The sequence below is a fragment of the Engystomops pustulosus genome, chromosome 7, assembly GCF_040894005.1.
Source record: "Engystomops pustulosus chromosome 7, aEngPut4.maternal, whole genome shotgun sequence".
Taxonomy (NCBI): Eukaryota; Metazoa; Chordata; class Amphibia; order Anura; family Leptodactylidae; genus Engystomops; species Engystomops pustulosus.
The window spans coordinates 74,352,679-74,415,952 of NC_092417.1; the positions used below are offsets into that span (position 1 = coordinate 74,352,679).

Here is a 63,274-nt window from a genome sequence, read left to right on the forward strand (position 1 = left end):
GATATGGCTTGTAGATATTTTCTTGTTTGTTTTGTGCATTTTCTGTGAAGGTCACGAGAAGGAACAAGCCCCTCGCTGATCCAGGCATCTGTCCGTGGAAGTCTCATCAGTTCTCCAGGAGCCAAATGTCCCTGAGCAACGCGACTGCAAATAAAAACCTGAGAGCGGAACTAATATGACAGCAAAATGAAGCCTATTTAAATGAACAATACGTCCCGTGTCTAGGGGGGTCAAGGGTACAGCTCCATATAACCCATGTATACTAGAGATGCTGTGACTGTGTTTATATTCTCCAATATTTTTAAGATCTCTGCTTGTTGGTGTTAACATATTCACATTGTGACCTATTCCTGGTATTACAGTTGCATCCATTATAAACAATTCTTTGTGAGCTAAGTAGTCAGGTAAATATTTTACCTGTCCTGAAACATTGTAATAAACAAACAGGCAGGGCCATTGTGTTGCTACTAATGTGTTTCTGCATACAAACCCTAGGGACTAGTGTGGGATCTTTTAATGTTAACTAAATTGATTTTCATCCACTGACAGTAAGTAAAGGTCTCGAACATGGTGAGGAATCATAACAAAAATTCTATTGAAAAGTAGAATTTGTCATTTTTATTAAATATTTAATTAGGATTTATTCTCACAAGACCTAATAAGTGAGCCGTATATTCACGTGTGTACAATGATGATGTATGGCAAGTGGAATGCGGTTCACTCACCTTGTAGAACAACTCATCAGCCCCATGATCCCTGTAACATGTTGCATGCAATATTCTTATACTGCCAGTTATGGTGTAAGTATCTGTGAATATAACCGCTGGCTTTGCCTTTAAATGCAGCAGCAGGAAAAGAGCAGATTCATTTGGCACCTAAGCAGCCGATTAATATTTATGCCTTTCTCTGACATTGTTGTCACAGGCACTGTTCCTCCGTCGCTCAGAGAGCAGCACAAGGAGATTGGGAAAAGTGTCACTGTGAGGGGGAAGACGTTGAATATCACAGCCTATTACAGACAAATTGTAATGTACTGGAGGAGATCACGCCGCCCGCCACTCCAGCTCATCTCCATGTGTGTATTGGGACATCAGGAGAAGCACTTGAAATGAACGCACTAAGTAAGATGTGGAATTGGGGTCCAAGTGTGGGAAGAGGGGGCTGCAAGAATCAGGGCTGTATCTAGTAGACGAAATCAGTGGTAGACACTGATAATCCAACCTTCGCCCTAATGTTTTCCTGTGTGATACTGTCTGTGTGACACTGTATCTAAATATACATGTGATACTGTCTGCTGAGCCACTGTATCTAAATATACATGTGATACTGTCTGCTGAGCCACTGTATCTAAATACACATGTGATACTGTCTGCTGAGCCACTGCATCTAAATATACGTGTGATACTGTCTGTTGAGCCACTGTATCGAAATATACATGTGATACTGTCTGCTGAGCCACTGTATCTAAATATACATGTGATACTGTCTGCTGAGCCACTGTATCTAAATATACATGTGATACTGTCTGCTGAGCCACTGTATCGAAATATACATGTGATACTGTCTGCTGAGCCACTGTATATAAATATACATGTGATACTGTCTGCTGAGCCACTGTATCTAAATATACATGTGATACTGTCTGCTGAGCCACTGTATATAAATATACATGTGATACTGTCTGCTGAGCCACTGTATCTAAATATACATGTGATACTGTCTGCTGAGCCACTGTATCTAAATATACATGTGATACTGTCTGCTGAGCCACTGTATATAAATATACATGTGATACTGTCTGCTGAGCCACTGTATCTAAATATACATGTGATACTGTCTGCTGAGCCACTGTATATAAATATACATGTGATACTGTCTGCTGAGCCACTGTATCTAAATATACATGTGATACTGTCTGCTGAGCCACTGTATATAAATATACATGTGATACTGTCTGCTGAGCCACTGTATCTAAATATACATGTGATACTGTCTGCTGAGCCACTGTATCTAAATATACATGTGATACTGTCTGCTGAGCCACTGTATCTAAATATACATGTGATACTGTCTGCTGAGCCACTGTATATAAATATACATGTGATACTGTCTGCTGAGCCACTATATTTAAGACTAGAATATGCAGAGAGGCTCGTTCTCACATGTATCACACTGCTGAAGAGAAGCCTACAGCCAAGATATTAGGATTAGAATTAGAGATGAGCGAGTATACTCGTCCGAGCTTGATGCTCGTTCGAGTATTAAGGTACTCGAAACGGCTCGTTGCTCGGACGAGTATTTCCCCTGCTCGAGATCGAGCATTTAATTAAACAAACACAATGAAGAACAATGAAGAATAGAATAAAAACAGTGAACACAGGATCATTTAAGTGAAGAACACAGTGAAGAATAGATTACAGATGTTCGGCACATCTGCTTACTTGTCGGAAGATACACGCGGAACGGCAGCGGGGAGACATCGCACAGCAGGGAGACATCTGGCGCAGCAGAGACACATCTGGCGCAGCAGAGACACATCGGGCGCAGCAGGGAGACATCGGGCGCAGCAGGGAGACATCGGGCGCAGCAGGGAGACATCGCGCGCAGCAGGGAGACATCGGGCACCAGGGAGACATCGGGCAGCAGGGAGACATCGGGGAGACTTCAGTGGAAGAAGAGGAGCGGATCCCGGGACAGCGTATCTCCTCTCCCGACAAGTAAGCAGATGTGCCGAACATCTGTAATCTATTCTTCACTGTGTTTTTCACTTAAATTATCCTGTGTTCACTGTTTTTATTCTATTCTTCACTGTTCTTCACATCTGATAACTTGTCGGGAGATAATATACGCGCGGAACAGTGAAGAATAGATCGCAGATGTTTGCATACATCTGATAACTTATCAGAAGACATTCTTTTTCAATTAAATAACACATTTTATTCCCGAACCATGGTCCCTTTGAAAAATGCTCGAGTCTCCCATTGACTTCAATGGGGCTCGTTATTCGAGACGAGCACTCGAGCATCTGGAAAAGTTCGTCTCGTATAACGAGCACCCGAGCATTTTAGTGCTCGCTCATCTCTAATTAGAATATAAGGTCGGATGTAGTTTCTTTCACCAAGAAGATCTCATGGCAGCACAAGCCCTACTCAATAAATGAAATAAAACAAAAGACAACAAAGCTCTTTTGGATGAATAATGGCCGTGGTGTTTATTAAAGAGTTACATAAAATTAATCCATTAAATAATTTATTAAATAAATAAATTCATTAATAATAAATAATTAAGCATTAGACACGCAGAATAACTTCAATTTTATTAATCAAAACCCAGTCCACCCAGCATTGCTGGGTGACAATGCCCAACTAACAAACACCACGACAGATCTAACAACCAAATTAAGGGAGGGAGGGAGGGTGGGTCTCTTCTCTTCTTAACAAGTGACATCTTCTGGCAATCGCCACCCGGCAACCGCCGTTTAAATACTTTTTCTCCTCAGCGCTGCAGCCAATCAATGAGATGCCGACATTTATTTGCCCAGAAACCAGGAATATTCCAGAACGAATCTACCAACTCACATACAACCAAAGGTAAGTCAGATCATACCAAAAACGCCAAAAGGCAACTAACCAAATTCAACCTAAATATGTAATTCAATAATTAAAATTTCAACAGAGAGGGCTGTGCGGCTATGTGTCCCCCAGATTATACAATCCTGGGGGGCCCTTTTTCAATCCTTATACCACCCTTGTATTTCATATCATTTTCCCAGAATCCCCAGTGAAGCATGCATGGCTTTTTATCCTCAGATGTTTACAGTATATGAGCCCATAGAAATACATGGAGCCATGAGCAAGCTGCAAAAAACAGTATCTTTTATAATTTATCAGTATCATGTAAACCTGGCATAGAGCCACCTGTGATTGGAGACTGTGGTAACTACATATGGTTATGATGGTACCTGAAATAGCCACATGGTTTTTGCAACATCTGTGGCTGGAAGATACTATTGAGGGCATTGGTCGCCAATACTATTGTGGACCTATACTGTTATGGGCCACACGATTACACATGCTGGATTTCACTGCTGCAGTCGCGGCCGATGGAAGGTGACCTGAACTCAGCTACTCAGCACAGGCTCCGGTTATATGAGCCTTTACTCCGGCAGGGGGCAGCACCAAAGAAGAGCCCATCTAGATTCCAGGATCTGTTTATAGGAACAGCAGGGGATGAATATGCGAGTGTAATATGTTCACTGCTAACTGGTGTCCCAGATTTTAAAAAATCTAATTAAATAAACAAAAGAAATTCAATTCTTTTAAAAAGTTACCTTCCACTTTCCACCACCACCCAAAAAATATCAGTATCTGTCGTAGCCTAGTCTGGGGGTCAGCCATAGTCTCGTCTGATCGGTTCACTACATCAGTGATTGTTTGGTGTGGGGTGTCAGCTATTCTGATCTGGGGGAAAGGGCAGTAGCATAATCTGGTCTATAGCCTGTAGTTTCTGAAGAGACAGAGGAAGGTCAAGCACCCCTTGCTTAATGCAAGATTGCTATAGTCAATTTAAAATTATTTGTATTACTGAAAATTTCATACTCCTAAAAATATTCCTTGAAAACGATGAGAGGATCATTATAAATCTTCTGGAAAAATGTTAGTGTGGCCTTTGCTTAGAGATTTGCAGCAATGAGTTTATTTCTGTTCTTTACCTGTTAACCCTATATCAAAAGTACATGATAGATTATTATGAAGTTCCTCAAGATGATGGGAAGTGGCAGCCCCTACTGTGCAGCCATTTTGGCTAATGGCTGCCATACTGTTCTTTTAATCCCCACTGATGGCACATACATAGTATTCCACAAATTACGGTAACAGCTGCAAGGATTCTAAAGCTGGCAGGACACTAATCTCCGTGCCATTACAAAGACATGGCTCTAATGTGCCAGGTTTTCCCAAGGGCTCAAGAAATATAGAAAACCATGACACCGTGTAAATTTGTGTAACTGTAAAATGGTGTAAAGTTAGATTGAGGCACCAAAATCAAATACAGAAAAAGAGTTGTCTTTATACAACGGGCTTTATTAAAAGCTAATATGGGGTTCCAGACTGAAGATAATCCTACAAAAAATTATGAATATGTCTGAAGACCCAAAATAGCACATACTGTATATATTTACTGTAACATACTTATCCCGAGTGCATGGGTCTAGGCTTGGAATGAAGCTTCAGGATTGGCTTCATGAACCAAGAGAAAGATATAAACATTGGTACTCCCTGGAACAGGATCTCAACATTTGTTACTCCTTGGTAACCATGTCTACACCCTCTATACTCTCTGAGGACCAGGTCTCAAGAGTTAAAGCTTATAACATTCTGTCCACCAGAAGTCACCACTAGATGGAGATGTAGAGTTTATTAAAGGCCAATTTGTTATTGCTTAAAGGGGTATTCCAGGAATCAGCATAATTCATATACAAGTGGGCACTCAAAATATAAGCTAATGTGTAATTAGTTGTTATTTAAAATGTTGCTCCCCTTAGCAGAAAATGTTGGTGACATAGACTGTAATGAAGAATTAAAATGCTACCGGCCCTTTAATCAGTCCGTTAATTTCCTCCGCGCGGTCCGTCGCAGAAAAGAAGATGGCCGCTGGTCACATGTCCACATCACATGTCCTGCACCTGCCTGGGCAGGGTCATGTGATCACCACTAAGTTTGGCTGTAGTCGGTTGGTTGCAGTGCATCCAGTATGATCAGTGTTGTGGTGATGGCAGTTACACATCATTACTATGGTAACAGAGCAATAAAACCTGTTACATCATCACTGTTAGCAGAGCATAAGTGGTAGGAGGAGTTACTGAGAACTAAAGGATCATGGAACTTGTAGTTTCCAGTGGCGGCCATCTTAGTGATAACTCCATCTACTTTAGAGAGGCCATAAATTTTGTAAATCATAAAATCATATTATTTTAGCTCCGTTTTGTGACTAATGACATTGAGTATTGTTACATTCATTTATTTATAGCATCATGGGTTTTTGTGTCAGACGTTCATATTCCCGGAATACCCCTTTAATGTACCACTAGAGTTCCTTTATCCGGAGGTCTGATGCTGTGAGGTCTGTGAAATACAGACAATAAAATGAGCGGTGACAAAAGGCCCAAATTGATCATGCCACATCTATCCAATATGATAAATATCCTGGCATTAGCAAATTTTTATGGTAAAAAAGTCAATGGGGCACATTCACTAAGGGTCTGAACACCACATTTTCGTCGGGTTTTGCATTTTTTTTCAGATTTGCCCTGAATTGCCCCGGGTTTTTGGCACATGCGATTGGATTGTGCCGCGTCGGCGCCAGCTTGTAGGGGGGGCGTGGACATCAGGCAACCTGACTGATTTGGACAAACCGTGGAATTTAAAAACCAAATTGTGTCGCAAGATCAGCACTCACATGCACCGGGAAGAAGATGGTGATCTCCGGCAGACCTCAGCGGGGGAAGCGACACATGCAGGAAATTTGACGCATTATATTAGTGAATCGCGGCAGACCCGAATCCTCGTCAGGCATTCTGGATCGGCGGCGTCAACGGGACGGGTAACTAAATGTGCCCCAATATGTGCACTGCATAGTCTACCGTCTAAGGTTCTCTAGGATGCCAATGAACTAAACACTATAAAAGTATCCAATCCTAAAGACCATGAACAACCCTAAATTAAATGACAGATCAACAATTAAGTAACTTTGACGCATCAGGAGGGGTTGATTCCCTAGTGTTAGTAATGTTAACTGGGAATCTATACTGGGTGCAGTTATAAGTTAGGTTTTGTGACTTGTATCTAATACCCTGATGTGTGGACTGACCAAAGGCCCCTGATAATTTTATTGAAAGGGGAACATGGTAACACAATCCCCTAAGATGGTTCTCAAGGGTTCATTGACAAGGAGGATTGTATGTTGGCATTGAAAGGGTTAATGTTATTATGAGGTAATTTTTATGTTCTGTGTTTCCCGCTTTTTCCATGAGGTACTTTTGTGCACTTTTCTGCCACATGTTTGTTCCACAGATACTGCCTGCTGATTCACTAAAGGTGAAGGTCAGCTGTGATTGGTAAACAGCTGGATCTATGGCAGCATTGTAACCAGGCAAACTATTGGAGGCAGCCAGCTGATTGGCAGCTGGATACAGTAACTTACCCATAAATGAAGCTGTCAGCAGGGTGTCTGGGCCAGTTTGAAGAAGAATCCAGTTGCAACGCCCTACCCAGCCCGCCCCAATTTATTATTTCTTCTGACCGTCACAGTGCTTATTAGTGGGGGTTTTGTCTCCCATCTCATGCTGGGGAGACTAAGTTATATAATATTGTTATGTTGTTAATCTGTAGTTTTGAATTATTCTGTTTATTTATTTAATAAAATTATTGATTTAATTATTTATTTTGGTAACCCAATAATAAAGCATTGGGGCCAATTTTGAATCCAACATGGTTTATGGTGTCTTTGTTTATTGTGGAATTATTATGTATATATGTTACCATGTGGGGGTTGGGCACTAACATGTTGAATCACCTGAGCGCTCTAGTTTTATCAATGCACTAGTTACTGGAAGTGATGTCTATGACAGTTTAGCAGCATTCATCACACACAGGAATCTGTTTACATAAGGATTCTCTGGTATCTGTACCTGGTTTGTGTTAATGGTTTGAGTGATGCTGAAATATTATCTTCCACCTGAAAGACACCAGACTTGAAGCCACTCATAGCAGAGTAAACACAAGAAATTGGCGCGATATGTTTTTCTTAATGAGTTTCCTCAGGAGCTGAGTCAATCAAGTTGAATGGAAAAATTTCCAGAATTAAAGGGACATTAACCCCTGGTCTAGACACCTCACCACCTCTAGAAACCCTGGAAGTGGTTTTCATCCAGGATTTCTCTGTACTTGGAAACATTCATATTTCCTTCAATTGCAACCAGTCAACCTGTCACCCCATAATATGATGCTGCCACCACCATGTGTCACTGTTGGGATTGTATTTGTCAGTCGATCAGCAGTGCCTGGATTTCTCCACACATAATGAACACCAAAAAGTTCAGATCTCATCAGATCTGAGAATCTTATTTCCCATAGTCTGGGAGTCCTTCATGTGTTTTTGCTGATTGTATGCAGCTTTCATATGTCTTGCACTGAGGAGAGGCTTCCGTCAGCACACTCTGCCATAAAGCCCCGACTGGTGGTGGCTGCAGTGATAGTTGACTTTGTGAAACTTTCGCGCATCTCCCTACTGCATCTCTGGAGCTCAGCAACAGTGATCTTGGGGTTCTTCTTTACCTCTCTCACCAAGGGTCTTTTCCCACGATTGCTTGGCTGGATGGCCAGGTAGTGGAAGAGTTGTGGTCATTCCAAAATTCTTCCGTTTAAGGATTATGGAGACCGCTGTGATCTTAGGAACCTTGAGTGCTGCATAAATTCTTTTGTAACCTTGGCCAGATCTGTGCCTTGCCTCAATTGTGTCTCTGAGTTCCTTGGGCAGTTGCTTAGACCTCATGATTCTCCTGTGTTCTGACATGCACTGTGAGCTGTGAGGTCTTATGTGTGTTCCTTTAAAGTAGTAGAACTATCTCAAGGAGGATCAGAAGGAAATTTACAGCATATGAGTTAAATATGAGTGCCACAGCAAAGGGTCTAAATACTTATTTAATATTTTAGTTTTCTTGTTTAATATATTAGCAGAAATATCTAAATTTAATTTTGTACTGTCAAGATGGCATGCAGAGTATACATTAATGAGAAAAAAATCACTTATTTGGTCTTACCAATTGGTTGCAATAAAACAAAGTGTGAAAAATTTAAAGGGGTCTGACTACTTTCTGTACCCACTATACACAACCTTCCTTTGGAGTTTTTTTAAGCAGACAAATTCTGGAAAATCCACTTAATAATAATTCCTTTATTAATATAGCGCACACAGATTACACAGCTCTGCACAGAGCTTGCCAAATCAATCCCTGTCCCCAATGGGGCTCACAATCACTTTTCATAGTAGTGGACGAAGAAAACAGAATTGAAAGAAATCGACAATAAGGAAATTGAATTAGTTTAGAATATATATATATTTACCAATGTAACAGTAAAATAAAATAAATGATAAAAAGTGATCCATTCCTTTAAAAAATAAAATGTGTAATAAAGTGTGTGAAACTCTGCTACCATCTGGTGGACAAATCTGAATATTACTCTTCCATCTCTGTAGTCCAGTTGATAGGTAGGCATAGAAACGAAAAATCCAGAATGAGCACGGAACAGAACAAGGAAAAATAAAATGGTTTCTGATGAGGGGAATGAACATTGCAGCCTGAAAATAAGCTGTTGGAACATTATGTGTAACTTCTGCTTCCGTTAATGTGACAACAACGGTTCCATTCTGAGTTCAGGAGGAAATTTTCTGTTTTGTTATTTTTTTTTCTTTTAGAAAATGAACACTGAGAATCCCGAGAAGCAGCTGTTCCTGGCCCATTGTAGCCGAGTGTAATGAGTAAGCAGCTGCCAGGACAACATTATCTCATAGAAAACGGCGCCATTCATTTCTGCTCGTGCTTCTTCGTAATGACATGAGCCGTTTGTACAGAGGTTTTCACCAGCGCTCCTATCACAATTAAACTAGTTGGATTTAATTCTCACAGATGACAACGTTGCAGATTTAAGGTTATGTGCCACCCCTGCCACCAATTGGGGTACATTTGTTAGGACTTGTGCGTCAGTTTTATGGTGTACAATCCCTAAAATAAAGGCAATTACCGTACTTGCAAACCACCAGGCATTGTGATTATTTCCCCCCTTATGGGTATAGAGTGGCAAGTCCAGAAGTGGAGTGAGCAGGCTCTGGGCATTCCTGCCCCGATGCCTGCACAATCACTACTGGCTATTGTTCAAGCTAAAGAGTCACTGAATAACAGCACAATTGAATCTATGGGGGAAATTTATCATGCGATGGCGCAAGGTGTGTCAGAGTATGATGTCATCCCCGCACCACTGGGACCCGCTGGATCTATTAGGAGGCTCAGGCCTCCTGACAAATCCAGTGGGGGTTTCGCAGCAGGCTGTTCTACACCAGGTACTTGCCATGACCTGCACCAGGAATGCTACACCGGTCGCACCCCCTACATTCCCACTTGGTGTGTAGGTGGCGCAAGCGGGTAAATAGGCGCAATTCTTGGCCATACACCAGGAACTGTGCCTATTTCAGGATTTATATGCCAGAAAACTGCCACACAAGCCCCGATAAATCCTCCCAATGTGCTGTATATGCACAATTTTACAGAAAACATTGGGAGAATTATCATGATGGAAATTTTTATGGTCAGTTAGATAGAAGTCTATGTAGCTGTAATCTTTGCCAATGTTTCCAAAAATGGCCCAGATTTATCAATAGTGAGGCAAGCTGCGTTAAGTGTAGTTTGCCTTTTGAGTGTGCAGGGTGTGGCAGATTCTTGAAGACTGGTGCAGCCTGCTCTGCTTGGGAAGTCTTTTTTTAGGTGCACCTTCAACATACAGCGTGCGACACATTCGTTTCAAGTCAATGTCAATTTCCTGTCGAGTCAATGTATTTAAGGAAATTAAAAAACAAAAAAACTCGAAATACTCACCTCCTCTCTTCATCTTGATCCCGGCTCTGTCTTTCGCTAGTCTTGACATGCTGGAAAGTTACAATTAGCAACATGGAGCGCAGGGATAAGAAGCTGTGCTGGGAGGGGGAGGTGACGTCACGCAAGATCTCCCTCAATCTCCCACCTCAATCTCCCATGCCCGCAGCGTGCATAATTAGTAGCCTGGAGCGCCGGACATCTTGTCCCTGTGCTCTGTGCTGCTTATTATAACTTTGTTTTCTAGGTGATCCCGGCGTGGCAAGCTCAGCGACGGACAGTGCAGGGATCAAGATGAAGAGGAGCTGAGCATTTCTAGGTTTTTCTTAGTTTTCTAAGTGGATGATTTCCTTTACATGTGGTGCAAACTCTGACTAAACACTAACAAGACCCTTTAGGGGCACATTTTTTGTCTTGTTGGCACAGTGCAGCCGTGACACTTCTTAAATACATGACGTTCTTTCTAGTGCAAAGTCAGACAAAAAAATGGCGCAGATCTGGGCCATTGAAAAAAAATTGGCAACGATGGTTTTGCCAACCATGTAATGTGTATGGGGCCTCCCAACTCTTCCTCGATGGCAGAAATTGCACAAAATAATGGTCACACAGGTTGAAATACACCTGTTCAAACCGTATATATTCTCTGTAAAGGCGCAGTTTTCTCTATTTCTTTACAAATACACTTTTGGTCTATTCGGCTATTAAAGAGGAATAGACAAGATAGCTGATGGGCATGGGCGTTTTTTTCCTATGTTTAATAATATTTTTATGTTACAATTTTTCCCATTACATTAAAAATTAAATAAGCTGCGGCCTACCCACATGACCTAAAATGTCATGAATCAGTGTTATTTTGTGGTTTTTCGGCTTTCTTGGGAAGGTCATGAGCAGAATTTTTCAGTGGTCCCGGAAGTCTTTCAAGTGTTTGAAACCTTAAAGGGGATGTCCCAAGTTTGTCTCAATCTCACTACTAGGAGCAGAAGGTCAAGTGTGCAAGAGGCAATTTCAGCTGAGCAGTCTGAGCCCCTCCAATCTGAATGTTATATCTTATTCTTAGATAATTCAACTTGAGACTACTCCTTATCACTACAGTGTCCCACTATGTGTACTGACCACTACTGCAGTGCAAATGCACAGATACTTGCAACGTTTTCAGTGACAAGCTGAAAGCAAAGGAAGATATCTACACATCTCCTGTAAATTACATAGATTGGAAATGACGCATCGGAGTATATATCAGCAGGGATGGTGGCAGAAGAATTTACCCGCTTCCCTTTCTCCTGGCTGCCCGTGTGGTCTTGCTCTCCTTCCATTAATGAATATTAATCCCATATGCTGTATCATATTATCATCTCCTATGTCTCTGCCTCCAGGTATAAAATCCTGATTTATCACTGTGCCATTAAGACTGCCAGCATTTAATTGCATGTAGGTTAATTGCGGGCATTCCCGGCTTTATGGAGGGATCAATCCCATTCATTGCTCTGCTAATGAGGTTGTAACGTCCAATGTCTGTACCTCCGCGTCCTCACAAAAGATACACACAACTTGTCTATACCAAGAAATTGATGCATTTTAGCTGCACTGATACACTGTAACAAGACTTGTTTCCTGCTGCTGTGTGCAGCTTACGGAGGATTGTACCGAAACCTGAGAATACATTTTGCTAATAATAAAGTTTTATGTTCATGTCACCTGTAGTCAGAACTTAACTCAATACTGCCACCTGCTGTACTAGCCTGGACATCGCCTTCCTCTAACATCCACTTCAAGCTGAAATGTTACTCCCTCAAGATTATTCCAATCTTAGGTATTTAAAGAAATTCTGGCAACAATTCTGGCCATAGAAAGTTGTGTTAGGGGTTGGCCCTGGAGTGCTGTGTAACCTTTCGTTAAAATTGTAAAATAGAGGCGCTTACATCTTCTATTGGTGAATGTGCCAATTTTGGCACATAATTGTTGCATGTCATGAGTTAAATAAGAGAAGGGTTAGTATCATTGGAGGACATTTATCATACGCAGGCGCTTTGTATCCCAACCCTTCCACAGCACCAGATGTATACGGTGCATACAATTCTACGGCAAACTCTCCTTCCTTCGAAAAACAACTTATTATGCTAATGAGTCAGAAGTGCTATGGTGAGCGTTACCAGACTCCCTCTGTGCTGTAGATTTACAGGCTGTTTTTCTGTGCAAGAGTACAGGAAGGGGAAAGTGCCGAGAGAGCAAGGGGAGAGTGAGAACAGTGTAACAGCCTGTGAAGCTGTAAGTGTCCCTGGTTTATAATGATGGATTTTGATGATAAATCAAAAGTCATGTATACCAAAATTGGCATCAATAAAAGTAAAAATTAGTCCTCATGCATTGAAAAGTAACAGATAGATGTGAAACTGTTCTGGCTTTTGGAGGGCAAAGTTGACAAAGCTAAATTAAAACCTCCAAATTTGACAAAGAAGGGAAGGGTGTATGTTTTATATTCACACTATTTATCATGGTATTGTGTACTTTTCTCATTCATAGTTCAGACAGTAATGTATAATTAGAACTTTTCTATTTTCTACAGAGTGGAGTAAAATTGAACCATCTTTAGCACTGCCCTTTTTAACAATACCCCCACCCTGTAAATTGTTAAGCTCCTCCTCATTGTCAGACAAAAGGTAAAAAGGTGTCTAAAACAAATAATAAATGTGGTGATAGTCTTTAGGTCAGAATCAGAATTTACAGATGACTGGAGTAAGGATTTCATTGAGCTAGCCATGGCTCAGACACATCCAGTGCGGGTTTGGGACTATTACAGATAGATATTCCTAATATTGTCTCTAGAGAACAAAGGGAAGTATTATGGCTCCATTATGGCATTACTGGAGTAGGAGTTCCTGGCAGCCTTTGAAATGTTATTGTGCAGGGCTGGGAGATTAAAGGACAGATATAATGGCGTTACTGTGGAGCACGGTATGAAGCACATCATGGTGGCCCTGGATGAAAAGATCTGGGCTGGAGGATATTAGTATAAGAAATGTCAGGGAAAGAGATCAGACTCTCTTCAAGGGTTTTCTACAATTTCCAAAAAAAGTAGACATTTCCACAGCTAAAAAAAATCGAAATGTGTCAATTTACAACTGTACCAGAATTCTGCCTTAATTTGAGCAAAAAAAAAAAACAGACTGGAATTCATGCCCTCTATGTGCGTTGCCACAATTTGAGGCTCACCCCCAAAAATCACCTACTGATTAAATATCCTGAGAAAAGGTCATCAGTATGAAGAAAAGGGCCCAGACAACCCCTTTTATTTATTTATCTATATATTTTTAAATTTTTACACTACAGATGGACAAAGGAGCATACAATAGGCCCTTCGGCAGCCATGTAACAACATTGGCCCACCCAGATCGCATTTAAAGCAGTTCCAATTTGACATTCTCTCTGGACAGGAGGCTAGCACAGCGCTCCCATTCTCCTCTCTGATAAAGTAAAAATTGTGGCTCTCCCTCCAATCCAATGCCAGCATTCCCATGGACAGGGAGCTCTACCCTGACACCACGTACTGCAGGGCACACAAGTACCTCCATGCAGTGTTAGGTCCTGACCACCAAACTGCATACTCAATGTAATAGTCCTGATAGTTCTTTCTTATTAACATCTGACTCGATGCCTGGTTTTTCATCATGGAGATTTTAGGAGGCAGTGGTGATACTAGCAGATTATTTATGCTATGGAAATTGTAGTCACAACTCCTGTCATGCAGCCTGTTATCTATACATAATGTATTGTTAGCGAATAGGGTTGCAGTATAACTCCAAGGTTAAAAAATCCAATAGCCTTAGGGCACGTCACACGTTGCATTTTGGTTGTGTTTTCATTGCGTTTGAAACATATTACAACAGCTGAGGAGACATTTGCGTTTCCAAAACGCATCATTAATGCGATGTTAACATGTGTTAATAATGTGTTAATTTATATGTTTTGTTAACACATGTGTTAACATTGCATTAACAAATGTAAACAGTAATGTAATTAGGCAAATCGCATCTCCTCAGCTGTTGTAATGCGTTTCAAACGCAATGAAAACGCAGGCCAAAACGCAACATGTGAATGCGCCCTCAGAACCACAACCCAGATTGCAAATGATGGGAGCTGTAGTTGTGACTACCACTGTACATGGTTGTCTGGGCTTTTTGTGTTCTTCACGGCAGAGAAGAGAATGAAGTTATCACATGCGAGCGGAGAATCCCCTGGCGGCCTTCGTTTACAGCCTCAGTCAGTGACAGCTGTGTCCCTGATAGCCATTATGTTGTGAGCCGGCTCCTTCCAATTCAATCCCGGGCAGACCTGTTCCTACAGGTGGCTACAGCGCTCAGCAGCCTCTCAGCTCATCAATGGCTGTCACAGCAAATCACTGAGTCTACTACACACAAGGCTGAGGATGAAGAAGAGTGTAATCACAGTGCCCCCTACAGGAACAGGGTTACACCAGACACCTAGAATATAAGGGGACTGGGTACGTTTAAACAGACCATATACATTAGAGAAACATCAGATGTCTGTGGAGATGAAGCAGCAGATAGTTGAATTTCAGCATGCCTGGTCCTTTTGTTGTTGGGGGAAATACATCTTGACTCATGTGTATCAGCAGCTTACTCCCCTCTACAAAGTGAGAACACATACACACTTGGCTGAGGGCGAATTCACGCGATACCTTGCGTTGTGTTTTTTCATGCCTTTTTGACGCATTCAAAAGGCTTCAGCCTGGATCACATGTTGAAGTAGCATTGCGTTTTAGCAAATGCAATGGAAATGCAATGTTACTTCGACATGTGATCAATGTTGAAGCCTTCAGAACGCTTCAAAAACGCATCAAAAAACATGACACAATGCATTATATGAATGTGCCCTGAGAGGGGAGAGATAGGTGCTGGCTGAAATAGTTTGTCCAGCTTTAGGCTAATGGTCCGAATCACATTTCTAGCTAAACCAACACAATTAGGAGACACAATTTAGACCCTGTGATGGAGCAAAATGTGAGTACAGGCGGTCCCCTACTTAAGAACACTCGACTTACAAACGACCCATAGTTACAAACGGACCACTGGATATTGGTAATTTCTTGTACTTTAGTCCTAGGCTACAATAAACAGCTGAAACAGTTATCAAATGTGTCTGCAATGAAACTTTAGTATTAATCCTGATTCTTATGACAACCCAACATTTTTAAAATCCAATTGTCACCGAGACCAAAAAAGTTCTGGCTGGGATTACAATGATAAAATATACAGTTGCGACTTACATACAAATTCAACTTAAGAACAAACCTATAGACCCTATCTTGTATGTAACCTGGGGACTGCCTGTATAGGCTTTTAGGTCAATACATTTTATCCTTGGAAGAAAATATAAAAGTAAGGTGCTAACAGTAATAACTTTATGTTTAGCCAATGCAAAAGTGGGGTTTTCAAACTTAAACACATTTTGTGGGAGATATATAAATGTGCCACACATTAGACCAGTGTTTATCACTGTCCGATACTGAATGATAAATCCGAAGCAAGTGAACCGGAATGTTGCCAGACACAATCACAAAACCGTTTTAAACTTAAACACATGCAATCAGTAAGGAGCACCACCTGTTTTGCTGTTGAAACGCATATGATATCAGGTTAAGCTCTTCCCCATTCCCTAGAACAGTGGTGGCGAACCTATGGCACGGGTGCCAGAGGTGGCACTCAGGGCCCTTTCTGTGGGCACCCAGGACTTCACCCCAACACAGAGTTTGCCAGCTAGGACTCAAGGCTTTCTCCTGTGATCCAATACAGGCCAGGACGTGCCATGCTCAGCGCTATTTTAAAGCTACCTTGGCTACCAGGACTACAGGAGGAGCGGGAATCTGTGGATAGAGATAGATTGTCATTTGAGCTCCTGCTCTGGGGCCCCTGATTCTTCCTCTTCAGGGGACCCTGGAGGGAAGATACAATCCAAATTTCTCCATCTTTCTATTGTATTGGTTAACTCAGGACACCAATACAAGTAAAATCTGTGATTCAGAAGGAATCAATAAGTTACTGCTGAAATTGTCATGTTGGCACTTCGCGACATACAAGTAGATTTTGGTTGTAGTTTGGGCACTCTGTCTCCAAAAGGTTCGCCATCACTGCCCTAGAATATGTGAATGCAGCCTTCGGCCAGATTCAAACACACGGGGTCATATTATGCTGGCCCCATCCCCCAGGGCACGTTCACATGTTCCGCTAGCGTCGCATTCAGCTAGCGTCGCACAGGGGTGCACGGGAAACGCATGTGATTGATAACCCGATCGCATGCGTTTCTCCGTCATTTTGCAAATATGCGATGATTATGCGACTACCCCACCTCAATGCCATGTGGGCACAGCCTCTGGAAAAGTGGGCGGGGAAGGGGCGTAAATTTGCAAAACTACAGCAGGTCAGACCCAGCGTAATTTTGCTGGGCAGCTCAGCCACCTGCCACATACATCAAGAAGCCTAAGACTCTGGATGTATACAGCAGGACAGAAGGGGGTGGGGGCGCGGCCATACGGCGGCGCACAAGCGTATAATAAATTCCCACCAGAGGGTTTTTGTTTTTATTTACTGGCTGTACATTTTCCGGTTACTCTAGGTTTTCCAATAAAACCTTGCAGACAATAACATTTGCAGGTGAAACTGTTTTAAGAGACAAAACCTACAAGTAATGTGAGGACTCTACCCTGCATTCATGGAAAGTACCCTTAGATAATAGAAGATTTCATCTCTCATTTTTAAGGTAGCAGAGGAGAGTAAAATCAGAAATTTTAGCACCTTATGACTGCCAAATACCCAGACCACATGAAGCTATATTGACAGAAAAATAGAAAAGTTATAGCTCATAAAGTGCATTGGTGAAAAAAATTGTGAGAAAAGTAAGAAACAGGTGCAGAAGGGGTTAAAATTACTTGGATATTTAACAGAAAACTATGAAAATATTGCATCTATGTAGAGGTAAACATAACTCGCCGGCATATGGTGACTACACTGTCATTGTGAGTTATGTAATATAGAATTCATTTACGGAGGACAACAATTCCCATGAACCGTACCGTATTACGGAGACAGCAGGGAATGTCGGGAGTTGTAGTTTGTTTACTAGCTCTTCGAGACCAATTAGAGAGGGCCATGTAGCCGCACACTGCTGACGAAACTTCAAGGCCGGAATTCCCTCCCGTCCCCTCTGATTGGCTGTCCTGCTGCTCAGGTTTCTTGGTTGGTCCAGGTGGAAGAGCCGAGGCTGCTGATTCGTGGAGGTCTTTGCTCGGCTGGCTCCGGGTTCTGCATTAGGCCGCGGCTAGAGCCAGGGGCTGTCAGTCAGGTTCACTGCGGGGTCAGGTCCGTTGAAGGATGGGAGGCCGGACTGCACGGGCTCTGCTGCTCCTGGGACTTTACTGCACAACAGCTCTGCTGGGGCACGGCACCTCACAGGCTGCAGCCGGTAAGTGACGGGGGAGCCGGTGACAAAAGTGGGGGATAAGGGGAGAGAGGGAGTTCACTGACTGACAGGTCAGGAGGGGAAAGGGGGGTCTCTGACCGACAGCACAGAAAGGGGGGGTCTCTGACAGGTCTGGAGCGTCTCTGACTGACAGACAGAAATGGTGGTCCCTGACAGGTCAGGAGGGGAAAGGGGGTGTCTGACTCATGGGACAGTAGGGGGGTCTCTGACTGACAGGACAGGAAAAGAAAGGGAGCTGTGTCTCCCTGACTGACAGGCATACGTGGTGGGCACGTGGACCTCTGAGTGGCAGGATGGAAGGGGGTACAGCGAGGTCTGATAGGAGCCCATGGTGGGAGCAGGGATGTTACTCAGCAGTGACTGTCATGTTTCTTATCACCTTTCAGATAGTGAAGGAGATGATGATGAGTCCCCGGTGAGTATGGTGCATGTTTTGGGGGGTGTATTTGTGCTTCTTGCTTTGGTTGAACGCTATTTGCTTCCTGTTCTTCCTTCATTTCCTATAACCCTCTTAACATCTGTTCTGGGATGTAGCTACCCATTATGTTTACGGTGTCCTCTTTCTACCAGGAAATATCGGAGCAAGAGCTGCATTACCCCACAGGAGACAAGCCGCTGTATGAGGAGCCCGACACTGAGAAGTGGATGGAGAATGAGATACCCCAGCACAGCCAAGAGTCCGGGATAACTGAGAACCCCCAGATCTCTTCATCTATGGACTTAGACAAGGAAGCTCCCGAAGATGAGGTGGACCCAAATACACAGACTGTCACCTTCCTGGACAATACAGACAGCTTGGAGGGAGGCCTAGGGACTGCAGACACTGGATTCCTGCAGGATGGAAAGAAAGAAGTGGAAAAAGCTGATGTCCAAAAATCAGGTACTGTCGTGGGCAGTGACTGGATATAGTTATTGTGAGGTGTGTGAATTAAATGCCAGAACTACAGGTGTCATGGCTGGCAGCACCAGGCTGTACATCTAACCTAGGAATTTATGTATGCTGCCATTAAATCGGCACCAACCTTTAAACAAACATTGCATAAATTTGTAATACAACAGAGAACAAGTAACACAAGACATTTCATAGTTTTCCCCATTATTGCAGGGGGCATCCACAGACTACAAAAGTTGCAAAGTACAATCATATAATGGCCAGAAATAGTTGTATTCCTCATATATACTTGCTGTACTAAGGCCTGTCCAGACAATATTTAGGTTTGTAACTAGTGTAACTGTGTTGTAGAAATTAATCTCGCAGGTGAAAATAGTAAACTTTCATTTACTTTTGTACCATTTTCTCACCTCGGGGAGCAGTGTATCTGAAATCTGTGTGTGTGTGTGTCCGTGTGTGTGTGTCCATTCTGAAAGCAAAATCCAGGAGTGGAACATAAACAGAAAATTAGAATAATGAAAAGGTTTACATGTCTTTCATTTTTTGGAGCCACGTCCTTTCCTGTATAATGGCATGTGAGGAAATTCATGTAATGCACCGTGTATGGCACCACTGAAATATTACTGATCGGAGTGGGAATCAGTCATTTTTCGTTTCCCTTTAATGTCCCCATGAAGCAGAGCTCTTCTGGTTCTTTCTCCACAGGGTAAATTAACCCCTTCTCCCTGTGAGCAGTCAGGGGTTTCATCATCCAGATGTCTCTGTGAAAGCTCCATGTGTCACTGACTGTGTGTACTGTCTCTGTGCCTAACAGGTGTTGGCTGCGTCACCATTTCCCCTTGAGCTTATTGGCCCACGACAATGAAACTGAGCAGGAAGCCAAATCTCCAGCGTTTCTTATAGAAGTGTGAATGTTATAACAAAGCAATATCTTCATGTTTAAGATGTCTTTGTGCATCAGCACAGCAGAGATTGTCAGAAGTGGACAGTCTTCTCTTTAATATTTACATACCCCCTCCCTAAGTTCTCATTGCTCATTGTGTAACCCAGACCAGAGCTGCACCAAAAGAAGGAGTCAAGCTTGTGGTGGTGGCAGAGAGGTGTTCAGTTTTGTCACAAAATTGTCTCTCATCAGTGATCACAGCTATCGGGGGGACGTCAGATGGAGAGCCATGTCACTTTCCTTTTCTCTTCATGGAAAAGGAATATGAAGAGTGCACATCAGATGGACGCCAGGATGGCCGCTTCTGGTGTGCTACAACTTTTGATTACAAGAGTGACTTGAAATGGGGCTTCTGTGAAAGTAAGTGCCACTTCTCATACATGAATGTCCTCATTATTCATTAGTTTAGTATCTGAGACATTTTACATGTGAACATGGCCTTAAAATGCACATTCCCCAAGTTGCTTGAGCAAAGAAATCTTGTGCTGTTCCAGCCATGGTCTAGACTGGTTCCATATTCTTCATTTTGGGTCTTCTGAAAACCCCTATCATTTAAACCTCTCTTATTACATTAGTGTCATCATACTTGCAGTGCTACCATTGTTGGTTTATATTTAGTTTCTGTTATTTTGCAGCGGAGGAACAGGCCAGCCAAAGACGACAGATGCAAGAAGCAGAGGAACTTTACCTGCAAGGCATGAAGATTCTGAATGAAAGCACAAAGAAGTCTCACAGGAGAGAGTGCGTACTTCTCCCCTTTCACCCCACCCGTGTATTCTCTGTTTTTTGTTTTTCCTTTTTGTCCTTCCTCACATTTTGATGTCTGCAGGGCCTTCCAGTACTTTATGAAAGCTTCTGACATGAATCACCTTAAAGCCATGGAGAAGGTTGCTTATGCGTTGTTATTCGGAGACCCCTTAAAGCAGGATATCCCCTCTGCAAAGGCTCTTCTAGAGAAACTGACTGAACAGGGATCACCTCGAGGGCAGACTGTAAGTACCCAAGATCCTGGAAATAACAGCATTGCCTTATAATAGAAAACACATGAAAATGGATGAAATGTTTGGCTTTGGTTTTATAGTTATTCTGTGTTATTTGCTTTGTGGCATAACATATAGAAGATGCAGTCCTGTACTCTCCTAATTCCCTGGTACATCTGTGTGAATTCTCTATGAGTTCCTTTTAAACTATTTAGCCAGAATTATTTAGGTAAAATAAATGGGTAGGTTAATGTATTTAGAAAGGTCAGGGCAGTGGTGGGCTGTATGCTTGTACTTTGTTGTTAAGGCTTTGAATAGAAGAATGTTGCAGAGGATACGCTCCCACACTGAGCGGGGGATATCTTACGTCATTTAGTGCAGTCAATTTATCCAGGTGTTTAGGGGGTGTTCTCCCCTGCAGCAATTGCACATTTTAACAAGCTTCTGTGTTAGATGTTGAAGGGCAGGTTTATATTGTATTAGTTATGTGTTTTTATCTTATTATCTTGTTATTTACAAACAACACAGGTTATATTTGTCATATGGAGTTGCTATAAAATACATTTAATATAATACTATTCTAATAAATTTTAAACTTAAAGTGAATACTCTTAAGGGGTATGCCATCTGGGCTTTCACATTTAATTTTAACTCTTCTACCATATTAGAAAAAAAAGAATTGTATCTTTGTTAAGATAATTTCCCATAAATGAAGCCCGGTTGTCCCTTAGAAACTAGATAGGTGTCCTTTTATCCAACCACTCCCGCACAGATGGCCAGACATGGGCTGAGCCCTGTCTCACCACGTGGATTCAGTGACCATTACTAAAGGAAAGCTCTGGGACATACAGTAACTCCTGGACATTTCATGTGCAAAAACTATTTGTTTCTTTGTGCAATCACAGCAGTAACGGTGGTCGTATTCAAGGATACGATTTTGCATTAGTTATGGCAAAAACACACAGGAACTAGTCATAAATTGAATCTTTTAACATTGCATTACAGTCCATTTTTATTTTTTTTCATTTAACTTTTTTTATTTAAAACATTTTAAAAAGGGCACTTTCCGCTACCCTGCCCACCATGTACGGAACCAGATGAGGAATAGTGAAATATATTGTACTTCCTAGAGGAACTATTTAATGTACCATGTAATGGACTGGAAGGCTGAAAAAAATGAGTTGTGATAAAACAGCAATTCAGACATTTGGGTGTTGTTCATGTACATCATTAAAGAGTTAATGAGGCAGTTTGGACAGAGTGTTGGCAGTCAATGTATTGCTTAGTTGTACAAATATATCATTTTATATTTCAACTTAGGCTCTGGGCTTTCTCTATGCATCTGGTCTCGGTGTGAACTCCAGTCAGGCGAAGGTAATGGCTTTTACCTTTAGATCTTATCACAGTGTGGGTCTGGATGATGCTCTGACATATAATTGTGACTTTTGGATCCTACAGGCTCTTGTCTATTATACATTTGGCGCTTTAGGAGGAAACCTGATTGCACATATGGTTCTGGTGAGTACAGTATGATACGTTTTGCCACAGATGATCCAGTAACTACTGAATATAGGAATTGTTTATAGTACTGTAGCTGTAAAAACTTGTGTAAAGATGAGCGGGTGTTACTGACTATATCCACTGCTCCAGGCTGCAGCTGCTATAGGTTTACTGGAAGGCCACAATGAGCAGCTATTGCAGAACTTCATGGGGGAGATTCATCACTGCTTCTACGCCAGTTTTCTGTGAAATAGTCGCTAATTTTTGTGCAGTGCAAGAATTTGCTATTAAAGTAACGGATATGCCACCTCCATGCCACATGGTCATGGAGGGGTGGGCACAGGCGCTCCCACCCATGCCAGCGCTCTTTTCAAAAAGTTTGCTGTTTTGGGGGGTATTTTTGTTTTGTTTTTTTTGTTTTTTGCACAAAACTATGCCAAGTCAGATCTGATGTAGTTTTGCCCAGCTGGCATATGACATCTCTCCCACCGCCCCTCCCCGTTTATGTGTATGTAAAATATATGTGTATGTGTGTATAATATATACCGTATATACTCGTGTATAAGCCGAGTTTTTCAGCACAAAAAATGTGCTGAAAAACGTCCCATCGGCTTATACACGAGTCACAAAATACTTAAAAAATAATAGACTTATATACTCACCCTCCGGTGGCCCCGATCTGCAGCGCTGCTCCCCCGATGTCCTCTTCTGCCTTCCCGGCGCCTCTTCTGCCTTCTGTACATCACGCTGGGCGCCGCTGATGACGTCATACTAGGCGCCACCCGGGAGACAGCAATGGCAGCGCCCAGCGCGATGTACAGAAGACGAGCGCAGAAGCCAGAAGAGGACCCGCGCGGACACCGGGGGAGCAGTGCTGCAGATCGGGGCCACCGGAGGGTGAGTATATAAGTGTTGTTTTTTTTTTGTTTTTTTTTTTTTTAATGCTGGGCAGTGCTGTATACTACTGGTGGCAAGCTGGGCAGTGCTGTATACTACTGGGGGCAAGCTGGGCAGTGCTGTATACTACTGGGGGCAGGCTGGCTGTATACTGGGGGGGGGGGTCTGTGACCAATCCATTTCCCACCCTTGGCTTATACTCGAGTCAATAGGTTTTCCCAGTTTTTGGTGGTAAAATTAGGGGTCTCGGCTTATACTCGGGTTGGCTTATACTCGAGTATATACGGTATATATTGTATGTATGTATGTATGTATGCATGCATAATTTAATTAATTTTTTTTTTTTTTTTGCAGGGTTATCGATACTGGGCTGGGATAGGTGTTCTACAAAGCTGTGAATCTGCACTCACTCATTACCGGCTGGTGGCGAATCATGGTAATGTGTACACCGTGTTATATTATGTGAGATGCAGAATGTTATTACATTAGGCATCTACCAGTTCATCTCCAACTGCACACTATTTGGAAGAATGTTTTTTTCCACATTTTAATTATAATTATCAATATATGAATTATATAATTCATTGACATCACTGTTTTTGTGTTCCATACTGCAGAAATTCAAGCTATTAGTAACACAAGAAATATTTATAACCACAAACCAGTTATGATTTTCAGAGATGAGTTCACATTGTTGATACTCAGACTGTGTCTTTACTTCTGTTTGCATTAACACAGTGGCCAGTGACATCTCGCTTACCGGAGGGACAGTGGTTCAAAGGATTCGTTTGCCTGATGAGCTAGAAAACCCCGGTATGGCCAGTGGCATGCTGGAGGAAGACCTGATCCAATACTACCAGTTTCTGGCAGAGAAAGGAGATGTCCAGGCACAGGTCAAGCTCTAAACTAATTTATCTGTATTTATTGTATATCATTTTAATTAACTGCTCTCGAGTTACGACCTGTATTATACGTCAGAGCAGCATTGTGTGTGTGTGTGTGTTTCATTCTCCTGATCAACATTTTGTATCATGTTCTGAAATCTTTTACAATAGAAGCAATATTTTTATTTTTTTTCTTTAAGATGACCGTGTAAAGGTGAGTGCAGCTTTTTGCAGGCTCGTAACTGTTGTGTTTGCTCTCTTTTTGCTATACTACAGCCACTTCATCTCTATATCCATTGACTAGGTTGTTGTTTATTTAATAGTAATCATTTCTCCACAGGTGGGACTTGGGCAACTTCATCTACATGGAGGACGTGGAGTAGAACAAAATCATCAGGTACAAGAATAAATTCAGTTTGCATCCTAAAGGAGCATCATATTACCTTGGCTTTAGCATATTAAATGGTATATGCCATTAAGCCTTTAAGTACATGGCCATAGTTTTCTGCCAGAGTGCATTCCATAATGCACAAAAGTATATGTATCAGGCCAGCAGACCCGTTTTCATGGACTGATTGATTTTTACCCTTTGCATAGTGAAACCATCAGTCCACACATGGGCTAACCTTTGCCACACACCAGAATCTGCACATTTGTGTATAGCAGGTCTAACAACTATAGCCACACATGAATGGGCTAATAATTACAGTCCAAAATAAAACACAGTACAACCCTGACCCCTCTAAAGAGAGCCGCACAGTAGTAAAATTCACAGGAGATGCATAAAATGTACAATTTTAAGGGGGTCAGGATTACATACAGAGGGATATGATTGTCAGAGGAAGAGTGGGACAGTGTAACATTCTGTAAAGTCAGACCACTGAGGGGTTAGGCTAGTGCCTCTGCCTCATTTAAAACTTGATTTTAAAAAGAAGGAAGTCATGGATAACAAATATAACAATATTACCCAAGCTACAGTGCCTGAATCTATGAGTAAGTATCCCAGGTCTTTCCTTGAACTGATACTTTATCATTGGAGAAAGTAGAAATTGCAGGCTTAAAACTCTTAAAAAAAAAAAACAGTCTGCATTGTCCCCAACATTGGATCGTGGCTTTGCACCCTCACTAACAGGAATCCCTGTTGCCAATGAGGCAGTAAATAAGCAGGGGTAAAAGCTTTGTACTGCATGGATATTAGACTTTTATAAGGCATATGATGGAATTAGAAGGATATGGTTCCAGATAAGTAACACTCTGCAGCTATCATGGTATGTAATGCCCTTGTAGCAGACGACTGTGATAGTTGATGGTAGGTAGCAGTTGTCTGCCATTATGTCACCTGGTGATGATTTGATATTTTCACAGAGGGCATTTGAATATTTCAATCAAGCTGCCAACGCCGGGAACTCTCATGCCATGGCTTTCCTGGGAAAGGTGAGTGCTCTCTCAGGATATTTTTGGTTTTCTAAATAATTGTGTCACACGGATCTAGATTTATTAAAGAGTTGTGAACTGCAGCTACTGTTTTCCTCCGCATGCCGTATAGAGCATGAGCTTGTATGTAGTGCAAAATGAAGGATCTCTTCTTATGATGTTCACATGCTTTTCCAGATGTATTCAGAGGGCAGTGACACAGTGCGGCAGAGCAATGAAACAGCGCTTCAGTATTTTAAGAAAGCAGCAGACATGGTATGTGACATGACCAGTAACTAATACTTCTTTAGGATGTCTTTGGTGTGTAATAGGCTGGATGGTGGGTTTATGAACACTGTCTGTGAAACATGTAACTTGCATGGAGAAACCTCTGGTCTATGAAGCACAATGCATAATCTGTAGTTAAATGTTACCAATTGTAAAGATATTTGGAATTTGTGCATAACACAGGTTGATGCCAGTTCTCTGTATTTGTATGGGTAGAATGAAATTACTGAAGAGCAAAGGTACTAGGTGGTAGTGAGGGAATGAATGAAACCCTGTATGAACGAAGTGTTTCTTAAGTTTTGTATTTATCTTTATTGACAGGGAAACCCAGTTGGGCAGAGTGGTCTTGGTATGGCATATCTGTACGGCAGAGGGGTACCTGTGGTAAGTAATAATAATCTTTATATCGCTCCATCAAATTCTGTAGAGTTTTACAGATTATGGGGAAAATATACAAATAAAATAAGATATTACAGAGTAATAACATGTCATATGAAACAATAGGTATACATATTACTGGTGATATGTTTCACACAATATTCTCTGTGTGTGATAATAATCTATTTTCCCCCTGGAGGTGGATTTCTCACTTGGTTTCCTGTGTTTTTCTATTCTTAGAACTATGATCTGGCACTGAAGTATTTCCAGAAAGCTGCAGAACAGGGTTGGGTAGATGGACAGCTTCAACTGGGCTCTATGTACTACAGTAAGTACCAGATATAGAAGTGACATGCATAACTATCAGTAAATTTGTGACATGCTAAAGACAAGGTAACCCCTTAGGGATAAGTAAGGTTGGTAGGTGAGAAATATAAAGGCAGATGGCAGCTCTGATGACAGAAGGATGTAAAGCAGATACAGTGACCAATCCCTAAATACTTAAAAAAAAAGGTAAATCTGGCAATGCCAGTCATTTGGGGGGAAAAGGGAATTTGGTAAAATCCTGTGGTAGTAAGGTTTTGCACATTAGGAAAAATAAGCATTGTGGCCAGGAGGTAATACCAAATGGTGGAATAGGTCCTTAATATGTATATCTGGCTTCTTATCTGCATGTAGATGGTGTTGGAGTGAAGAGGGACTACAAACAAGCTCTAAAGTATTTTAACCTGGCATCCCAGGGAGGTCACATATTGGCATTCTACAACCTGGCTCAGATGCACGCCACTGGCACTGGTGTGCTGCGATCCTGCCAAACGGCAGTAGAAGTAAGTGATCTCTAAAAGCACAGATGCCATAAAATAAATATACAAACATGTCCTTCAATTCTCAGATTATGCATAGAGTGCACAGGTGGCAGAGGTAACATGGTGACATTTTACTCTGTTTTTCAGCTGTTTAAGAACGTCTGTGAACGTGGCCGATGGTCTGAGAGGCTAATGACTGCGTATAACAGTTACAAGAGTGGAAACTCCAACGCTGCTGTAATTCAGTACTTGTTACTGGCCGAGCAGGGATATGAAGTGGCGCAAAGTAATGCAGCCTTTATTCTGGACCAAAGTAAGAAACTCATAAGTGGAGCACTGAAATGGTTTAAAACAACTTGGTGACACATTTTGCAGGAACTTATTAGGGGTTAAAAGGTGCATTTACAAATCCAAGTTTTTCCTGTAGCATTTAAAGTCAAACCCCGGCAGTGTATAAGGGACAAACCGTATCATGGACAGGTGCTACTTCTCCATTTTTGCCTTAAAACACTGTATTAAAATAAGCTTGAACATGTTAGTCCACTCTGACCAAAGAGGAACATGTAGTAGGGTGCATTTCTGTACACCGTGTTTAATGGAAATCTTCCATCAAAATAAATCCTGATAAACCAGGGACACTTACTCATAGATCCAGACACTCATTCCTTCTAAAATGAACTTTTAAAATTATGCTAATCAGCCTGCAGGGCTCTGGAGGTTGTTTTTTGACGTTTGTCTCCCCACGTCCTGCTGCTGCTAGATTACACAGGCTGAGGGAGAGAGCAGGGGGAGGGTGATTTGCTTTCTGCTCAGCCGGTGAATATGCAGCACTGAGGGGCTCTGGTAATGCCCCCAAGAGACCTTATGGCTCAGCATCATTGTAGAAGTTGGTTTTAAAAGGAAAAAGGCCATGGATAGCAAATATAAGAAAATCTATGTATCTATGAGGAAGTGTCATAGTTTTATCATGGTTTATCATGCATGATTTTGATGGTAGATTTTCTTTAAGCTAACGTCAGAAGGGGAGCTTTCAGTAGGGAGAAGTATTTAGTTTTCATTTCCAATTCTCCATAACCCATTGTCCTAGCATACGGGTCAGCAAGTCTCAGTATAGCACAGCCCTTTCTTCCCCACATTATATTCCTCTTCCTGTGTGTCTGTACACTATCATTACAGCACTCCACCTCAATCCCCAGTAATTTCTTGTTTTCCCTCGGTAGCATCAGGAGCTGTTCATCCTCCCCCTCCACCCCCTGTCTGTGTATCCTGCACACATCTATTTCCAAGATTGCTGCTTGTTCTTCCACTTTGTCTGCACATGACAGACAGCCTGGGAAGAAGTTAATATCAGTTCCTTCCTTTCACCTCATCTTACTGCATAATGTAATTCGTAATGTGAGTAAGCACAGGGCATAGCAGACCTGTATCTCGCTACTGTTCACTTCCATCCAGCCTGTGATGTCTGCATCCATGTGATAGTGCAAGGAGAGGCTGATTTCTTTGCCCTCTTTCACCCATCCCAGTGCAGGGGATGTACCCGTCCATTCAGTGAGGCTGTTGTATTTGATACATACAGTGGCAAAATCTTAGCCAGGAAATGGCACATAACCAGATAGACGGGAATCTTCACAGAATTGCCAGAAAAGAAACTTAACCCAGTGCTTTTTACATGCTTGTTCTTAGCGTGTTTCTGACCTGCAGGAATTTTTTCACAGTGTCCCTAAAATGTCCCCTTAAAAGCCCACATCCAACCCACTGCTGGAAAATGTATACCTGAATAGAATGAAAACAGGGGGCATGTAGTATTATGATATAGTATGCACATGCAAGTAAGTGCTGCAAACAGTATAAGCCACTAAAAGACGTTTAAGGACCACTGGAATAATATATGCCTAATAGCCAACCTATCACTCAAATGAACCTCGTCCATAAAATACTTCTGTATGTAAGAAGCAAGCAGCGCAAACCAGAAAAGCCAAACCCAAGTATATATACCTGTTGCCCAGATCGCGAAATGTAGTGGGAAGGAAGGTGGGAAAATACCCCACGCGTATCGCTTCCAAAAGTAGCTTCCCCAGGGGATAAAAATGCCCCATGCGTATCGCTTCCAAAAGTAGCTTCCCCAGGGGATAAAAATGCCCCATGCGTATCGCTTCCAAAAGTAGCTTCCCCAGGGGATAAAAATGCCCCATGCGTATCGCTTCCAAAAGTAGCTTCCCCAGGGGATAAAAATGCCCCATGCGTATCGCTTCCAAAAGTAGCTTCCCCAGGGGATAAAAATGCCCCATGCGTATCGCTTCCAAAAGTAGCTTCCCCAGGGGATAAAAATGCCCCATGCGTATCGCTTCCAAAAGTAGCTTCCCCAGGGGATAAAAATGCCCCATGCGTATCGCTTCCAAAAGTAGCTTCCCCAGGGGATAAAAATGCCCCATGCGTATCGCTTCCAAAAGTAGCTTCCCCAGGGGATAAAAATGCCCCATGCGTATCGCTTCCAAAAGTAGCTTCCCCAGGGGATAAAAATGCCCCATGCGTATCGCTTCCAAAAGTAGCTTCCCCAGGGGATAAAAATGCCCCATGCGTATCGCTTCCAAAAGTAGCTTCCCCAGGGGATAAAAATGCCCCATGCGTATCGCTTCCAAAAGTAGCTTCCTCAGGGGAAGCTACTTTTGGAAGCGATACGGGTGGGGAATTTTTTCTTAAATCTTCCTTCCCACTACATTTTGGCGATCTGGGCAACAGGTATATATAATGTTGTCATTCCATCGTGGTATACATTTTCCAGTAGTGGGTTTTTGCAGGGGACATTTTAGGTGTGTATACAATTTGATGGTCGGCATATGTCTAGCTTTTCATGCGGTTATCGAATTGTGCAGGGTGTCTCTACTACTTGCAAGTGATGTGACTGAAAAGAACCCTACACAAAACTGTAGGGATTAATCAAAAACAAGTTGCACATACAAGAGCAATGCATTTTTCACTGATCCATTGTCATACAAACGATAGACCACAGTCATGAGTCTTTGCAGTACACAGTAAAAGCTGATCAAACACACATGAAAATGTGATGGAAAATGTCAATTTTTCACTGTGGGAATTCTGATTGAATCCTGCAATGCTTATGTGAAAGAGAAAGTTTCTTTGATGTTAAACACAAACCCCAATTTTGACCCGTAAACCTCTTAATGCAGGATCTGATCTTTCTCTAGGCTGCATATCAGACACTGCTTATATGGTATTATCCCCTTTTCTCCTACAGAAGAAGCTAGTCTATTTGGTGAAAACGAGACCTACCCGAGAGCTCTCCTGCACTGGAACCGGGCAGCTGCACAAGGTAAGTACATCTATTTACGTTATTCATTTTTTACCTGATTCTTGGGCCCTGCTGTATCTGTATGAGCAGTGGCACAAGGTGAAGTCTGCAGTGACCTCTTTCAGCATTGCTGCAACTACGCTCCTGCTTCTGCAACCTCTCAGGATAGCACATGGATAAATCCATTTCTATGGCTCTCACAATCACGCAGACCTGTGCCATCTTTTATTGTTTGTTATTGGCATATGGGTGGACCACAGATCCATTGTTTGCGGCTGGAGTTCTGCACAAATTCAGTAGCATCTGAGATGTGACTTTCATTATTCTGTAGCATTTAATGGCCATATCCCTGTTCTCTGCCCACTCTCTTCTAGGATATACTGTGGCCCGGCTGAAGCTTGGAGATTACCATTTCTATGGTTATGGAACGGAGGTAGATTATGAAACGGCCTTTATTCATTACCGCCTGGCATCCGAGCAGCAGCACAGCGCACAGGCTATGTTTAATCTGGGGTACATGCATGAAAAAGGCCTGGGTATTAAACAGGTGAGTCCCAACATTCACCGTAATGCAGTGTAGTAGAGATCAATCTATATGGACATCTGTACCACTTTAATTAGCAATTCTGAGGTAACTTGGCATGTTGTCACAGGCAACAAATCCAGTGAAACTTTTGTCCATGGCATCCATAATTATCACGAAAGGTTAAACTTTATCTTATCTCCTCAAGGCAAACCTTCAGATGTAAAAGAGCTTTCGTCTTATCTTGAAATAGGACGTATATGATCAAAACTTAATCTTTTAAATCAGGAGAGGTAATAAGTTTGACCGTTTTATGAGAACCATTGAAAAACCACATTTGCGCCATTTTCTTGTGGGCTTGGATTTTAATGGTTTTCACTGAGCGCCCCAAATAACATGTCTACTTTATTCTTTGGGTCAGTACGATCATGTAGATACCATATTTGTATAGGTTTTATAATGTTTTCGAACATTTACAAAAATTAAAACCTTTACAAAAAATAAATTCTTCATTTTGCCGTCTTCTGGTGCTAATTACTGTACTTTGATATACAGAGCTGTGGGTGGTGTCATTTTTTTACAACTTTTGATGACGTTTTCAGTGCTACCATTTTGAGGACTGTACAACCTTTTGATCACTTTTTATTGAATTTGGCAAAAATGTGACACGACTTTGGGCGCTACTTTCCTTTACAGGGTTTAATGCCGAGAAAAACCTTTATTATGTTTTGATAGACCGGACGTTTTGGGATGCGGCGATATATAACATATTTATGATTTTTACTGTTTATTTATACTTGTATTCGCTCTAGGGAAAAGGGGGTGATTTGAATTTTTAGGGGTTTTTTAAAATTATTTTTTACTATTTTTCACTATACAGTATGGCAGTATATGGGGATTTTGCACATCATCTGTTACAATGTGCAAATCGCACACTGTAATAGAAAGCCTAAAACATGATAGCCTTGGATCTTTGTGTGACCCGAGGCTGTCATGGCGGGGAGCGACAATCCAATCCAAGATGGCGGGGCCAACATGCCGCCGGCAGCTTTGCCAGCAGTGATCAAAGGGTTAACACCCGCAATCAGTGCTGGCGACAGTGTTTGCTCCATTGTGTAGTATGAAGATGAGCCCGCTTCATACAATGCCCCACCCCCCTGGCCTCGTCTGCTACTTGATGTTCAGGAACTCTAGCCCCTCTATGATCTAGTTTTACACAATGTTACATTGTCCCGCCCTCCCCCTGCTCCCTCAGCATTTGTGCAGGGAGTAAGTAGCTTATAATGTGGTTTATAATGCTTGAATTTAATGGTGGATTTCTTTCAGTTGTAATGGTGATCGCAGATTACCAGATGATGAAACATTGATCTGTAAGTAGCAGGACTGTGTTTTTCTATTTCATGTATACTCCTCTCATTTCCCTCTTCCACAGGACATCCATCTTGCCAAGCGATTTTATGATATGGCAGCTGAGGCCAGCCCTGATGCCCAGGTTCCAGTCTTCCTTGCCCTCTGTAAGCTTGGCTTCCTGTACACTTTCCAGTACCTGGATGATCTAAATGTAAGAATGGAAGTAATAATCATCGAAGGAATGTTCCATCTCATGCAAGTATACTGTAAGTGTAGGGAGTATAAGCAGAACTAAACTGTTCCCCTTCCTCTGATCAGGTGAAAGAAATGTTGTCACAAGTGGATATGGATCAGCTGCTGGGACCAGAATGGGACCTTTATCTCATGACCATCATAGCACTTTTACTTGGGACAGTCATTGCTTATCGACAAAGGCAACCCCAGGTAATTCCAAGACCTCCAACACCTGCTCCAAGACAGGCGCCACAGGAACCTCCACAGCAAGAGCAGCAGCCGCAGGAAGCTCAGCAGCCACCGCCTCAGTGATACTTCTGCATCCTGTGACAAAGGACTGACCCAAAGGCTTCCAGGAGACCGGAGCTGAGTTATTCCAGCTTCTGGTCAGGACATATGCAACCACTTGACATCTCCGAGTGACATGAAGCAAGGTCTATTTTTCTTTTTCCCATTCTGTTCGCTGTGTTTATTTTACACGGCAGAGCACAGTCTGTCAGGAATTCCACTATTTATTACAGACTTTGGAGCTTTTACTAAGGCTTTGTCTGCAGAAGGTAAAGGATCAGTATGGCCTTGCCTGTCCCACAGCCATGCCACTGACACTGCTGCCGAAGGACCAAGCAAGTCCTGCAGGTCATCATAACGTTCCCAGATCTGGGACTGTGTCCAGGGTCTAATATGACTACATAGGTCCGTAGTGGACCTCTCTATGCTACAACTATGGCTATGTGTGGGACTGTTGATCAGATGCCATTTCTAAATAATTATTTTTATAATGCGCTCATTAAGAAAATTGCCTCTTTCTCCCTTTTTTTGGGAAGAAAGAATGAGGACTCCTGATATTCTTGGTACCCAATACGGTTTTATATGTCAAGTCACTGCTGATCCATAGATCTCTGCAAGTCTGTGCCCGGCATAACTACCCGAGTCTCTTTTTGATGAGTTTGTATAGGAAATACCTGCTGACAAGTTTTCTCATTTCACTATGGGCTGAAGATAATCACATTTCTCTGGTAGTAATGTCTGGCTGTATGGTGGCCAATATAGGCTGGAAGTGGTGAAGTGAGGTAATGCCCAAAGTTTCAGTTCCCCTTTAAGAAACACAAATTGCTGGTTTTATTTAATTGGACATCAGGATTTTTCCCATCATGCCCTTATCCTCCTGTATTATTGCACTCTGGCACTGGAGAAAGCGTTTTATTCTCCCCATTGTCTGGATTATCAGGACTCTGAAGGAGGATTCTTTTGTGACTGTGGTCCTCACAGATTCATATATGGGACAAGCTGTTGTGCTGCCCTGGGGTCCAGTGGTCTCATCATTCACCCTGGCTTGTGAGTTTTATTTAAGTAATAAAATCAAAAAAGTACAGTGTATGTTTTTGTGTTTTCTTGTTACTAGTGCCATGGGTCAGGATTTTATCAGAGTCCGGTCAAGGTGCAGCCTCTGTTATAAGGTCCTTCCTGCTAGAAGTTTTCTTGAATAAGCTGCTGATAACAGAGAGTTATAGAAGGTCAGAAATCCATTGCATCTCTGCAGTCATTACATGTGCAAGTACACAGATGAAGCACATCACCCAGATCTTACAAGTATATTCAGTGTCTTAAGCTGCCCATATACCTTTTAAGGGCTGCTTTCTGTCAACACCTGGTTCTTCTGACTTCATAGAAATTCATGCTTGGTTCAGCTGGGCCATGGGAAGGAAAAAAAACTAGTAAAATCATAGTTTTATCTGCAGGCTGCGGTGTAAAGAAAGGAGGTTTTCACTATTTTGATCAAGTCCATGGCCATTTACATGTAGAGACAATGGGGCATCTTTATCAGGGCTGTGGAGTAGGAGGTTTGGCTTACCGACCAACTCCTCAATTTCCCTAACTTTGACTCCGACTCCTGTATACATGGAGCATGTTTAAACGGAACCTGTCACCCGAAATGTCATTTTTAGCTGCTGACAGGTTCCAATAGCATATGAAATGCTGATTTTAAAATTTCCTTTGTTGGCAGAGTGCAGAGTTGGACTGTGCACCACATTTATTACTGTGACTAGAGAGAATTTTGTTGCACGCTGGGGCCCATATTTATTAAAGCCCCTGCGCCAGTTTTATGTCTGACTTTGCACATTTTTTTTTTTAGTGTAAACTGCTTACACATGTAGTGAAGTGTCCGCCACACATTTGTGTGCTGAACTATACCCAATGCAATACAAAATTCGGCACTAAAAGGGTTGCTGTGCACATTCGGACCATGCAACACATTTAACAAGCAAAGTCCGACAGAATTGTCGTGCTCCCTATGTTGAAGGTGCACTTTATCAGAGCAGTGCAGGGGCCACAGATTGATGAATCTATCGCCCCCTACACACTAGTGCAGTTTGCACTGTTTTTGATAAATATGGGCCTCTTTGTTAAAGACGCACCAAAAAAAAAGTGCAGCCACATTAATGAAAATCATTCGCCAGTTTTGATGAATTTGGCGCACTCTACAGGCTCACCTATATCGTCCATGGGAAGGGAAAAAAAAACTAGTAAAATCATATTTTTAGCTGCAGGCTGCGGTGTAAAGAAAGGAGGTTTTCACTATTGTGATCAAGTCCATGGCCATTTACATGTAGAGACAATGGGGCATCTTTATCAGGGCTGTGGAGTGGGAGGTTTGGCTTACCGACCAACTCCTCAATTTCCCAAACTTTGACTCCGACTTCTGTATACATGGAGCATGTTTAAACGGAACCTGTCACCCAAAATGTCATTTTTAGCTGCTGACAGGTTCCAATAGTGTATGATATGCTGATTTTAAAAATTTCCTTTGTTGGCATACTCAATAATTTTGGAAATGTTTATTTTACATTACCTGTCAGCAGCGTGTCCTGAGATGAGGGGAGCTGAAAAGATTAGTGCCCACAATATAAGGAGGTTTGAGGGGGCTACCAGATAAGATGTGAGGGGCCACAATATAAAAGGGTATTCGGGTCCACAGTATGAGGAGGATATGAGGTCACATTATAAGAAGGGCTGAGAAGCCACAATATGAGGCGTAGATGAGAGCGGCCATAATATTAGGAAGAGATGAGGGGCCACAATATGAGGGGCAAAAATATGAGTGAGTGATGAGATGGGGCCACAATAAGACCTGGCAGAGGCATGGATTGCTTTTATTAAATGTTCATACCTAATGCTGGACCTAAAGTCCATGATTTCAAGTGCAGTTCCCCCTCCCTGAACGTAAATGTGTTTAGACCGATATGCCTGTGTCTGGTAAGTAACAACAAGTGTTGTTTTGTTTGTTTGTTTTTTTTTTTTAACACGTTACTATTTCCCAAAACACAAGCATTAGGTGCAAACCTATGAGTTTAGGGAGTTACTCTAAATGCGCTTTTATGCATTTTAAAATGTAATTCAGTGGCATCTTGTGAACATGGCGGGCATCACACAATGGGTGCATTTATTAAAGCGTTTGTGCCAGTTTTCTGTCTGAAAGAACGTGCAAACTGCACATGTATTTATAGTGTCTGGCTATATGATGACTAATATTATGTCATGGCTGCACCATAAAGGGGTGTTCCAGTGCAGAGTTGGACTGTGCACCACATTTATTATTGTGACCCGAGAGAATTTCGTTGCCCCTTTACCAGTTTTATGTCTGAATTTGCACATTTTTTTTTCATTTCAAACTGCTTACACATGTAGTGAAGTCTCTGCCACACATTTGTGTCGGGGCTGAACTATACCCAATGCAACACAAAATTCAGCACTAAAAGGGTTGTGGTGCACATTCGGACCATGCAACACATTTAACAAGCAAAGTCTGACAGAATTGTCGTGCTCCCTATGTTGAAGGTGCACTTTATCAGAGCAGTGCAGGGGCCACAGATGAATCTATCGCCCCCTGCCGCCGTATTAATGAAAATCATTCGCCAGTTTTGATGAATTTGGCACACTCTACAGACTCCACAGGTAAACTGCACATCGTACAGACTGCACTAGTTTTTATAAATGTAGACAAATGTGTTAGCACCTCATCAACTATAGCTGCATTTTTTTTACCATTTTTTTTTTTTTTTAAATGGTTTACCATGTTTTTGCTGTGAATTATAACTCAAACCCATTGTGGACAGGTTAATACATCTGTCCTGTTTTCTGTATTATATTACATGCTTGTATTGTAGACAGAAGCGGAGGTTGCATTTATAATGGTGATGGACACCCCATTACACATGACTAGGATATGATAATCTGCATGAAAGCGGCATCGATACCGCTTGCTCATGGATTTCTTGCATATTACCTTATATACTCGAGTATAAGCCTAGTTTTTCAGCACAAAAAATGTGCTGAAAAACCCAAACTCGGCTTATACTCGAGTCAAAAAAATAAATATATCTAAACTCACCTTTCCGGCGACCCCTGTATATCTTTTGTGCGATCTGTCCGGCAGCAGGCTATATACACTGGGGCAGGGTCTGGCAGGCTATATACACTGGGGCAGGGACTGGCAGGCTATATACACTGGGGGAGGGGCTGGCAGGCTATATACACTGGGGGAGGGGCTGACAGGCTATATACTGGGGAGGCTGTGACCAATGCATTTCCCACCCTCGGCTTATACTTGAGTCAATAGGTTTTCCCAGTATTTTGTGGTAAAATTATGGGCCTCGGCTTATACTCGGGTCGGCTTATACTCGAGTATATACGGTATTTTGAAAAGCTCAATGAAAAAAAATAAAAGGTACACAACATTTTGCACTGCCTGGGCAAAACTAGCTACATTTTTCAACTTTTCCAAACTGTGTTCATGTATTATATGACCTCCTGCAAATGGATGTCTATATTTATCTATATGTGCTAGCCATACTTTCAGCAGCCTGCACATGTCTCCGTGAATTTCTAATGGTTCACATGATTGTAGTTTCTATGGCCCCGTGCATGAGCTGACTGCCCAAGCCACAGAATCTAGAGACGCTCCTATTCCTGCCCATATTTGCAGCTTGCAATGTCTTTTATACTGTGATCTGCACATGCTATTGACTCACTGGCTACAAACAGACCACCAGTTAATTGTTTGTTGCCCTTGAAAAGCACATGTGAAAGTGGCCGGATGTGCAGCCGAATTTCTGAAGGATAATCGGTATGGAAAAGCTGGATATAGCACCCTACACCTGCAGTCAGCCAGGGTCATCATTCTGTTCTGCAAGCTTCTGCTACAAATGCAAGTAATGCAATGACGCCGTCTTGGTTCCTGAGTCACAAAATTGGAGCAATTGGTGGATGCCCCCCACGTACTCCCTTGGTTCTCATGGCCAAGGATTTCATATTCTATAGGGTTTCTCACTGCTCTAATTGTTCATTGTCACCTGCTTTTCCAGTGTTACTGATAATTGTGTCCATACACTCCGCAAAGAGGAACAGTGTCCTTCCAGATCTGTATCACAAGGCGGACACCCTGCTGTTTGTTATTCCTGTGTATCACAGTATTTTCCCTGGAACCAATACTTCCGTATGTATCTGGAAGAGAGAGCCATTAAAAGGTGCCACTATTTTTCATCCTAGATCACATGTGACATGAGAGGAACATACAGGAATAATATACAGTTCTGTAAAACCTCTCATTGTCATTGTAGGGGTCAGAATTGTGTGTTCTACCCCCTTCAGTAAATTTCCATCCTGCCATTGTGTGTCCATATTACTGCTGACTATGTGATAAGTCTTTCTGGTGCTGATAAAAGGGCAATAACTATAGATTCCCTGCCAGGCAAATAAGTGAAAATCTCCAAACAACAAGTTTTATCAATCACTCTGGACTTTGTATATTCAGTGGAAATTGCGGTCAGTGCTGCCCTGTTCACCAACAGGTATCTCCCCCCTTGTGTCACAGACCTCAAGGATCCAACACCGGAATGTAGAGCTGAAGATGGTGCCAGCTCAGGTGACTGTGATAGCCTGCTGCCTATACCTGCAGCAAGTATGCGGTGAGTGTCTGCACATCATTACCTCCTGACACCGCTATGGATTCTGCAGATTATTACACCACTGACCACTATCTGAGATCTCTCAATAGATTCATGGTGAAACATTTTGCAGATTATTACACTAGTGACCTCGATAAGTTTCGAGAACTTTACTCTTTCCTTTACTCTAGAGATCTGCGGAACATTTCTCTGTCCCCTGACTAATGCATGCCATACATTATACAGATTATTACAGATACATATAATGGCAGATTATAATACAAGCGCTTTAGGCAGTTGTGTAAGGGTGAAGGCCTGGAGGGGAAGGGTACATAGCCATCCACACTGGCCACTAACCTTGATGTGATCCTTTTCCTGTACAGGAAAAGGATTTGGACCTTTGATGGAGTCTTTTAAGGACCTTCAAAGGTCCCAAGTCTGCAAAAAGAGACTGTAGACGAGCATGTGTGTGATTGGTGAATAGGCTCTTATCTTTCTCAGTATCACTTTACTTCCGCAAAATACATCTAATTATGTAAATCTCTTCAAAGATATATATTTTCATTATTAGAATTACTATATTCTGTTTATGTCCTATATATTTCTTAACAGCACAATAACATGGATTTTTCTTTATATACAGTATGTGTCCTATCTATGCAGTATGCTTGGTTCTTATATTCTAAGTTCGGGAACTTTATCTATGTGGAAATAGATCATTGTATTAGCTTCTTTTTTAATCCCAGATATCTGAAGTAAGCTTGTTCTGCTGCTCAATCTAGGAAGTAAGTTTGGTTTTGACATTTGGATTTTTTAATGTAGTGAGTTTCATTGGTTCAGGTACAATGGGGCAAATTTATGTAACACAGTGTACTATGTGCAGTTTACCTGTGTAGTGTGAAGGGGGCACCGGATACATGAATTTTGGCGCGCGTTCTTCATAAATCTGGCACCCCATGCACTGCCACTACAGAGTGCCACCACTTTTTTTTTTTTGCTGCACCTTTAACATGGATTTTGCATGCCTTCTGTGATTTTTGTGCCCCCACAAACAAGTCTTACACGTTGGGGCACATTTATCATAAACAGGGCAAACTGCAAAGTATGTGCAGTTTGTCTGTGTAGGGTGCAGTGGGCACCAGATTCAGAAATGGTGGCATCCGTTCTTCATGAATTTGGCGCTCCCTGACAGAGTGCACCAAGTTTTTTTTGGTTCACCTTTAACATGGAGTGTGTAACACACTTCTATCGGACTCTGTATGTTAAATGTGACACACGGTCCGACTGTGCACTGGAAATGCCCATTTATGTGCAGAAATTTGTTATGCGTCAGGTATAGTGCACACAAATGATTGAACAAAGAGAATATCTATTATATGACATGTTTCTTTGTTTGTTGTTACAAATATGGCGCTGACACTCCTAGTGCAAGCAGTTTGCACATAAAAAAACATGTAAAATTGGACCCTAAATGTGGCCCTATGACTTTGTATATGTGACCTGGTTGTTGTGTGTTCTGCAGGTCTGGACTGGATGGGAAGTTACATGGATGGAATGAAGGAGCAAATCTCAACGTTTGGGCTGCAGGTAGTAATGGGAAGATTCTGGGATCTGTACTTTTCCCTTTCTTCCCAGAGTCTAGTGCAATCAGCTTCCGGCACCACATATATAATATGGAGACTGGCGAAAACTGGTGGAGTCCAGCTCAACCCTAAAGGCACATGTACTGTACATGAAACAATAGAAACCTTGTATGAGATCATATATTTATAAAAATTGTATCAATGAAGGGTTTGTTCTGTATTCCGGGGATCTATTGCTGTGTGCACAACCATTTTGTGCAACATTTTGTAAGTTAGACTTAAAGGGGTTAGTAATGTGTGTGTAAGTAATTAGAAGTTCTGCACCACTTGATATGTGAAATGTGAAGCCTCCTGTCTTTTACCTCATCAGCCAGACATCTCTGTCCATAAAATGGTGACATGTGATCTCTTACTGTCGATAAGCAATTACCTTATATACTCGAGTATAAGCCTAGTTTTTCAGCACAAAATTTGTGCGCAAAAACCCTAACTCGGCTTATACTCGAGTCAACTAAAAAACAGAACTCACCTTTCTGACGTCACCCGTAGGTCCTCTTCTGTCTGAGACAGTCTGAGACAGAAGAGGACCTATTGGGGACGTCGGAAGAATGAGTACAGTGTTTTTCCTACTACAGGGGTTGGGCAGGCTGTATGCTACAGGGGCTGGCAGACTATATACTGGGAGGCTGTAACCAATGCATTTCCCACCCTCGGCTTATACTCGAGTCAATAGGTTTTCCCAGTCTTTTGTGTTGAAATTAGGGGTCTCGGCTTATACTCGGGTCGGCTTATACTCGAGTATATACGGTATCTTTCCAGAACCTTATGATAGTTTAAGGTGTTGGCAGTGCGATTGCTCATGGACATTTAGAGAAGGGTGGGACTGGGGTATCTGGGGCCCATCAGTGAAATTGATTCTGGGGGCCCCACCCTACTGCTTCATAGAAATATTACCTATACTGTGGAAGACCAGGAATTTCCAGGCACAGACTGGGAAGCAGTAAAACATCAAATATCACAATAGTTTCTTCTTCCCTCTATCCCAGTGGTTGTCTCTTATACACACACTAGAAAATAAACAGACAAAAGGGAACAGACAGGAAAGTGGTGAGAGAATACAAGAGAAAACTTCACAGAATCAAAGAAACAAGCTACTTAGTAATCATAGATATTCCTACAGAACAGGGCCAGGGATAAGCTGCAGATACAACAATACCTAGCAAATACTGAATGACAAAACAGCATTGATTGGAGCCTGACTACTCCTGATAGGATAATACAAAGTAACACAGCGGAGACAAAAAAACACCAGCAACAAAAAGGTATAAACACTCAGGCTGTATAACACAGCGGTAGAGAACCGACTAGAAAGGCCACAGGATGCGGGTTCAAATCATAACACATAGATGCATTGTCTGTTTCAGCCCAGGCATAGTACTCGAGCAGCCGAATCTGGCCACATTGAGTACTATTACTGGCACCCTCCTATGGAGGCAGAGGTCTCTGCCATGGGGATCACACAACCCTCTTTCTGCAGCTATTTTATGGACAGTAGCTTTCACCTTACAAATGAAGAAAGCATAGCAGGACTTTTAATAGAGGTATATTCTTTAAATTACCTAATATATATAGGGAGATAGAATTCCTTAACACACAAGTGTCAGGATTAGTGGATCCTCCATATTACTGCGGACGATGACGTAAGCCGACATCTGGGACCGGAGTCTAAGTGGTACCTGGTTTTCACCAAAACCCACCGCAAAGCAGGTTAGACTTGTTGCGGTGTGGTACCACAAGGTCATTCCACAGGCGCGACTTTGTCCGTTGGCACCCAAGAAGAACTTGGCGGCACGGTGGCTGAGTGAGTAGCACTTCTGCCTTGCAGCACTGGGGTCCTGGGTTCGAATCCCACCCAGGTCAACATCTGCAAAGAGTTTGTATGTTCTCTGCGTGTTTGCGTGGGTTTCCTCCGGGTACTCCGGTTTCCTCCCACACTTCAAAACATACTGTTAGGTTGTTTAGATTGTGAGCCCCATGGGGACAGGGACCTATTTGACATGCTTGTGCAGCGCTGCGTAATCTGTGTGCGCTATATAAATAAAGAATTATTATTATTATTAACTACAGAATCTTAAGGCAAGGTTGTGGTCGGAAACAGGCAGGTGGCCGAGACAGGCAGCATAGTATCAGAGTCGGGGACGTAACAGATGGTCAGGATGGGCAGCACAGGAGAGAAGTCAGGAACGGAATCAAGGTCACAACGGGAAATCAGGATAATCGCAAACGGTCTCAGACAAGCTTTCTCTAAGGCTATGAGGCACAAAGATCCGGCAGGGGACACAGGAAGGGGCTAGGAATTTATCAGGGAAGGCAGCTGGCCAGTTACAATTAGCCGCGCACTGGCCCTTTAAATTGTACAGAGCCGGCGTGCACGGACGCATGCGCAGAGACTCGCGACACCGAGACATGGGTCGCAGGGGGGCCCGTGACAACATGTTTATAAGTCTAACATACTGAAATCAAGTCTGAGTATTTCAGAAACTGCTGATCTACTGGGATTTTCACGCACAACCATCTCTAGGGTTTACAGAGAATGGTCCGAAAAAGAAAAAACATCCAGTGAGCGTCAGTTCTGTGGGCGGAAATGCCTTGTTGATGCCAGAGGTCAGAGGAGAATGGGCAGACTAGTTCGAGCTGAAAGAAAGGCAACAGTGACTCAAATCGCCACCCGTTACAACCAAGGTAGGCAGAAGAGCATCTCTGAACGCACAGTACGTCGAACTTTGAGGCAGATGGGCTACAGCAGCAGAAGACCACACCGGGTGCCACTCCTTTCAGCTAAGAACAGGAAACTGAGGCTACAATTTGCACAAGCTCATCGAAATTGGACAGTAGAAGATTGGAAAAACGTTGCCTGGTCTGATGAGTCTCAATTTCTGCTGCGACATTCGGATGGTAGGGTCAGAATTTGGCGTCAACAACATGAAAGCATGGATCCATCCTGCCTTGTATCAACGGTTCAGGCTGGTGGTGGTGGTGTCATGGTGTGGGGAATATTTTCTTGGCACTCTTTGGGCCCCTTGGTACCAATTGAGCATCGTTGCAACGCCACAGCCTACCTGAGTATTGTTGCTGACCGTGTCCATCCCTTTATGACCACAATGTACCCAACATCTGATGGCTACTTTCAGCAGGATAATGCGCCATGTCATAAAGCTGGAGTCATCTCAGACTGGTTTCTTGAACATGACAATGAGTTCACTGTACTCAAATGGCCTCCACAGTCACCAGATCTCAATCCAATAGAGCATCTCTGGGGTGTGGTGGAACGGGAGATTCGCATCATGGATGTGCAGCCGACAAATCTGCGGCAACTGTGTGATGCCATCATGTCAATATGGACCAAAATCTCTGAGGAATGCTTCCAGCACCTTGTTGAATCTAGAGGCAGTTGAATTGAGGCAGTTCTGAAGGCAAAAGGGGGTCCAACCCGTTACTAGCATGATGTACCTAATAAAGTGGCCGGTGAGTGTATACCCCATCCATATAGATGTACAATACCCTATGAAACATGTTAATGTGTATATGTTTATGTTTTATGAGTCCAAAATACAACTCATCCAAAAGCAGGTAGAATGCCCCATATTTGGAGAAAAGTTCCCTCTCATGTTCATATGGATGATAAATGAAAAAAAAAAAACATGGATCAACATATTACCTTCAAAAATCTAATACCCATAATACTATATTGTTTTATATAGCAAGGGATCTAGTCCCCTATTGGGCAAGTATTACATCTTGATCCAGTGTTCCATAATCTCACAGCTTCTGACAGTAGAGGATAACTGTCCATTACAATAGTGAAACTGTCAAAATAAATCATTAGAAAGATCTCTACAGGCAGTCCACCACTTAAGGATACCCGAATTACAGACGGCCTGCTAGTTGCAGATGAGCCCCTCTGCCCACTGTGACCTCTGGTGAAGCTCTCTGAATGCTTTACTTTAGTCCCAGGCCAGGGGCGTAACTAGAAGAGGCTGGGCCCCATAGCAGATTTCTACTTTGGGCCCCCCTTCCACCCCCAAAATATATACATATTTAGGCTGCATTCACATAAACGTGTGTGCGGCTGGCTATAGCGTGGCAGGCACATATCTGGCGCGCTGGAGAGGAGGAGAGGTGATCACGTCTCACCTCTCCCCTCTCCATAGAGAATAGAACCACATAGCCATTCTTACAGCCATAGGTACGCTCTCTTTCCTTTGTGGCCACGGCTCGAAACAGTGAGTACTCGTTGTGCTCACTGTACCGAGCCCAGGTGCTATAGACGCATATGGGGGAAGTATATCCGGCAGCAAATTTGCAGCCAGATATACGGCCCTCACACGTTCTTGTGAATGTACCCCTATGCAGACATGTTTATACAATTAAACACATTTCTACACTCATATATACATACATTTATATACTTATATACACACACACATAAATTTCTACACTCATATACTCACCCCTATATAGATACAAGTATACACTTATACACACACATTTATGCACTGTTACACTGTATATACAAACTCATAAAGTATATACACACATACTGTATATATACATCACACATACTGCATACACACACATATATATATGAAACACACCGTATACACTGACCATATATACACATACATGCGGTATATATACACCATATACACACATGTGGCATATACATACAGAATATACACACATACAGCATATATACGCACATACGGGAAATGCACACACACATTCAGTATATAGAGCATATACATACATACCATATACACAGCATATACAAAAACACACATCATATATGTGCATATATTTAAATGTGCACATATATATGTTTATATAAATATGTGTGTGTAGAAATACAGTAGATGCATATATACACAGTATGTACATATATATACACAGTATATACTCAAGGAAAATACAAACAGCACACACAATATATAATCACGAATACAGGCAGCACTACTCCAAGATGTCCAGTATTAGGTGAAAAAAATGTTCTTCTTTATTCCATGTTTGAAAAAGGCTGAATATGGAATAAAAAAGAACATTTTTTTCACCTAATGCTGGACGTTTTTGAATGCTGCCTGTTTTCGTGCTTATACACAGTATACACATATATACAATAATATACAATATATACAATAATACACAATATATGCATATATACACAATATATACACATATACACAATATATGCATATATACACAGATATACACATATACACAATATATGCATATATACACAGATATACATATATACACAGTATATGCATATATACACAGATATACATATATACACAGTATATGCATATATACACAGTATATGCATATATACACAGATATACATATATACACAGATATACACATATACACACACATATACACAATATATGCATATATACACAGATATACATATATACACAGATATACATATATACACAGATATACATATATACACAGTATATGCATATATACACAGATATACACATATACACAATATATGCATATATACACAGATATACACATATACACAATATATGCATATATACACAGTAATACATATATACACAGTATATGCATATATACACAGATATACATATATACACAGTATATGCATATATACACAGATATACATATATACACAGATATACATATATACACAATATATGCATATATACACAGATATACACATATACACAATATATGCATATATACACAGATATACACAGTATATGCATATATACACAGATATACACAATATATGCATATATACACAGTATATGGATATATACACAGATATACACAATATATGCATATACACAGTATATGGATATATACACAGATATACACATATACACAATATATGCATATATACACAGATATACACATATACACAATATATGCATATATACACAGATATACACATATACACAATATATGCATATATACACAGATATACACATATACACAATATATGCATATATACACATATACACAATATATGCATATATACACAGATATACACATATACACAATATATGCATATATACACATATACACAATATATGCATATATACACAGATATACACATATACACAATATATGCATATATACACAGATATACACATATACACAATATATGCATATATACACAGATATACACATATACACAGTATATGCATATATACACAGATATACACATATACACAATATATGCATATATACACAGATATACACATATACACAATATATGCATATATACACATATACACAATATATGCATATATACACAGATATACACATATACACAATATATGCATATATACACAGATATACACATATACACAATATATGCATATATACACAGATATACATATATACACAGTATATGCATATATACACAGTATATGCATATATACACAGATATACACATATACACAATATATGCATATATACACATATACACAATATATGCATATATATACATATACACAATATATGCATATACACAGATATACATATATACACAGTATATGGATATATACACAGATATAGATATATACACAGTATATGCATATATACACAGATATACACATATACACAATATATGCATATATACACAGATATACACATATACACAATATATGCATATATACACATATACACAATATATGCATATATACACAGATATACACATATACACAATATATGCATATATACACAGATATACACATATACACAATATATGCATATATACACAGATATACATATATACACAGTATATGCATATATACACAGATATACACATATACACAATATATGCATATATACACAGATATACACATATACACAATATATGCATATATACACATATACACAATATATGCATATATATACATATACACAATATATGCATATACACAGATATACATATATACACAGTATATGGATATATACACAGATATAGATATATACACAGTATATGCATATATACACAGATATACACATATACACAATATATGCATATATACACAGATATACACAGTATATGCATATATACAATAATACACAATATATACATATATACAAAGTATATATACATAGTATATGCATATATACACACAGATAAATACATGTATATACTTACCTTTTCGGATGTTTTGGGGCTGTATGGGTGGCCACCCAGCCGTGGCTTGAGACGGGTGTTCAGGTGGGTGTTCTGGCGGGTAGGTCGTCGGTGATCGGACAGGTTCGTCTGCGGGCCGGGGGGGGGGGACTTGATGGGAGTCTGGCGGGTGCCAATTCTGCCTCGCGGGACGGCATTTGCTTGTTCGGCTGCGTGCGGGGGGGGGCGGGGGGGAGTGGTTTGCGTGAGGGAGGCATTGGAGACGGGCGGCAGCTTGTTCGGCCGCGCGGGGGATTGTGCGGGCGGGTTCTTGTTTGGTGAGTTGGACGGTTAATTGTTTTGCCGGGGGGAAGGGGGGGGGCGCTGTAGACTGGGCGAGTGGGGAGGAGGAGCATCCGCTACGGTGGTTGTTACGCCACTGTCCCAGGCTGCAACGATCAGCTGTAAGGTGTCTGTAATGAATTGTTATTGCTAATCTTTAGAAAATCCAATTGTCACTGGGACAAAAAAAAATGTTTGGAGTTACAATTATAAAACATACCAGATCAGACTTCCATATAAATTCAACTTAAGAACAAACCAAAAAAACTATAATGTATGTAACCCGGGGACTGACTGTTCTGTCCTTTTATATATTTGTACATGTTTATTAGATTGCCCTATAGCTTATGTAAACTATATACTCTCATATTTCATAAGACTTGTTATCCATCAATTCTCTTAAAGGAAATCTACACTTTACCAAAGTAACAAACGCGTTCACATACTCACCTGTCCTCCTCTTCATATTGATCCCAGCAGTGATCTTCACTAATCTTGACATGCCGGTCTTGCCTAGTAAAGAGACTTATAAAAAGCAGGCTGAGCGCAGGAACGAGATTTCTCCAAACTGCTCATTATGCAGGCCTCTTTAATTCACACCTCCTGCGTGATAGATGCCTCCCTCTCTCATGTTGGTGCCAAGCACTGAGTGAACACTCAGCCCTGCGCTCCGGGCGGCTTTTTATTAGTCTTTTTTTCAGGCGATCCCGCATGTTAAGATTAGCAAAGACAGGTGTATGGAAAGAGTGATCTTGTGTAGGTGTTTGTTACTTTGGTAAAGTGGTAGATTTCCTTTAATAACTTTCCCCTCTGCACCTGCTCAAAATAGTGTTCAGGCTCTGAGTTTTCTACATCCCCTACAAAAATCAGTGAAAACCACATTCATGTGATCTTTGGATGGCACAGGGATGAAAACAATATTTGTGTGCATGTAGACTAAATAGTAATGTAAATTTGATCAAACAGTCTTAGGCTACATTCACATGAACATGTGGAGGTGTATATACGTCCCCCATACACTTCTATGGCCTCACGGCGCCGTGCGGGAGCGGTACAGTGCAGCACACGTACTGTTCTGTAGCCTTCAGAAAGGTAGGACGTGTCGACGGAATATGGCGCTGGGCCTTATGTTACTCTGTGAAGATTGGCGGGCGTGGTCGGCACTCTCCCCTTCCTCCTCTCCCCGGCGCCGATGTACTATGGTACGGCGGGCATAAATCGTGTGAATGTAGCCTTAGACTCAGTCCTCACATTAACAGAAGTCGTTAAAATTGAAATCAATAGACATTTATTATTAGACATTCATTATTACCGTTTTAGTGACAGAATATTATAACACAGGTCCGAAAGCAGGTTTCTAAAACTATGCCAGATTTTTTTTTAGTCTACTGCTGGATACTAAATAGACACTAGCATAGTTTAAGACTGTTTAGTCTTACTTTATACCTCCTATAAATTGCCTTCTTGCACAAGATATGATATCTGCATTGAGAGTATGCAGAGAATTATAACCCCTTATAAACTCCATAAATCAGAGCTTTTCACTGTACAATGGTGGAGCTTTACATACCTGTTCATTTTCTTACTATTTACAGCAATTTCCTGAAAAGTCAACCGGATGGGGCCATAAAAACAGAGGCTTTGATTGTCCAAACATCTCGCCCTCTCCTGAGAACCCAACTACAGGTTAGTTTCTTCCATATTAGGGTAAGATTATGCTTATGCTGTTTGGAGGAGTCACAGATGATGTATCTTATTTTGGGTATTTAATAACTATAACCGTATATATCTTCCCATAAGTCGATCGTGTGAGACCAGGAGATGTGAAAATTGTGGCTGCCCTTGGAGACTCTCTGACGGTATGACAGCATCAGGGTATTACATGGGAGAGGTGATTCCTTTTTGACTCATCTTTTTCGTTTACAGACAGGAATTGGTGCAAATGCATCAAATGTATTACAGATCCCAATAGAATATCGACAGCTGTCCTGGAGGTAGGTGAAGCCAGGCCATAGAATAGAGCAAAGAACTGTTCTCCTAGCCTCCTGTCCTGAACTTAAGGGATAGAAGTGTTCATGCTGATAGAGCAAGATATTTTCTGTGTGGCTTGTATAATCATGGTGTCTTTGTGCAGAAAAATAGACTTCAGATTTACCAATATTTCATGGCCAAAACCACCCAAAGCCGCAATGTGCTACTGGGCGGCTGTCTGATGCCCAATATAATAAAGGGGTTGGGGCCCTGAAGTCCATTATTTCTTACATAGAAGGTTCTAATGCTTGAATGCTTATGATAATGTTAGGTGTCATCTCATATTGTCATCTTTTCTGTAGTATTGGAGGCTATGGCAACCTGTCTGACATCATTACTTTGCCCAGTGAGTACATTTTTGGCTTCTGCTTTGCGGTGTGACACTTGCTGATTTAAATTTTTGTAGAAAAGATAAAACATGTTGCATGTAATTGTGATGAGGCAAAATTGACACCTTTTCCTGTATCCTTTAGACATTCTCAAGATTTTTAACCCCCATGTTGTTGGATTTGGGAAGAGAAGCACATTAAGCTACAAACCAGCCTCCCTGGAAGATGCAGGACTGAACCTTGCTGTGACAGGAGCCAACTCCTTGTAAATACAGGATGAAGTGCTGTCTCTTACTATAAGGAGCAGTGCCGGGGAAGGGGGTACCTTCTGGGACATTACAATGATACATATCACTGAGGGAAGCTAAGTGTTTGTTACAGTATATACTAAGAAGCCAGAACTCAAGACTGATACATTTATACAGACTGTTAGGACACAGCTGCAGTGTTTGGGTCACAGATAGTGATGAGTGGACCGGTTCAAGTTTAGCTTTGCAGAGTGTAGGGAATTTGCAGTGATCTGGCTACTGATCTGTAACAATGTGCCACCAGCACACTGTTACAGATCACACAGAATGACAGACCTGGAGTCTGTGCAAGCAACGTAAGCTTGCTGGAACATCTGGCCCGATGCTCTGAAACTGAACTGACATGCTGAGTTCAGTTCCCATTTCTGAGCGTCATCCTTAAAACCCTTAGCCTGAATGCCAAAACCAAACTTCTAGCTAAAGTCTGGGATCAGGAACCCGAATTACAATGTACGGCATAGACCCAAGCATTGTGGTTCGGGTCTGCTCAACCCTAGTTGCAAAGAGTTGTTATGTCTTAGATAGCATCTTACAAGTTTTTTGTATCAGTTACTAAACTACAAAACACTAGTTTACATCATTACTTTTTTGCACCAGTTAATTTGATCCAAATCCAGATGTGAAGACCCGCGGCAACATTTCCGTTGGGTTTTCCGTCGGGCTTTGGGGATCGCGCGGGGGATTGCATGACATGCGATCGGATTGAGTCGCACTCGCGTCGGCTTTCATGCAACACCAATCGGGGGGCGGGTCGTCGGACAATCCGATGGATTCGGACAATGCGCGGGATTTAACATTTAAAATTGTGTCGCGAGCCAAGCACTTACATGCACCGAGAAGAAGAAGGTGAGCTCCGGCGGACCTGATCCGGGAAGTGACACATGCAGGATCACGGACGCACAATCCTTGTGAATCGCGGCAGCTATGCAGGATCGTCGGACAACGCACCCCGGGGACCGCGCAGGGACAGGTAAGTAAATGTGCCCCAAAGTGTCATAAAAAGTTTTTCCCTTTGTTTTGTAAGGTCAACCACTAATATTTTTATTTACAAAAAAAAAAAGATTATTAGGTAAATTTATTTTATAATGCATTCAATAGAACTGTACAGCTGGGGGTGTTATTCTCTCTTTTTATGTCTGTGAAGTTAATGTTATAGTATTATGTATTGTCCTCTGCTCTTGTTGCAGTCAGTTTCCAGAGCAGGCACGACATCTGATCGATACTCTAAAGTCACTGCCGGTAAACCTTTGACGCTTATTCCTTGTGTTTCTCTAAGTTTTTGGGAATGGGGCTCTGGTCATGTAATTTCTCAGTGTCTCTTCTCAGGGAATCAGCTTCCAAGATGACTGGAAAGTAATCACCATATTTATCGGCTCAAACGACCTGTGTGACTATTGCAAGAACAAGGTGCATAGCAAATTAACTCCTTGTTACACACTGCTCTGGCCTCCTTGTTTCTCTGGAGCAGTGATGGTGTAACTAATAATGGCAGCTAAAAACAGACAACCAAGACCTCCCATACCAGCCAGGGCTTTTCTATCCCTTACTTTTCTTAATATCACTCCTGAAAATGTCACAGTGATGTGGAATTGGAATCATCATGTAAAGTTCTGTAACTTTCTAATACCAGTAGCGTTTCTGCTTATCACCATTTTCATAATGTCTGCTTGCTGTCAGTATATGGAAATATATTTGTTTATACCCCAAAATAAAAAACCCATCCAGACCTGGTCCTTTTCACACATTTTAGGGGGTAAGTCACAGTCCAGTTTCCACTCATTTCCCAAACCCTACCCAAACCTGGTGACCATTGCCTTCACAATATAGAAAAAACTAATTATGCCCTTTGACCACCATAGGCTGTCATGGTTTTACTGCATGTGCCAGAGTGAAAACAGTAGAGATTTGTGTTGTTGCAAAATGTACTTCACAGATGAATGTTTCCACTGATGTTACACAGCCGTATGACCTGGAAAAGATCATACATAGGAGTTTTTAGCTCTGGATGTAAACAAGAATTTCCATATTTTCTGTAATCAAATAGAAATGAGCAATTGTAAGTCAGTTGGTAGAGAATCCAACGTATCTGGCTGTGCTGTAGGTCTGTGTGTGATATCCACATTTACAGAAATGAGTAACAATATTATTCTGTCCTGTTATCTCCAGACTCTGTTCTCTGCAGATAGCTTCATCCACTACATGACAGAGTCTTTGGATATGCTGCAAGAAGAGGTACAACTGCTCCTATTTCATTTAGATCTTTACTCAGAAGTCATTCAGAACTTCAGCAAAATCTCTAATGGTTTTCTAGATCTCTGCTTGCTGTCCTGCTATAGAAAGCTTCTATGTTTACTTCCACTGGATAGAAATCTGTCCCTGGTCATGTGGTGTCACATAGGTGCACAAGCCATTATTATCGCTCTGATTACTCTGTGATAATAATGGCTCATGCACCTGTGTGTCCATCACAAGGACAGATTTCTAACCACTGTATTACATATAATAATGTCAACTAAGCTGCTGTAAATCAACATCTAAGACCCGTAGATCTATATGATTTTTTTTTTAAACAAACCCTGATCTCTTTTTTATAGCTGCCTAGATCCATTGTTAATGTGGTTCAGCTCTTACATCTTGATCGTCTTCGTCAAGTGAATGATCAGAGTATGGGCTGCATCCTGCAGAGGTGAGAACATCTAGCATTCATTATATAGGTGGACTTTGTTCAAAAAGTGATGACTTAAAAGGAACCTGCCATCAGAAATTGAGCCAATAAACCACTACCCGTATGTTGTCAAGCAGCTGAACACTTTCCAGATTGTGTTTCTTTCATGACTCAGTATGGTGGTGTTGTTCAGAAAATCAACTTTGAAGTGAGGTGTAAATTGGTTCTATAAAGTCACGGAGGCAGGTTTTTAGCACTGAAGTAAACCTCTCACTGTAATTGATGGTCCTACATCCAGAGACATCACTTACCAGATCTCCTAAAGTCAGAAGCATAATGTCAGTGCAACACGGGTGCCTAGTTTTTTCTTGGGGCCTTGTGGCACCCGGGGCCCAGAATACTGGAGTGGCTGGCCGTTGCAGCCTAGGCACGCTGATGTCACAGTGCTTGGTATGGGGACCGGAGGGCTGACCTATAGCCTGGCAGGTCTCCAGCAGGTAGTGTTTTTAAAGAAGAGAGGCTGGTTTTCCCTGTGGCAACCCCTGAGTGTCTGTAAGATAAATCCCTGAGTAATGAATGGGGAAGCCCGTGGTGGTAGACAGCCGTATCCAGGGATCATACGCAAGCAAAGTTGTGCAAATCAACTCACGGTTCTTTATTGAACAACAGGTAGCAGGCAACGGGCCAAAATGGTCAAACAGCAAATTTGGATTATGGTACTGAAGTGGTCATGGAGAGTGGTCCTAACGAATAATGCACCAGCCTGATAGCAGATGCAGGCTGGGAGAATTGAGATAGAGCTTAGTCCAAACTGTGGAAGCTGCAGCTCTGGTTAGAGTCTCCTGACTCAGTTCCTGGGATTGGTTTCTGTGACAGCACTAAAGGTGTGCTACACACAGGGGCAAATTTACTTACCCGGCCCATTCGCGATCCAGCGGCGCGTTCTCTGCTCTGGATTCGGGTCCGGCCGGGATTTAAGAAGGTAGTTCCTCCGCCGTCCACCAGGTGGCGCTGCTGCGCTGAAAGTCATCTCATCGCGCCGGAATGCACCACCTCGGACCAGGTGAAGGTAAGCGCTCCCCAAGCGACACTTTTTCGGTTTTTAAATGCGGCGGTTTTTCCGAATACGTCGGGTTTTCGTTCGGCCACGCCCCCCGATTTCCGTTGCGCGCATGCCGGTGCCGATGCGCCACAATCCGATCGCGTGCGCCACAATCCCGGGGCAATTCAGGTACAATCGGTACAAATCGGAAATATTCGGGTAACACGTCGGGAAAACGCGAATCGGGCCCTTAGTAAATGACCCCCACAGTGTCTCTCTCTTCACTTTGTCCATGTGCTCAAAGACTCTGAAAACTGGACTAGCTAAGACCATGAGGTCAGAGCAGCTAAGACCATGTGCTCCCCTTGCACAGGGGTTTTATACTCTCCCTGGTCAGGTGGTAGCACCACTCCAATCACATTACAGTTTACAATACAGCAAACTGATTGGATAACATCTTACACACATTTAACTATTAACGCTACAGCCGGAAATTACCTGAGTTATCCCTGCATTATCCCCTAGGTGAGTTGCGCAGGCTCACCAGATGGATCCTGACAGGGAGAGGGCCCTATTCGCAACTACCCCCTTGCCTATACATTGGCAGGGGTGTTGCATCAGTAACAGAGGAGGATACGTTCAGTGTCCTGACTTCACTGCTAAACTCTCCACCTCCAACCAATTTACATCTCACGTCAACGTTGATTTTCTGGATGAGGCCACCACACTGGGCCATGAAAGAAACAATTACTGGAAGGTGTTACACTGCCTGACGTTATACTAGTAGTGGTTTCCTTGGCCAATTGCTGATGACTGGTTCCCTTAAAACATTTAGTAACTCCTATTTAGCATAAGCCAAAAAGCCCTAATGTTTCTTACCAATCACATATGGTAGAGCTGCTCTAGATAACTTCAGAGAATCTTCTGGTTTTGTCTTATCTATGTGTTACTCTAATTTCATAATGATTTTAACTAAATTGTCATATACGATTCCCACTTTCAAAACACACAGAATAATATCACTTTATCAATTATTGTCACTTTTTCTCTTTCCAGAGTTCTGTCATTTTTCTGTTTTGGAGCTTCTTTTCAGAAATCCTCCTCAGCAACAGTAAACAAGGCAGAGACTAACTTCTTCCTGTCTTTGAACCAAGCTTAGTCAATTACAAGCTGCTTGTATATCCCATGATACAAAGTGTCCTCTTATGAAGGAGGTTAGCAGCAAATCTAATGATATTCCAAATACATATAGTAAATACACTGAGCACTGAATAGTGTGTACACACAGGATCTCCATAATGAGCAGCCTTGAAGGAGGAGCACATGGAGGAGCACTGAATAAGTAGCATCAACCAGAACTTAAATAGTTGCATAAAGTGTAGTCAGTGCTGTGTGAGCAAAGGGTAATTTTAACTGTATAAGGCCCATATGATGTCAACCACTACAAAATATGATGGTGCTATATAAATAAAAAGTATTATTATTATTATTAAAGAACAGTAGCTGGGCGGGTGAGTGAAGCTGTGATGTGCTGTCCACGAAGGGACACGAAGGTAACCACACCCCCTTTAACCCGATAAAATCAGATTAAAAGTGGTCTACAGCGGGTAGTCTGGCTGGACTGAATCTCCCTATTATACATTTAATAGGGCATCGTTCAGGAGCCAGAAGAGTAGGATCTTTTTAGTGTGCTGAACCTAATGATCCAGCTCACTAAAAAGAGCTGGACTGCCTTTGACTAGAACCACAGAACTGCAAAGAAATAGGACTTTGCTGCTAGTCACACCTCCAGACGTCCTCCAGAGTGAGCAGAAAGCAGCAGCCTTTCGCCCCTAGCTGTTACTCCATCAAATTTCTTGTGTAAAAAAACTACAGAGAGGAGACAACTACTGCAGGAAAAGGCTAAACTGAGGTGGATAGCAAAGTAACTGCTGGACATAGATAATGGAAGTTGTAGGCAAATTTGTCAGATTTATGCTTTAAGGTTAAATTTATTATTAATTGTCATGATGTATGATGTAGCACCCCGTATGAAGGCACTGCAGTCACTATTTTGACAGCATGTGATACTTTCTGTTGTTAATCATGGAGGCTGGAGTTGTTACCTCTTTCCAACATTTAGTGCCTTCTTTTCCAGAATTTTCTGCTCCTGTGTGGTGCAGCCTAAGGAGAATTCCACAGAATTGCTTGAGATAATTGAGGTGAACCAGCAGTTTCAGGTATAGGTTCCTTTATCATTTTTCCAAACTTCTAAAACTTCTAGACATGCAATCGATGCCCATATGCATCCAATTTTGCCTCCTTCCCATAAGTATAGACCACTTCTTTACTCAAGGATCCAGAATCTATCCGGTCTTATATTGTTTCCTCTTCCACCAGGAACGACTAGCGCATCTTATTAAGGTTTCTGGAAGATATGATGGAAAGAAGGACTTTGCTCTGGTTTTACAGCCATTTCTGAAGCATATTGAACCAGCCACAGACCAGGTAAAGTTGACTTGTGTGTGGATGAAGATGCTCTCTGGAGGAAACTTGTGTATAAGGGTCTACTAGAACATTGTAAAGAAATAAGCCAAACCCACCACCGATTTACTCAACAATTAACCCCAAGTCAACAAGTGAATATCAGTCCTCTAGCTGTATGAACTATCTGAATACTCACATACTAGAGAGCAATCACTGATAGATTCTATTACTGTACAAAAAGGGGTTGTTGCCCAGACCATGAGTGAAAATTAACCTTGAATGTTATTCCCCCCCAAGTGCTCCTGATCAACAAGCCTGAACTGAGCTACCGACTGATCATACAAGCATACAAGTTGCTAGTAATGTAGATTTGTACAATGTTAGCCATGGATAGCAGAAGAAGAGTGAAGAAATCAGGCGATACCTTTTTAAAGGCTAACCAATGCCATCAAATATACTCAGCCTTAAAAAGATATCGGCTGATTTCTTCACTCTTCTTCATTCAAACATACAACATTCATAACAGTAAAGACCTAACCTGATAAAGATGCTCGGATTCTCTGGGTGTTTCACTTAATCTTCTCCCACTTCTATTTTACAGGACGGTTTTATTGATTATTCCTTCTTCACTCCTGATTGTTTTCACCTCACTGTCAAAGGTCACGAACAAATGGCAAAAGCACTGTGGAACAATATGGTAAGGAAACTTAAAGTTCTCATCCACCTCTTTGTACCTAGAGAGTAATAGTGTATAGTTGATGGAAACAATCATTAGAGAGTCAAACGGTTTAGCTGGCTTTATGGTTCCTGCCACTGGTCCCATTATTTCAGTCTAGTTTAAATGTCACTCACATAAAACAAATAAGGACTGAAACATAGGACTGATAGCATTTCAGCTTTTCTCTTTTCTCAGTTTCAGCCAGAAGGAAACAAATCTTACCTGAAAACGTTCTCTGAGGAGGTGAAGCTCTTGTGTCCTTCTGAGGTAATGCTCTAAGGAGTGATGATGTCAGAGGTGTCTCATATTTGTATAAGGTGCATGTTACAGGTTTGTAGTATAATGATTCAGCATAAAGCGGTAGAATGATCTTGTGGCTTCCTTTACTATAATGATGACTCCATCATCTCAGAACATTTATCCAGATTATAGAGATTTATTTATAATGAGATTGATTGGTAGATTCAATAGAGAAACAGATATTTACCATTACATTTTTCACTGAGAGTCACTTCTTTATTCCAGACTCATCCTTATATCTATACTAGGAAGATGGTGAGTGCAAAAGCTGCATCTAGTTCATCCACGATCTCCACGCTGATCATCACACTCCTCTGCATTTCACTGGTCTCCTCATAAGATGAATCCTTGAGTTACTTTTACAGGAATGAGAAGAAAAAAGAAAGAATAAAAAAATAAAACAGATAAACATATGAGTATTAAATATTTGTGTGCTAAAGGGGCAACTTCATGACTTAGGCCAGAGTCTATAAAATACAGCAGCCTAATTTTAGTCACACCTATGGAATGGATGTAAATGTCTTTGAACACTAGAGGCTAGTGACATAAAGCAACAAACAGAGCAGAGAGTTTAAACATCCTGCCATTAATTCAGTTCAGTACCATTACATAGTCGCACAGTACATTGAAAAAAGCCTAAGCCCAAAGTCCATTACAGTCCACCTGAAATGACACAGCAGCCACACCTCGCCATTTATTCGAGAATAGCTATGACATCACTGAAAATACCGCAAATCCTTTTACTAGAGAGCCGCAGTGACATCACTGAGAATACAGCCTATCCATTCACTAGAGAGCAGCGGTGACATCACTGAGAATACAGCCTATCCATTCACTAGAGAGCAGCGGTGACATCACTGAGAGTACAGCCTATCCATCACTAGAGGGCAGCAGTGACATCACTGAGAATACAGCCTATCCATTCACTAGAGAGCAGCAGTGACATCACTGAGAATACATCCTATCTACCACTGGAAAGCAGCAGTGAAATCACTGAGAATACATCCTATCCATCACTAGAGAGCAGCAGTGACATCACTGAGAATACAGCCTATCCATTCACTAGAGAGCAGCAGTGACATCACTGAGAATACAGCCTATTCATTCACTAGAGAGCAGCAGGGACATCACTGAGAATACATCCTAGCCATCACTAGAGAGCAGCAGTGAAATCACTGAGAATACAGCCTATCCATTCACTAGAGAGCAGCAGTGATATCACTGAGAATACAGCCTATCCATCACTAGAGAGCAGCAGTGACATCACTGAGAATACAGCCTATCCATCACTAGAGAGCAGCAGTGACATCACTGAGAATACATCCTTGCCATCACTAGAGAACAGCAGTGAAATCACTGAGAATACAGCCTATCCATTCACTAGAGAGCAACAGGGACATCACTGAGAATACAGCCTATCCATTCACTAGAGAGCAGCAGTGACATCACTGAGAATACATCCTAGCCATCACTAGAGAGCAGCAGTGAAATCACTGAGAATACAGCCTATTCATTCACTAGAGAGCAGCAGGGACATCACTGAGAATACATCCTAGCCATCACTAGAGAGCAGCAGTGAAATCACTGAGAATAAAGCCTATCCATTCACTAGAGAGCAGCAGTGATGTCCCTGATGCTCTCTAGTAATGGATAGGCTGTATTCTCAGTGATATCACTGAGAATACAGCCCATCCATTCACTAGAGAGCAGCAGTGATATCACTGAGAATACAGCCTATCCATCACTAGAGAGCAGCAGTGACATCACTGAGAATACATCCTTGCCATCACTAGAGAGCAGCAGTGAAATCACTGAGAATACAGCCTATCCATTCATTAGAGAGCAGCAGTGACATCACTGAGAATACATCCTAGCCATCACTAGAGAGCAGCAGTGAAATCACTGAGAATACAGCCTATCCATTAGTAGAGAGCAACAGGGACATCACTGAGAATACAGCCTATCCATCACTAGAGAGCAGCAGTGAAATCACTGAGAATACAGCCTATCCATCACTAGAGAGCAGCAGTGATATCACTGAGAATACAGACTATTCATTCACTAGAGAGCAGGAGGGGCATCACTGAGAATACATCCTAGCCATCACTAGAGAGCAGCAGTGAAATCACTGAGAATACAGCCTATCCATTCACTAGAGAGCAGCAGTGATATCACTGAGAATACAGCCTATCCATTACTAGAGAGCAACATGGACATCACTGAGAATACAGCCTATCCATTCACTAGAGAGCAGCAGTAATATCACTGAGAATACAGCCTATCCATTACTAGAGAGCAGCAGTGACATCACTGAGAATACAGCCTATCAATTACTAGAGAGCAGCAGTGACATCACTGAGAATACAGCTTATCACTAGAGAGCAGCAGTGACATCACTGAGAATACAGCCTATCAATTACTAGAGAGCAGCAGTGACATCACTGAGAATACAGCCTATGAATTACTAGAGAGCAGCCGTGACATCACTGAGAATACAGCCTATCACTAGAGAGTAGCAGTGACATCACTGAGAATACAGCCTATCCATTCACTAGAGAGCAGCAGTGATATCACTGAGAATACAGCCTATCCATTACTAGAGAGCAACATGGACATCACTGAGAATACAGCCTATCCATTCACTAGAGAGCAGCAGTGATATCACTGAGAATATTGCCTATCCATTCACTAGAGAGCAGCAGTGACATCACTGAGAATACATCCTAGCCATCACTAGAGAGCAGCAGTGAAATCACTGAGAATACAGCCTATCCATTCACTAGAGAGCAGCAGTGACATCACTGAGAATACAGCCTATCCATTCACTAGAGAGCAGCAGTGATATCCCTGAGAATACAGCCTAGCCATCACTAGAGAGCAGCAGTGACATCACTGAGAATACATCCTAGCCATCACTAGAGAGCAGCAGTGATATCACTGAGAATACAGCCTATCACTAGAGAGCAGCAGTGACATCACTGAGAATACAGCCTATCCATTCACTAGCGAGCAACAGTGACATCACTGAGAATATTGCCTATCCATTCACTAGAGAGCAGCAGTGACATCATTGAGAACACAGCCTATCGATTACTAGAAAGCCACAGTGACATCACTGAGAATACAACCTATCCATCACTAGAGAGCAGCAGTGACACCACTGAGAATACAGCCTATCCATCACTAGAGAACAGCCGTGATATTACTGAGAATACAGCCTATCCATCACTAGAGGGCAGCAGTGACATCACTGAGAATACAGCCTATCCATCACTAGAGAGCAGCAGTGACATCACTGAGAATACAGCCTATCCATCACTAGAGAGCAGCAGGGACATCACTGAGAATACAACCAATCCATTCACTAGAGAGCAGTAGTAACATCACAATACAGCCATAGTTTGGGCAGTGAGTGTTATAAAGTTAGGAAAGTATATTGCATACCTCCCAACCGTCCCGTTTTCAGCGTGACAGTCCCGTTTTTTGGGCTCTGTCACGCTGCCACAGGAAGGTCTGAGTATGTCCCGGGCCCCACCCATATTTCCCGATTTGTCCCGCCTCCTCCAGACCCCGTAGTTTAGAGCTACAGAGCAGCCGAGGCATGGGGGTTGGGAGGAGGCATAACCAGCCCCTGCTACCTCCTCACATGATCTCTGCACCAATCATGTAAGGGCGTAGCCCCACCCCCGACTGGCCACGCCCTCTCCGCAAGTCATTCAGACTGCAGCCCGGGAGAACGTGGAGTGACTGCAGGTAAGAGACTGAGGGGACAGGGGGCCACAGGAAGAGGAGCCAGGAGGAGGACAGGGGGGCTGGGGCACAGGAGGAGGACAGGGAGGGCTGGAGGCTACAGGAGGAGGACAGGGGGGGCTGGAGGCTACAGGAGGAGGACTGGGGGGGCTGGAGGCTACAGGAGCAGGACAGGGGAGGCTGGAGGTTACAGGAGGAGGACAGGGGGGCTGGAGGCTACAAGAGGAAAGGGGGGCTGGGGCACAGGAGGAGGACAGGGGGGGCTGGAGGCTACAGGAGGAGGACAGGGGGGCTGGAGGCTACAGTAGGGAGGACAGGGGGGCTGGGACACAGGAGGAGGACAGGGGGGGCTGGAGGCTACAGGAGGAGGACAGGGGGGCTGGGGCACAGGAGGAGGACAGGGGGGGCTGGAGGCTACAGGAGGAGGACAGGGGGGCTGGAGCACAGGAGGAGGACAGGGGGGGGCTGTAGGCTACAGGAGGAGGATAGAGGGGCTGGAGGCTACAGGAGGAGGACAGGGGGGGCTGGGGCACAGGAGGAGGACAGGGGAGGCTGGAGGTTACAAGAGGAGGATGGGGGCTGGAGGCTACAGGAGGAGGACAGGGGGGCTGGGGTACAGGAGGAGGACAGGGGAGGACAAGGGGGGCTGGGGCACAGGAGGAGGACAGGGGAGGACAAGGGGGCTGGGGCACAGGAGGAGGACAGGGGGGGTGGAGGCTACAGGTGGAGGACAGGGGGGGGCTTGAGGCTACAAGAGGACAGGGGGGCTGAGACACAGGAGAAGGACAGGGGGGCTGGAGGCTACAGGAGGAGGACAGGGGGGGCTGGAGGCTACAGGAGGAGGACAGGGGAGGACAGTGGGGCTGAGGCACAGGAGGAGGACAGGGGGGCTGGAGGCTACAGGAGGAGGACAGGGGGGGCTGGAGGCTACAAGAGGACAGGGGGTCTGGGGCACAGGAGGAGGACAGGGGGGCTGGAGGCTAAAGGAGGAGGACAGGGGGGGCTGGAGGCTACAGGAGGAGGACAGGGGGGCTGGAGGCTACAGGATGAAGACAGAGGGGGCTGGGGCACAGGAGGAGGACAGGGGCGGGCTGGAGGCTACAGCAGGAGGACAGGAAGGCTGGGACACAGGAGGAGGACAGGGGGGGCTGGGGCACAGGAGGAGGACAGGGGGGGCTGGAGGCTACAGGAGGAGGACAGGGGGGCTGGAGGCTATAGGAGGAGGACAGGGGGGGCTGGGGCACAGGAGGAGGACGGGGGGGCTTGAGGCTACAGGAGGAGGACAGGAGGGGCTGGAGGCTACAGGAGTAGGACAGGGGGGGCTGGAGGCTACAGGAGGAGGACAGGGGGGGCTGGGGCACAGGAGGAGGACAGGGGGGGGCTGGAGGCTTCAAGAGGACAGGGGGGCTGGAGGCTACAGGAGGAGGACAGGGGGGGCTGGGGCACAGGAGGAGGACAGGGGGGCTGGAGGCTACAGGAGGAGGACAGGGGGGCTGGAGGCTACAGGAGGAGGACGGGGGGGCTGGAGGCTACAGGAGGAGGACAGGGGGGCTGGGGCACACAGGGGGGGCTGGACCACAGGAGGAGGACAGGGGGGCTGTAGGCTACAGGAGGAGGATAGAGGGGCTGGAGGCTACAGGAGGAGGACAGAGGGGGCTGGGGCACAGGAGGAGGACAAGGGGGGGGGCTGGAGGCTACAGAAGGAGGACAGGGGGGGCTGGGGCACAGGAGGAGGACAGGGGGGGCTGGGGCACAGGAGGAGGACAGGGGGGGCTGGAGGCTACAAGAGGACAGGGGGCTGGGGCACAGGAGGAGGACAGGGGGGGCTGGAGGCTACAGGAGGAGGACAGGGGGGGGGCTGGAGGCTACAGAAGGAGGACAAGGGGACTGGGGCACAGGAGGAGGACAGGGGGGGCTGGCGGCTACAGGAGGAGGACAGGAGGGCTGGGGCACAGGAGGAGGACAGGGAGGGCTGGAGGCTAAAGGAGGAGGACAGGGGGGGCTGGAGGCTACAGGAGGAGGACAGGGGGGGCTGGAGGCTACAGGATGAAGACAGGGGGGGCTGGGACACAGGAGGAGGACAGGGGCGGGCTGCAGGCTAC

The 63,274-nt window shown here is 42.8% G+C and overlaps 2 protein-coding genes and 1 long non-coding RNA gene across 4 annotated transcripts; all 3 read left to right on the top strand.

Annotated features, from left to right (window-relative positions):
* The first annotated feature begins 892 nt into the window (after window positions 1–892).
* LOC140068842 (uncharacterized) lies at window positions 893–9,755 on the top strand. The gene is made up of 3 exons (XR_011848586.1): window positions 893–1,121; window positions 3,500–3,590; window positions 9,475–9,755. It is a non-coding gene; the product is annotated as an uncharacterized lncRNA (long non-coding RNA).
* An 8,098-nt stretch (window positions 9,756–17,853) lies between these two features.
* On the top strand, window positions 17,854–33,907 carry SEL1L (SEL1L adaptor subunit of SYVN1 ubiquitin ligase). Of its 2 annotated transcripts, XM_072116729.1 has the most exons (21): window positions 17,857–18,121; window positions 18,526–18,554; window positions 18,710–19,019; window positions 20,167–20,334; window positions 20,610–20,715; window positions 20,804–20,966; window positions 22,275–22,328; window positions 22,413–22,472; window positions 23,706–23,787; window positions 24,090–24,244; window positions 24,576–24,632; window positions 25,601–25,669; window positions 25,847–25,924; window positions 26,258–26,320; window positions 26,555–26,642; window positions 26,993–27,141; window positions 27,268–27,433; window positions 30,377–30,451; window positions 30,805–30,977; window positions 32,386–32,514; window positions 32,622–33,907. In XM_072116729.1, exons 1-21 carry the CDS (start codon window positions 18,031–18,033, stop codon window positions 32,847–32,849), a joined length of 2,493 nt encoding a protein of 830 aa, XP_071972830.1. In that variant the 5' UTR covers window positions 17,857–18,030; the 3' UTR covers window positions 32,850–33,907. The 2 variants fall into 2 exon arrangements, with proteins under 2 accessions (XP_071972831.1, XP_071972830.1); XM_072116730.1 differs by lacking the exon at window positions 20,167–20,334 and having other exon boundaries at window positions 17,854–18,121.
* Window positions 33,908–38,321: 4,414 nt separating this feature from the next.
* On the top strand, window positions 38,322–57,825 carry LOC140070339 (phospholipase B1, membrane-associated-like). The gene is made up of 16 exons (XM_072116740.1): window positions 38,322–38,503; window positions 40,005–40,069; window positions 49,159–49,249; window positions 49,364–49,422; window positions 49,490–49,557; window positions 49,897–49,940; window positions 50,068–50,188; window positions 51,419–51,470; window positions 51,558–51,638; window positions 52,398–52,463; window positions 52,826–52,917; window positions 56,076–56,157; window positions 56,318–56,425; window positions 57,006–57,101; window positions 57,318–57,389; window positions 57,648–57,825. The coding sequence occupies exons 1-16, from the start codon at window positions 38,446–38,448 to the stop codon at window positions 57,759–57,761; spliced, it is 1,269 nt and encodes a 422-aa protein (XP_071972841.1). The 5' UTR covers window positions 38,322–38,445; the 3' UTR covers window positions 57,762–57,825.
* The last annotated feature ends 5,449 nt before the right edge of the window (window positions 57,826–63,274 follow it).

What these genes read in the sequence shown, in the direction of transcription:
- SEL1L (XM_072116729.1), top strand. Translation starts at nt 18,031, where the DNA reads ATGGGAGGCCGGACTGCACGGGCTCTGCTGCTCCTGGGACTTTACTGC. An exon ending in GAGATGATGATGAGTCCCCG is followed by an intron (nt 18,555 to 18,709) that starts GTGAGTATGGTG and finishes TCTTTCTACCAG; the next exon opens with GAAATATCGGAGCAAGAGCT. An exon ending in CCATGGCTTTCCTGGGAAAG is followed by an intron (nt 25,670 to 25,846) that starts GTGAGTGCTCTC and finishes ATGCTTTTCCAG; the next exon opens with ATGTATTCAGAGGGCAGTGA.
- LOC140070339 (XM_072116740.1), top strand. Translation starts at nt 38,446, where the DNA reads ATGGTGCCAGCTCAGGTGACTGTGATAGCCTGCTGCCTATACCTGCAG. An exon ending in ATACCTGCAGCAAGTATGCG is followed by an intron (nt 38,504 to 40,004) that starts GTGAGTGTCTGC and finishes TGTGTTCTGCAG; the next exon opens with GTCTGGACTGGATGGGAAGT. An exon ending in TGACATCATTACTTTGCCCA is followed by an intron (nt 49,941 to 50,067) that starts GTGAGTACATTT and finishes TGTATCCTTTAG; the next exon opens with ACATTCTCAAGATTTTTAAC.